The sequence below is a fragment of the Pteronotus mesoamericanus genome, unplaced genomic scaffold (genome assembly GCF_021234165.1).
Source record: "Pteronotus mesoamericanus isolate MK-2021 breed Mesoamerican mustached bat unplaced genomic scaffold, CSHL_Meso_final scaffold_31, whole genome shotgun sequence".
In the NCBI taxonomy this organism is placed as follows: Eukaryota; Metazoa; Chordata; class Mammalia; order Chiroptera; family Mormoopidae; genus Pteronotus; species Pteronotus mesoamericanus.
The window spans coordinates 2,178,490-2,246,155 of record NW_026555312.1 but is presented as its reverse complement, the minus strand read 5'-3'; the positions used below and the strand labels follow the sequence as shown (position 1 = coordinate 2,246,155).

The following is a 67,666-nucleotide window of genomic DNA, read 5'->3' as shown; positions in this document are numbered from 1 at the left end:
TCAGAAAGAATTCTGAAGATGTTGAATACAACGGGGCATCTGTAGGGTAACAAGAGGTGGGGAGAAAACAATCAAATAGAATCTAAGATATTAGCAGGAAGCTGAGAGGAAATCATGATAAAATGTTACAATGCCTAACCTTGATCTGAACCAGTTTGGGACCCTGAACCTGTCTCCCAGAAGGGAGAGCAGGATCTCAAGACAAAGGACCCAGCAACTCTGGCTCAAAAAATAATGATAACAATATTCCCCATTCTCCTAGGGGACCTCTGCCCATTTATCTGGTGCCTGTGTCCTGGGGAATGGGAATGCCCAAAGAATTTGAGAACTTTGGAAATCAGGATCCAAGTGTGGATACCAGATACAGGAGAGACATCATAGTCTCTCTGGTAAAGTAGGGGCCCAAGAGATTCAGGTAATAAATGCCATTGTGGCCCAGGTGCAACTGTTAGCATAAGTAGCTGGGTATTAATAAAAGAAGGACGCAAAAGAAATCAGACACTAAGAAGCTTAAGCTACTAGAAAGCTACAGCTTCACACATTCTCCAGGGGATCGCAGTAGTGCCCTGCCAAGGGGATTCATGCTCCTCCCTTCCCGGTGTGGGGAGAAAGGACCAGCTTTCCATTCTCCGTGGGGAGCTGCTGGCACTAGATAATCCAGCCAAAGTGTAGGGGAAGTTCTTCTGCTGGGCACATGCATGGATTGTCAGGATTGGAAGTTTTAGAGGTTCTGGTAGGACTGGGTTGTTAATTGGTCTAAACCAGAGCTTTCTCTTATGAAACCAGCAATTGCTGGAATTCCAATCTAGCTTTTTTTTTTCTCCTTTCTCTGAAGCCAGTTGTTGGGCTTCTCTAGCTAGTTTTTCTGAGTTATTTTAACTGGGGAAATATCTCTTCGGACCATGGCAGAGGTTTCACTGCTGGTGATGCCTTTTAAATTCAGCAAATCTAGCAGAAACGTCAGTCCGGTGATTTCTCTTAGCTTCTGAGGACTCAAGCTTAGAATGTCCTGAATTCTTAGTAACAGTTAAAGCATCAGGTAAAACTAGAGCATCCAAAAATTCTTGAACATATGGATCATTTTTAATTTTATCTCCATTAGCGGTAAGAAAACTGCATTTCTTCTATAACATTCCAAAGTCACAAACTACTCCAAAGACATATCTATTGTCAGTATAAATGTTGACAGTTTTACTCTTTGTTAATATGCAAGCTCAAGTGAGGCCAGATAATCCAGCCTGCTGTGCTGAAGTAGCCAAAGGCAAAAATGCTGCCTTAATGAATTCAAAAGGGGTTAAAACTGCATAATCTGCAGAGTACCTACCATTTTTGTTTTTAAAATGTAAACCACCTGTAAACCATGAGAAATCAGCTTCATCTAGAAGAGTCTCCTCTAAATTGTCACAAACAGTCATGAGGTGCTTCATCAGTTTCAGAGGGGAGAAAAGGAGCTGGATTAAGGTTATCACAATGAGTTATATAGGAAGCAGTTAACAAAAGGGTTTCATAGGAAGTAAGCGGACTGACTGAAAGATGCTGAGTGTGATGAAAATTCAGGAGCGCTCCACTGCATGAGGTACAAAGGTGGTTGGAGGGGATCCCATAATAATGTCCTTTGTGACCTTAAGCAAGAGGGTAGTGGCAGCAATGGCTCTAAGGCAGAGGGGTACCCCTGCGCCCCTGGGTCTGGTTGCTGACTATAGTACCCTAGCAGCCTATGAAATTGACCCCAGTGCCATTTTCTTCCTTTCTTTCCTTCCTAGTTAAGATGCCCATGAACAAGTGTGTTTATTAAGCTCACTTTAAGGCTTTCAAGGTTATGTTATCTTGTTCTTCCCTAAAAATTGGGTCAGAACTATCCTTCTTTAGTAAGGCATATAGAGGTTTCGCCGTAAGAGAGAGATTGGGCATCCAATTTTGGCAGTAGCCTACTAGCCTGAGAAAACCTCATAGTTGATGCCTAGATTTGGACCTTGGGAAACTTAGGACACTGTGAAGTCTATCCGGATCCAAATGTAGTCCTTGTTCTGACATCAGCTACCAAATCTCAAAGCCAAGTTTGGACAAATTGTAATTTTTCGTTAGAGACATTAGGTCCCTTTTAGGCCAAAAGTTCAAACAGATGGCTGCTACCTTCCTGTGAGAAGACCTGAGAAGATCAAACAAATAAATCATCTACATATTGTAATAAGGTAGAATCTTTAAGGAAAATTATATCATACAATCAGTCTTCAAAATTTGTGAGGAATAAAAAGGGCTTTCAGAATAACCCTGAGGTATCCCTGTCCTGGTAAATTGTTTCCCTTCCCAAGTGAAGGCTAAAAGGTGTTAGCTAGCTTCGTCAACTGAGATACTAAATAATGCACTACATAAGTCAATTACTGTAAAGAATTTACTTCCAGTTGGGATAGACGGTAGCAGTGTGTGAGGGTTAGAAACAACAGGGTGTTGAGGGATGACAATGTGGTTCATTGCCAGGAGGTGTTGACCAACCTCCACCCTCACCCCTTGGTTTAATCACAGGTAACATGGGAGTGTTACAGGGACTAGATCAAGGAATAGCTTTTGAGGAAATTCTCTAGCTTCTTCCCCAAAATTGGAAGTTTGCTTTTCCAAGTCCCTTTTGGGATGCTTTCATCGGGCAATTTCAGTCCAATGCCAAGGTTGGCCTTCACCAACTAACATATAAAATAGCAGATATTAAAAAAATCAAAACAAAAAAAACAGGCAGACAGGTCTGAATAATAACACTAAAATTCTCAGCAAACTTGAGAGGACCTTCAGTTACCTCAGGGAATTCCTTTACAATGGCTTGTAACTCAGCTTTATCCAAGGGACATATGAAGCTTGGGGTCTGTTAGATACCCAGAGAGTTTATCTTTTAATGAGAAAGTACTCATGAGTTCAGAGGATTAAAGGGTTGATGGCTGCTGAGGAGGAAGAGAAGGTAAGAAAGGCAGTAGTGGAAGACGAGATGCTGTCAGAGGCGGATCCTGAGGCAAAGGAGTTGAAGAAGAGGCGCTTGCACAAGCTGGAAAAGAAACCTGAAGGGAAAGTCTGCAGAGAAGAATAGAGCAGACAGGAAGAGGGATCCTGGGTGGGGAAGGGGCGGGAGGCGCAGGGGAGGGGTAAGACCGCACTGCAGAGGAAGGACCTGTGGCTTCGGGTGCCATTTTCTCTCCTTCTTAAATTTTCAGTAGCTTCTGTTAATTTTAAGACTTTGTTTCCCAAAGAGGCAACTTCAGACCTTTGGTCTCACTTGGAAACCTCAAAATACTGTCCAAAACAGGCATCCCGCTCACTTTCACCAGTTTTAGCACAATTATTGTCCAATTCATTTTTAAGGGAGTTGAGTTTGGGAATCTCTCAAGTTCCTCAGAGGGGCCACTCTTTTCTGAATTACTTTTTGTCAGACCTGTTCTTTAGCTCGTGAAAATTGCCTGCAGCATTTAACCAGTTCTCAGCCAGAGTGCCAGGTGGAGGAGGGTTGGTTTAAAATATTTAGGTAGCTAAGCTCCCGCTTTTCAATGGCTGTTCTCTAGCACAAAAGTCCAAAACTATTTACAGGAGCTAGAGCAACCTGCAAGTCACGCACCAGCCACTCACACTTCAGAACCGTCTCATCACAGAGGATGCGGCCAAAGGAGAAAAGCCAGGTTTTGGAAAATAACTTGCCTTTGGAGAGTCCAGTTACAGGCCGAGTGACACTCCTCTCAGTGCGAGAGCATAGGCTAATACTGGTTCAAACCGACTCATTTCGTTAGAGATAAACTCCGTTCCCAAAGTGATCTTCAGGCAAAAGCTAGTTCTGTCTCAAAGGATGACCTGTTTCTGAAGAAATCAGGTTAATGTGCTACATCAAGTATGGCAGACACAGATACATGAAACGAACCAGCAAGGCATTTTATCAAAATAAACAAACAAGCAAAAACGCTAAACGATTCCCAAATAAAGGCTAGAAACCCTTCAAAAAGCAAAAAGTGGAAACTTAATTCCAGGAGAAACTCACTCTAAGCTCCCAAATTAGGAGCAATTGAAGAGCCAAAGTAGCTCTATGTGAGGGATTTATACCTGGTTGCCCAGCTGCTCTGAAGCTGTTGGGATTGTTTTTTTTTCCTGGATCCTGAACAAGTGCCCCAAATGCCAACTGAAAATTAATATCAACTGGGTGTTTTGTCACTTAGAAAAGGATTTATTTGGGAAAATAAAAGGGTTGCAACCGAGTGTGAGCAGACACGACAAGCCACTCTGCCTGGAGTGCCAAGACGGAGAAGTATTAATCCAAGGAAAGAGGAAGTTAGGGGAAGGAGAATCTAGGAACATAGAGCTTTATTATAAGCACAGAGTTCTTCCTGTAGAGACTTCTATAAGCCCTAGCTCCTCCCATAGAGCCTTCGGAGTGATTGTGTTTTCTTCAAATTACAGTTAGTTTTATCAAAGGCAAAGGTAAAATGATAAATATAATGGAAAACATTGGTAAATAATACAACTTTATAAGAGTGAGAAGTTCCTACAGAACACGCACTACCATCACCATATAAATTCACAAATGAGAATTTTATTTAATTTTTCTAATTTCTGGACTTTTTCCTCGTTTTACTAGTGAACCGCAATGTAGAGAGCCTCCCATACTGTGAAGAACAGAAGTAATAAAAAATGGCACCCCTATCTCCTTCCTAGTTACAAAAGTATGAATGAACCTTTAAACATGTTTACATTTAGTTTTTGTCAGTGTTCTTTACTAGATTAAGGAAGCTTCTTTTTATTCCCAGTTTGATGGAACGTTATAAAACAATTGGATGTTAATATTTGTCACACTTTCATTTTGCATCCTTTAAGGTGATGATATAATTTACTTTCTTTTAATCACATCATTTAATGTGAGTGATTATTTAACAGTTTAATCAAAGTAGCCCTCTGAGGCTAAACCAAACTTTCTTTGGACTATTGAATTTTGTCTGTTAATACTTGCTTTAGAACTTTTCCCACTATATTCAGGAATGATATACATTTTTATATTTTTGTATACCATTTGATCATATTTTGGCATTAAGGATCTCCAATTCTCAATCAATGAATAGGGTAATGTATCCCATTTTTTTCCTTTTGGCGCTCTGGGGAAAATGTATAAAAAACTAAATTTATTTAATTTTATTTATCTGTAGAAATTCCAAAAGAGGTATTTAGGTCTTGTGATTTCTTTATAGAAAGAGTTCTCACTGACACCCTGGCTGGTGTGGCTCAGCAGACTGAGCATCAGCTTACAAACTGAAAGGTCACTGGTCTGATTCCCAGTCAGGGCACATGCTCGGGTTGTGGGCAAGGTCCCCAGCTGGGCGCATGCAAGGGGCAACCGATTGATTTCTCTCCCTCTCTCCCTCCCTTCCCTTCTCTATAAATAAATAAAATCTGTAAAAAAGAACAGACACAGAATTATCACTGATTCCATTTTGATAACAGTTGTCAGAAGTTTCCACATGTTTATTTGTCCTTTAAGCCAGTTGTGGTAATATACATTTCTCAGAATTTGTTCATTGTACTACTTTAAATTATATACATAAAATTACTTATAACTTCTTATATTTTTGCTATTTTCAGGGTTTTCAAAAACATCTCTCCATTTCAATTCCTGATGTAGATATATGTATGCATTCTACTTTATTTATATTTACTGACACCTTTGCTACTTCAGCAAGCTAGCACCACAAGCCAGTTTCATTGCTTACATTTTGTGTAAATCTACACCTACTCTTTTTCTATTTCTATGCCTAGCAATATCCACGGTGCTTTTAGTTTTGCTTTGTTTTAACTCTTTTGTCACAGTGGGCTACTGTCTCCAATTCTGAATCCCTGAAGCTTAAGAATCTTGTCTTTTAAGGGAAATTGTCCCTACAGTGGTAAAAAAAGAAAAAAATTTCTCTTATCTTTCTACACTCTTCTATTTGAACTAATAATCAAATTAATTTGAAACAGATTAACAGGAGAAAATACATAAAATTATGGATGTATAGGGGGTGGCATAAGAATATGAGACTGGAACATGCATCGGGGACTTGAGGTTTATATACCATTTTGGACAAAGGGGAAGGAGGAGTGTGGCACTTTAAAGGAGAAATAGGCAATGCACAGGTGAAAGAGAAAGAGTAAATATGTTGTGAATAAATTCTTGGCTGGGCCACCCAGAAAGAATGGGATCAAGAGGGAATTCTAACAAACAGGTTTGCTAGATTCCTCCCTGTCTGCCACACTCATTTAGTTTATGTTATGATGTCAAGGCAGTGATTTTCAAACGGGGTGCGACGTCAGGCACACTGAGATGCCACAAGAATTTTTAAAACATGCAGTACCTGACTATTTGTCATGGGCACTGACCTCTTTCCCCTTAGATTGTCAAATAAGAAAATGACAACAGCCAATACAACAATAGCTGTCTGGTGTGAATGAATCCAAATTATTGCCTATTTTTTTTGTCAGATCAGCAAAACAATATAATTTTAAGTGTGCCTCAGAATTGCAGTAGTTAGTTAATGTGTGCCATGAGATGAAAAGGTTGACAACCACTATGCTAAGGTGATGTTCCCTTTCTTTGAGTAGGTTGCTCTATCTGAATTTTCTTTAGGGAAGTAAGAAGGAGGGTCAAATTTTTTTTTCAGGCTGTTGTATTTGTTAATAACAAGCTTAAAATCAATATCACAAAGACCTCTTTTGGAGTGGAAAAATCTTTGGTCCTGTCCATTTCTTTCTGTATTTTTCTTAGTTAAAAATTGCACTCAAAAGAATTTTGAATTGAAAGGCCTTCAAGTTTGTGCTTCTCTGGAAGGGCTGCTATATCTGCAGCTTTGTGGTCTTCTCCCAAGCTCTTTTCCAGGATGTTAAAACAGGGCTCCTGTTTGAGAATTTCGAGCAGGCCCCAAAGCTTGGTGCCAAATGAACACTTCCAAAAACAACATTCTAGGCCCCGATTGTACCCCAATTGAGTATTGGACCTGAAACCTAGGTATGTGTCCTGACTGGGGATAGAACCGCCACCTTTTGGTCTGTGGGATTGTTACTGAACAAAAGGACCTGTGGAGGGCGCGGGGCGGTGCCCAGATGCTATTACCGAAACAACGACACCCTCCTTCCCCAGGATCCCTCGGTTGTGGGTCCTTTGCCAGCCGCCCTTGGAATTATGGCTCTGAATGGCAGAGTTTGGTGAAAAGGAACAGGAACAGGAACTATTTATTCAAAAGTTACACAGGTTTGAGTAATGGCTAAATGTCACCTTTAAACCTCAAAATCCCTTCAAAACAACCACCAGCACACACACTGTCCTGCCTTCCCCCCTTTGCCCAGTTAGGCCAGTCAGGCCAGTCAAGGGGACCGTCCTTCAGAAGAAAAAAAAGAACAGAAGTCTGGGGCTCGGCTAGGAAGGCCTCTCGCGGGTCTCAGCACCGTCTACCTCGTCGCCGCGATCTCCAGCTCTTAATCCATAACCCTGTGGCACCTTCTCCTGGCCCACTAGTAAGAGCCCTTTCTCCCCTCTTTCTTCCCACGTGGTCTTCACACTGTTCCCCAGAGTCTGTGTCCCTTTGTCTCTCCTGCAGGCCCTGTCTCTTCTCTCTTTCTTTCCCAGTTACATTCAGTATTAAGTCTTTGAAACCTTCCTGATTAGTTTTGGTGATATACAAAATAACCCTCTTTACATATGAGGAATGAAGCTATCCTGTTATTGACATACAAAATGACTCTCAATGGCCCTGCTCAAGGCTCCCATCCCCCATGGCAGCCTGCCCTGGGGTGGGGAGAATATATTTTTCTTGGACACCCCAATCTCTGGACCCCGTTACAAATACCCTTTGGCAGGGGAGGCCCTGGCTGTGCCCCATTCCAGGATGACACTCCAACCAATTGAACCACCTGGCCAGAGCTAGAATATCATTGTAATAATTCTTTTTTAATCAATATTATACTTTTGTGACATAGACTTGAATATATTTTTAGAAGATTTTTTTCTTGCCACAATTTCTCACTATGGAAACTGGGAGAAAGACTCCAAATGTATTTTTCTTTAATAATGATTAATAATAATAAAAAATAATAAATTTAAACATAAGGTAATAGTGAGATAAGCCAATAATTACAGTTAAATAAGAGAAATAGTAATAAAATATTGATATAAGTCTAAAAGAATGAAATAGTCTTATATTCTTCATCTAAAGAGTCACATTTTTACATTATAATCTCATGGGCAAAAATAAAAAATAATAATGGAGGGGTGGGAAGATTGAGAGAGAGAGAGAATCAGGCTACTTTGATCCATTGGTGAAGGAGGACGTCTTTCTTTGGGCTTGGATCGATGTCCAGCCATTACCCTGCATCAATCAATCACTGTATTTCACTATACTTAAGCCAGCTTATATTTAGCTCTAAAAATTAAGTTAGAATAAAGGTCCTTGAAAAAAACTCTCACTATATCTTTGCATAGACTTTTAGAACTATGACAGAATTTTTAGCTACAAGTATTGTACAGTAGTACTTTAAGAGATGGTTTCATGAAACCCAGGTAGACATTACATCTTTCTGGTTGCTCTGGCATTTAAATGTGGCCATGTGCACATGGAATGTGAGCAGAATTATGCGTATGATACTCATGGGTCTGGATGAGACAAATCTGAGCCTGTTCTCCATCAGTCACTCTTTTCCATTTACTGCCTGGATACCGGATGTGGCTAACTCACTCAACCTTTGACCCCACAGATGTGTACAATACCTTAGTGGTATGGAACAACAGAATGGAAGGTACCTCAATCCCTGAATGACTGTGGGGAGCCTAGAGCAGTGGGACTGCCGTATGCCTTCTAAGCTCTAACGCCCATCTCCTAACTGATCTCGCTCTCTAATGTCCTCAATTTATTCACTCTCCACTCTCGTCATCAGAGAAAAGGAATTCAAACATGGCTCTGAGCATGCCTAACAACTTTCAAAGTATCCACCTGCCTGTGAATCATAGTTCATGATCCAGGCCCCAATTGATCTTTCTACATTATTCTCAGTGAGCCTGTTATACTGGCTACATTGGACCTGCCTGATTCCTCCCATCTAGTCCCTACTTCTGTATATTTGTTCATTTCCTTCCTTTGTTTTAAAATACCTTTCTTCCAATCACTCTTTGTTCAAAGTGAGTCATTCTATAAGTTCCAAAAGACATGGCACTTCCTCTGTGAAGGCATCTGTAACCCCTCCTAATACAATTAGCTGTTGTTTTTGTAGAGAATAAGCACTTTATTTGTAACATTATTTGAACACCCATCACTTTTTTAAAAAAATTCCTCCAAAAAGCAGATCGCATTACAAAATAAGATACCCAAGAGGTTTAATGGGTAAAATGCCTGTGAACGGTAAAGGGGAGAAGGAGCAAGATGCAACTCTATGTGGTCCACAAGTAGCACCCTTTATTACAGCACAAAAAAATTGTAGAGAGGCAGAAAAAGATATATTGTATAAATGCTAAGAATACACCTAAAGTGTCTATATTAATGTTAGATAAAGTAGACTTTCTGCCAAAAGATTTTCCCCAAAAAAAGGATATTTCATACATATAATATCAGTAGTATTATATAACAATCATGAATGTGTGTTTATGTAGCTAATAGAGCTTCAACATTTATGACATATATTGAGGGAATTAAAGTAGGTAAAATCAAATCCCTATAATTTGTGTACAAATCTACCACTGCAATTGAAAATTTTATTTTAATTTTTTTAAAGATTTTATTTATTTATTTCTAGAGAGAGAGGATAGGAGGGAGAAAGACAGAGAGAAACATCAATGTGTGGTTGCCTCTTGCACACCCCCAACTGGGGACCTGGCCTGCAGCCCAGGCATGTGCCCCGCTGGGAATTGAACCGGCTACCCTTTGGTTTGCAGGCCTGCACTCAGTCCACTGAGCCACACCAGCCAGGGCTGCAATTGGAGACTTTTACACCTGTCTGTCATTAACTAATAGAATAACTAGACAAAACATTCCTAAGCGCATAAACAACCTTATTAATTAAATCAGTATCACTGACATTTATGGAGCACAAATACCCAACACATTCCGTTTCAAGGTACGTAGTACACTCATCAAGATAGACCACATCCAGAGACATAAAACAAGTCTCAGTAAATTTTGAAAGATTGACAAACTACAGAGTAGGACTCAGTAACAGCGAGAGAACTGTACAGCCCCCAATATTTGAAAATATATAGTGAGCATCTATAAAAATCATAAGTTGAAGTTATTACATGGGAAATTATAAATTTTTGATCTAAGTAATAATAAAAATAAAATATAAAAGTCTAAAATTAATAATATAAGGTTCTACCTCTTGCTTGATTTTTATAATATTTGTTCTATTCAAGGTATAGATTGTCCAAATTGGGAACTTTACTTTGTTCATCTTAAAATAGGCAAAGGTAATGGGTCTCACAATTGTATTACTTGTACCAGGAAATGTACCACTATATGTTGCAGGAACAAAAGCATTGCGCAACTCTAAAATTAATAAGTAAAGACAATTTATAAAATTTGCCAACAAGTCACACAATAAGAGTAGATTTTAATTCTGAGAATAGGAAGCATAGGATATAAACTCATATTAAACAACAAATATTTCAGTAAAAATATGATTGGCAGTAATATTATATCATAGATGCATATTAAAGGAAATAAAGCCATTTCAATGTTTCATTTTTCAATGTATTTTCTGACATATTCAGTGTAATATCTTTCTTGGAACAAGTTTTTCATTTTAGTAATGTATTTTTTTATAATATTTTGGAAATTAAAATCTAAAATCTAGCTATTGGTAGTTTTTACCATGTTGTCAAAGAGCCAATTTCAAAAAAACTGATTCACGAAAGTGAAATGAACACTTTTAATGCCTTTGAAACCAACTTGGAATATTTTAGGAAGAGAGAAATAAGCAGTGAAATTAAAACAAAACTGTACCTACTTCTTTCCATCCAGGAAGCAATAGATGTAGCAAAGACTAATTTGATTACATGAGTATAGATTTTATTCTGTAGTTTAGTACAGTAGAATGCCTTAAAATTACACATATTCTGTTTCTAATTAATTGTCATACCAAAATACAAATGTGAGGGGAAGAACCTTAATAGAAGATAAAACCAGAAAACAGAGACAATACTTGTGCACAAAGGACATTTTGCCAGTCACTAGATGGGAGGGGGCTTGGGGGGATGATGGAAAAGGTGTAAGAATTAAGAGGTACAAATCTGTTTTTCAGAATAGCCATGAGCATGTAAGGTACAGCATGAGGAATATAGTTAATAATATTCTAATAAGTATGCATGGTGTCAAATGGGTATGAGATTTATGATGGTGATCATTTGGAAGTTATATAATGTCAAATCACTGGGGTGAGTACCTGAAACTAATATACTATTGTATATTTTAATCAACTGGTAAAAACAACTATAAGGTCTGAGCCTGTATTTTTTATCCTCAGGCTTCCAAATGTGCGGTCCCTACCAAACAAATTACATCAGTTACTTTTCTTTTTAGGTTCAGTTGTTTTGCTCTTTCCTTTGCGAGAATAAAAATTCCTCAGTTTGTTTTCAACTTCTGTGCACTAGCAACAGGAAAGTGGAGGGAGGAAAGGGAGCAAGGAGAGTGAGAGACAACTGGGAGCCCATTCTTGGACCCACTGACCTCAGAGGCTGTGAGGCAGAAGTGCTAATTCATCAACTTTCTTTTGCGTGCAACTTGGTGTTGAGCTTAAACCATTCAATTTCTAACTTAAAATGGCTTCTGAAAAATGAGGTGGTAAGGGCGCCTGTAGTCTGGACTGCAGGGTTCAGTTGTGGCTTTAGTACTGGGAAAGCTCAGCTTCTTATTTGGAGCAGAGGTGGCTGTGAGGTGACAGCCTTGCAGCATGTCACATAGCCAGGACAGTGGCAAGAGGAGGGGAAAAGACAGGTGCACGGAGAGATGAGAGATTATTAGGGTTTTCTCCTGCTCTTTAATGAGGTGGGGTAGGGGTGGTGGAGTCAGTTTCTTCATCTGTGAGCTTAATATTCCTCATTATAATGTACATTAGGGTGGACTTATGGTTCTCAAATGTGACTCTACATTAAGTTCATCTCCTACGCAATTGTTTAAATTTTAACTTTTAATTTATTTTTTTTTTAATCAAAAGCAGACTTAGTTCAGGGAGCTCTGGCTTGCCTTTCTTTACTGGACGAAATGGAAGAAAAAGAAAGGCCAGACACAAATGGCCTGTGTAAAGATCGTAGCCTCATCTCTACTACCAGTCTCATCCTTAAAAGTTGAGAAAAAGCATGCTGTCCCCAAGACTAGGCTGTTAGCTGCTGCTCAGGCCCCAACTTGCTCAGGGCACCTCGAGTTCAGCTTAATTCTTGATATGTTCTGAAAATTGGGAAGGCCCAGCACAGTGCTTCATGGAGAGTACCTAGTACTTTCTGCTTCCTAACAAAGTCCTATAGTTAGACATGTCCAGGAATTATGCAGACCCACTTAATATTTTCACATAGATATTTTTAATGATACACAAAGGGTGCAGACTTCAGAAGTCTTGCTATTCTTTGTTGACTGTTTTATTACTAGATCCTTTTATTGGCCTGTAACATACATGTATTTCTTAATTTTGATGCGCACTTCATTCTGAAAAACAAAATAAATATCCCATGACTCAGTTCCCTGAACAGAGGATGACTTAAACTTTGTGGCCAGTGGACTTTGAAGACTTCTCAAAAAGGAGAGCAATCAAAACACTGTTCCTTGTAGAAACTTAAACTCTTCCAGTTCCTTGAATATTGTAAATGGTTCTATAGGTATTACATTTCATTAGTCTGTCATAGGTCAAACCAAACTGTCAATTTAAAAGCTCAGATTTTGATGAATACTAATACACTTGTCACCAGTTCTATTGTTGTTCTCAACGAGGACCACGAGAGAAGAGATGCATGAAATCTTTGGCTAATAAATCATGGCTTATGTTTCTGGGATCATCCTAGTGCCAGGTCCTCCCTCAGCATCAGCCTCATTGCCCTCTTTGCAGCTGGTTATGTCTTAAGTTTGGTGGGAGGATGTTCTCGTGAGGTGACAGCTTTGCTTCTCAGTGATGATGACCCTCACGTTGGGTAGAGCCACTTTAGTGCACTATAACAATTGGCTGTCCAGTGCCAGCAATGGCATTCAATCTGTGATCCTCATGGCCTTGGGAGCACTTTGGCCCTTGCAGAGAGTCACTGAAAGGGCAGAACCTAAAATCGATTAATTTTTCATTGTAAGTCTTAGCCTATATGTGTACTTAGAAAGGAAGCAGAAAACTCACACAGCCTAAGATGAAGGGTGCTTTGCATAATGCTGCAACAGAGACTGGCATTATATTCTTTTTCCAACTACGATGTTCTTCCAGGTTGGCAAGTTGCCATGGCACCTAGACTCAACATGATGACCCCCATTTGTCTGGTAGAAAACGACAATGAGCAGCTGTCAGTGAATCAGGAAGCTGTACAGATTCTTGACCAGATAGCTCAGCCAGTGGTGGTCGTGGCCTTGGTGGGACTGTATCGCACAGGCAAATCCTACTTGATGAACCGTCTTGCAGGGCAGAACCATGGTGAGTGTTGTCCTCAGGCAGGGGACATTTTTTGACTCTCTATCACAGTTTATTAGTTTTATTCCCTGGTTACATGGAGAACTAAACTCCTCTCAATAAAACAATCTTCTAATTCTAATTCTCACCGCTAAATTATTACCTAATTGTATTCTGTTACCATGTTCATTGTTTTATTCCATTAAGGAAAATTTCGCCTACCAATGTGCAGATTCCTACCTTTTTTACCTTTCAAGCACTGTCCTATTTAAAAAAAAATTTTTTTAAATGGAATGTATTGGGAGTGACATTGGTTAATAAAATTATGTAGGTTTCAAGTGTACAATCCTATGAAACATCTTCTCTATAATATACTCAAACATCGTACTCTTTCAGTCATGTCTTCTCTCTCTCTCTACATAGTTTGTTTACTTTATGAAATATTTTCATCAACATATAAAGGCGTTTGAATACCTATTATCTCAAAAAGTCTTTAAGAATTTATATACCATTGAGGCTACCAATACCCCACTCCTTTTTTTTTAAAATTATTTCACCTGGCAAAAAATATTATTTTAACTTTGTTCCTACTTATTGTCTTCCCAGGTTACTCTTTAACTCACTTGTACTTGGCTTTGAATTTTACCAGTCTTTCAAAATATTCTTGTTATAGTTAATCAGTTACCTTCATTATTTGTGGTTCAATGATGCCTCTATGCCTCCATATTGAGTTCTTATCTGGCATTATTCTTACACTTTATATTCCCTTTTACTGAGAATAAATGACACACAAAGTACGACATTTTTATGAAGTAGAGAAAGGACCATTTTGTATTCTGGGGTACTTACTGAGGAGGGAGTACAGACTCTATCCTGCAGAGTACACTTTGGATTGTCAACAGATAGAAGAAATAAAATAAGTTGTCCCAGACATTTCTCTATCTGCCAGGAGAAGGGGGGCACTTCCCTCTAGTGGAGAAGGCCCTGTACCCCTGTGTCCAATGGCTTTTATTGAAAGGGTTATCAGTGGGGCTAGGCAGTAGGAATGTACAGGTGATTTAATTTCACAGTATGTAATGTTTACAGAGAATAGGTGATGTTTTGAAGAAAACAAATAGCGGGAACACACCGATTTAAATGGGTCCAAGAGGAGATGAGTAAACATTAGAAGGTAAACATAAGAGTACCAAAGGGTTTAGGGTCAGGGTCTGTGAATAATGTAAATTTCCTTCCCAGCATGAGCTGGCTATCATAGCTTTTGAGAGAAAAACAAAGCATGCTTCAAAGAATTTACTTTTAGGCCTGATTTTCCCCAGGAACTGCCCGCTCCAGTTTAGGGTTGTCTCCAGTATTGTTTCAAGCCTGAGCCAGTCACAGGGAGCAGAGTGTCCAAGAGACAAGGAGACTTCTTTCAGATAGAATGAGGACCCCAGCCATATCAAAATTGAGGGGTGAGGGTCTTTGCCCTTCCTCCGTGTTCCCCAAGTTCTTCCCTGATATCCATGCAGCTGTGCCTGTCTTAGGTTACTCCTGCCATCGAGGGGTCGCACCCATCATTGAGTAACCAGCCATCTTTCGGGGCCAAGCAGGGTGATGTGAGGGATGCCAGGGGGACAAATTTTGTCTCTTCAGTGGCCTATTTTCCCACGTTCTCCTTGCTTAGCTCCAGCCTTGGGGGCCTCTCGCCTGTCAGTGAGGCTATGATTCCTGAAATGAGACAGGACGTTTTCCAACAATTTACATTCTAACAAGTCTGACTTTGTAGCCTTTGGCTGCTTAGATTTCCTGCTTTCATTTTATGTTGCTTTCCGTGCATCCCTTGCAGGTTTCCCTCTGAGCTGTACAGTGAGGTCTGAAACCAAGGGCATCTGGATGTGGTGTGTGTCCCACCCCTCTAAGCCTAATTATACCTGGATCCTTCTGGACACTGAGGGCCTGGGTGATTTAAAAAACATAAGGCAGGCAGTCATAGATAAATTATTGTAAGTCTGAATTTTCTTCTTAATGTTTTACAATTCATTGTAATTTCACTGCTGTGATTTTTTTTTGAAATCTAGAAATCCAACTACACATAGAAAGCTAATTTTGGTTTATTGGAATATCTCTCTCAGTTAAGGTGTCATGGTATGGTGAGTAAAATTATTATTATTTTTTTATTTCTGGCTCTATTCAATTTAATAAACAATTCTGAGCACATAATTCCCAGGCATCTGGATTAGTACGGCAAATATTAGTGACCAAAGTAAAGGCTGTGCCCTCAAAGACTCTACAGTCCTATGGTGAAGTTCACTGAGCACTCACAGAGCATTCTGTAAGGCTTTGAGACACCTCTGAATGCACTGATCCTATAAAAACATATATTTGTCCAACAAAGTCATTAAAAAATGGATTTTAAAAAAGATTTTAATTTTCTATTAATGGGTGAAATGAAAGATTTTTTTTCTTTTCTGCTTTAGTTTGAGGTTTTTTTGGGGAATAGTACTTAAATTTCTACAACTTTCTATTCCTAATCAAAGGAGAGTTAAAAATTCTGAGTTTATTTTTAAACCTACATATTAGCACTGATGTAGTCTTACTATCTAAATAATTGTTGTAAGTGCCTTTTCTTCTTATCCTAAATGATTACTTTAAAAAATTGTGGTCAGGGAAATAAATTAATGAAGTGACTATTTTCCCCAAAAACTGTTGTATTGAGTCCCCTAAGTCCCCATTGATACAGTTTCTCAGGGGACAGCTTTAGACTGTTTAGAAGTAATTTCTTGATTATATCATTATTTAGATATGGCTGGCTGTGATTCATACAAATAACATTATCATGGCCATTGAGGCAATTCCTCTGGCTACACTAGGTTCACTATACAGCCTGAACTTCTTGATCTACCCTTTGCTCCCATCAAACCAAATAACTATGATTTTATTCCAAATATCTGTGTATTTGATTGACTATCTCTAACTTTGCTTCTCTGGGTTTTTCTTCCTCCAGGATCAACTTCATTTCTTCAAGTCTACATTCTACCAATTCTTTAACACTCAAGTAAGACTTTGTGGAAAACTTTCTATCATGTAATTTTTATCCTGATGTTTATAATTCTGTTTTTCCTTGACAGATCTAAACTTTTAATTGATATGATAGCTCTAGGATCCACTGTTTATATACATTACTAAGATGTAAGCCTCTTATATATATCTGCATCAGTGTTGTATTCATTGTTATGTTTTTCACTGCTTTAAAGAAGTCATCTTGGTGTAGACAACTGTACTTGAACAACAATAAAAAAGAGGAAAAAAAGAGGTCATCTTGAAAATAATAACATTTTAAATGTTGCTTTTAGAAATTTAAGCACTGTGGAAAACACTCAGTAGCTTCTACAAACATTTGTTGAATTTAATTGCATATAAGCTGAATCCCCAGTCACTCCAACTACGGTGAATTTTATATGGCCTATGACTACCAAATATGTGTAGAATGAATACACAGTGTTATCATTTAACTTTGAATACCTAATCACACACCTGGAGCCATACTAGTTTTTCTATATGTTATTATATTTCATCCCATTGAATAAAAAGAAAGCCCTGTGAAGATAAAGTTCTTTTATATGTGAAAAGTCACAGTCACAAGAAATGCCTCTGTAATTGTCAAAACTGATATCTTTTATGCCTGTCTTTAAACTTACTACTTTGCATGGTGAGTACATTAGCTGAAATAAAACTGAAAGACTAATAGACTTAGTGTCTGAATGAATTTCTACATGTTAAACTCTTATTTTTACATGGTAAACTCTTAAATACCTTTCCTACCATTCTTAGGACAAATCTAAGAATGACTCGTGGATCTTTGCCCTGGCCGTGCTTCTCTGTAGCAGCTTTGTCTATAACAGCATGAGCACCATCAACCACCAGGCCCTGGAGCAGCTGCAGTATCCTTCGGGGACCACACCACCATGTGTCCTTGAGTCTACAAGACTGGGGGTCCAGTGAGTTTCTCCTTCCCTCTCACCTAGTTGCCGTTGGTGGAGAAGAGATGACCCTGGAAGGAAGATAATAATGTTTATAATAATTTTTGTTGGAGAAATGTGTGAATTGTTTGCAGCAAGTTTATTTTCCTTAGCCAACTCCTAGTTACGTGACAGAACTCACAGAACTCATCAGGGAAAAGTCATCCCCTACACCAGGTGGAGTAGAAGATTTCACGGAGTTTGTGAGTTTCTTTCCAGATTTTATCTGGATTGAACAGGGTTTCACCCTGGAGGTGAAGTTAAATGATCACCCCATAATAGAAAATTAGCACCTGGAGAATGCCTTGAAGCTGATTCCAAGTGACAGAGTGTGACTAGGCAGTGGATGGTCCAGTACAGGGTGGGAGGTGCTAAACACTGTCTGTCATCTCTGGAGTTTGCTCTTGTATTTTAGACTAGATGAAGCCTGTAGAAATGGTGGCTGCGAGGTGAGCTGAAAAGCTCTGTGGGCTGGAGTTTCAGTTCACATAAAGTAGAGCCTATACAATAAGAGATAAAGAAGGACAATACATAATGTTAAATGAATCAATCCAACAAGAGAATATAAGCCTGTAAACTACTATGTTTACCCAACATAGTAGTGCTTGAATATATGAAGTAAATTTTGATGGACATAAAAGAAGAGATCAGCAGTAGTACAGTCATAGCAGGGGATTTTAACATGCAATTGACATCAATGGGTAGATTTTCTAGGGTCAACTGCATTTTTGGAAGCAAAACAAGTCTCAGTAACTTTAAGAAGACTGAAATCATATCAAGTATCTTCTCCCATCACAAACTAGAAATCAAGTAGAAGAAAAAACCTGAAAAACACAAATACACATTGAAGCTAGAGAACATGTTACTAAACAATAAGTGGGTCAACAATATGATCATGGAAGAAATCAAAAGGTACCTTGAGACAAATAAAAGTGAACATGCAGCAACTGAAAATTTATAGGACACTGCAAAAGCATTCCTAAAGGGGGAATTCATAACAATACAAGCATATCTCAAGAAGCCAGAAAAATCTCGAGTATATAATCTAACTTTACACAAAGAATAGCAAAAAAATCCCAAAGTGAGGAGCAGGAAGAAAATAATAAAGATTAGAGCAGAACAACAAAGCCCAGAGTAAGTAGAAATAAGGAAATAATAAAGGTTAGAGTGGAAATAAATGTCAAAGGGTCTAAAAAAAGAATAATACCAAGAGCTGGTTCTTTGAAAAGACAAACAATATTGATGAACCTTTAACTAGACTCATGAAGAAAAAAGGAGAGAAGACCTAAATAATTAAAATTAGAAATGAAAGGGGAGAAGTGACAACTGACACCACAGAAATATAAGGGAATTTAAGAAAATACTATGAAAAACTGCATGCCAGTGAATTGGACAACCTGGGTGAAATGGGAAACTTTCTAGGAACATGCAATCTTCCAAAATCACTTCAGGAAAATTGAAAAACCTGAATAGGCCAATTATAACTAGTGAAATTGAAGCAGTAATAAAAATACTCCCAATAAACAAAAGACCCGGACTGGATGGCTACACTGGCGAATGCTACGAAACATTAAAAAAAACACTAAAAGTTATCCTTTTCAAACTATTCTAAAACACTCAAGAGAGAAAAAAGATTTCCAAGCTCTTTTCATGAGTCCAACATTAGAAATTCTAATTCCAAAACCAAATAAAGATACTGCAAAGAAAGAAAATTATGAGCCAATATATCTGATTAACATAGATGCTAAAACCCTCAACAAAATATTAGCAAATCAGACTCAGCAATACATGAAAAATATCATACAGCATGATCAAGTGGGATTTATCCTGGGAATGCAAGGTTGGTACAATATTTGTGAAAAATGTGATATACCACATAAACAAAATGAAGGATAAAAATTAAATGATCATATCAATAGACACAGAAAAAGCATTTGATAAAATCTAGCACCCACTTTGATAAAAACTCTCAGCGAAGTGGAAATAGTGGGATCATACCTCATATATGTTACGGGGGGTGCAGGGCTCCTGGATCTGAGGGTCCCTGTTCCATGGGGGCCAACTGAGGAGGGACGCCAGACTCTGAATCCCACAGAGCATGTCCTGGGGCTGTCACAGATGGAGGGAATAGACAAGAGTCATCACAAACACTTCTTTGTTTGCCAGGAGAGGGGACATGGCTCTTTCCTTCAGTGGAGAAGGCCCCAAGCCCTTTTCCAAAGGCTTTTATTGAAAGGGCTATCAGTGGGGCTAGGTGATAGAAATGTGCAGATTATCTCATTACATCCGTATGTTAAAGTTTACAGAAAATAGGTGATGTTTTGAAGAAAACAAATGGCAGAAACACACCGATTTACATGGGTACAAGAGGATACAAGTAAACATGAGTGTAAACATGAGAATGGCAAGGATTTTAGGGTCAGGGTCTGTGAATAATGTAAATTTCCTTCCCAGCATGAGCTGGCTAGCATAGCTTCTGAGGGAAAAACAAAGCATGCTTTAAAGAATTTACTTCTAGGCCTGATTTCCCCTGGGAACCGCCCACTCCAGTTTAGGGCTGTCTCCAGTATTGTTTCAGGCTTGAGCCAGGCAGGGGGAGGGAGCCTCCAAGAGACAAGGAGACTTCTTTCAGATAGAATGAGGACCCCAGCCATGTCCAAGCTTAGCCGAGGAATGTAGGCCTTTGTGCTCTTTCTTCATGTCCCCCAAGTCCTTGACCTGCTGTCTATATCATTTGTGCCTGACTTAGGTCATCCCTCCTCTTGAGGAATCTTACCCGTCATTGACTACCATCCATCACAGGACCAAGCAGGGTGATGTGAAGGAGGCAGGAGCTGCATCCCTGCCAGGGGCACAGGTTTCATCTCTTCAGTGGCCTGTTTTCCCAAGGTCTCCTTGATTATTTCCAGCCTTGGGGCCCTCTTGCCTGCCGGTGGGGCTACAGTTCCTGAAACCAGTCAGGGAATTTCCCAACACACATAGACACAGACAACAGTGTGGTGATAGCCCAAGGGAAAGAGAGGGGGAGTATGTGGGAAAATGGAGATGGAAAGATACTTAGCTTGGGATAATGTGTGCATAATGCAGTAGGCAGATGACATTTTATTGAGTTTTACACTTCAGACCTATATGGTTTTGCAAATCAATTTCACCTCTATAAATTGAATAAAAAAAATAAAGATTACAGTGGAAAGGAATGGCATAGAGGCACTGAAGAAAGAGATGCAAGAATATACAAATAAATGCAAGCATATACCTTGCTCATAAATAGAAAGAATTAACATCATTAAAATGTCCATACTACCCAATGCAATCTAAAGGTTTAATTCAATTTTTTTCAAGATACAAATGGCATACCTCGCAAAACTAGAACAAGTATTCCAAAAATTTGTATGGATCCTCAAAATATCTTGAATAGCCTCAGTGGTATTGAGAAAGAACAATGTTGAGGTATACTGTGACCTTGCAGTATAGTATCAAACTATACTGCAAGGCCATAGTAATCCAAGCAACATGGTTCTGGCATAACCCCCCCTCCACACACACACACACAGACACATAGATCACTGGAACAGAATAGAGAGCCCTGAAATAAACCCACATTTATGTGGTCAACTAATATCTGACAAAGGAAGCAAGAACATACAATGGGGTAAAGAAAATCTATTCAAGAAATTAGAACAGATATTTGCAAAAAAAAAGAAAAAGAGAAAGAAACTAGATCACCTACTTATACCTTATACAAGAATAAACTTAAAATGGATTAAAGATTTAAATGTAAGACTCAAAACTATCAAAATCCTAGAAGAAAATACAGGCAGTAAAATCTCTGACCTTTCTCCTAGCAATATTTTTTTCCTGATATATCTTCTCAGGCAAGGAAAACAAAAGAAAAAATAGTCAAATGGGACTACATCAAACTAAAAGGGTTTTGCATATAATTGGGAATCATCAACAAATTTAAGAGACATCCTACAAAATGGGAGAACATAGTTGTGAATAATACATCTGATTTTTAAAGTCAAAGTTTTATAGTCAAAATCTATCAAGAACTCATATTACTCAACATAAAAAAAACAAAACAAAACCAAACCAAAACAAAACGAAACAGGTAGTCCAATTTAAATAATGGGCAGAAACCTGAGTAGACCTTTCTCCAAAGAGGACATACATATGGTCAAAAGACATATGAAAAGATGCTTAACATCACTAATTGTCAATGGAATGCAAATTAAATCCACAATGAGATATCATCTCACATCTGTCTGAATGGTAATCATCAATACATCAACCAACAAGTGTTGGCAAAGATGGAGAGAGAAGGAAAGTCTTGTGCACTGTTGGTAGGAATGTGGATTGGTGCGGCCACTATGGAAAATAGTGTGGCGTTTCCTCAAAAAATTAAAAATGGATCTGTCTTTCCACATATGCGGATTCATTCAAAGAAGCCCCAACACCAATTTAAAAGAATATATGCACCTCTGTGTTCACTGCAGTGTTATTTACAATAGCCAAGCTACAGCAACAACCCCAGATCCCATCAGTAGACAAGTGGATAAAAAAGTTAAGGTACGTATATAGATGGAATATTAATCAGCCATAAAAAATGAAATCTTACCATTTGGAGCAGCATGGATGGATCTAGAACGTATTTATTATACTAAGTGAAATAGTCAGATAAAGACAATTACAATATGATTTCTCTTGTATGTGGAATCTGAAGAGCAAAATAAACAAACAAAATGGAAACAGTTTCATAGACACAGAGAGTAAACTGGGGGTTGCCAGAGAGAGGGGGCATTGGGGCACTGGGTGAAAGAAGTGAAGAGACCAAGAAGGACAATTTTGTAGTTACAAAATAGTCACAGGGAAGTAAGTAAGGCATAGGAGATACAGTCATTAATACTGCAATAACTTTGTATGGTACCAGTTGGTGTACTACAAATATTGGAGTGAACACTAGGGAAAGTATATGATTGTCTAACCCCTAAGATGTATACCTCAAACCAATACAAAATAAAACTGATAGCAAAAAATAAAAGTAGAGCCTTGAGTGTAATCATTCAAAACCAATTTGTTCTGTACACAATCTGTAACTTAACATCCAGTGGCAACTTAGGATATAGTGGTGCTAAATCCTTCTAAAGACCAGATACTGTGTTCCCTATTTTGGCTTCTGCTTTTTTGTGTGTTGAGGAAAACAGCTGTTCAGATACTTGTTAGGCATCAAACTTCAATAAAAAGCTTATCCAACAACAACAAAAAATCTTTCAAACAATTAGATATTTTTCTTTTGAAACAGGGATATATCTTTCCATTGACTGTATAGCTATATCATCTACAAACCTGATTTTATATTTTAAATCAACCAGAAAAAGTATGCATCTTTTTAATCAATGCTTTTGGAATATTTCCAAAAGTTATTAACACATTCAGTTTATTTCCTATATCATAGCTTTCTATTGATTTCTACATATTTTACCCATGCGATAATTTCAAAACATTTATTTTAATTGGTTTCATTTACATGGATGTGTATCTGATGAAACCTTGAAAGAAATATCAGTTCTGATTCATTTATTCTTGCGTTCACATTTCCATTTATGCTTTCTCAAAACACTTAATGAGAAACTGGCTAGGCAAAAGATCAACACTGTCAAATTAAATATAGTCTTTACTTAAAAAGCTTAGAGATTGGTGGTGACATCTTAAAACTACATTTTAGATATACTTACTCTTCAGAGGTTTTTGCTTTTAAAAAAGCTAATGCTGTACACATTATTTTTTGCATAAAAATAGTGTTCCTCAAATAATCAAGGTGTAATTTCTGATACTGCTCCATTATTCCTTGCTTGTGGCTTTTGTTTTGGTCTCACAGCTGAATTTCCACATGGAATCAAGAAGACTAAAACTTTACAATTGACCTTTTACTGTATTAGTCATTTATTCAATAAATATGTGATAGCAAATTACTCTATCATGTTCAAGACTGGGGAAACCAGCTAGAGATTTTTAATTTTTTACCTGGATTAGATCTATCCCCAAATTTCTTCCAGATTTGTATCCTTGGTATAAGTTTGATGTTCAAAGAAGCATTGGATGTTTATGCTAAAGGAGTTATAAACATAAAAATGGTAAAGGAACAAAAACCCCTGTCATAAAAGTCTTTAGGTTTGTTCCCAGAGTGATGGGGTCCATCTGCCTGTGTGCATTAAAGCCTAATGATACACAAACAGAAGTTTACAGCCGGGAAAGTAAAGATATATAAAGGAGATGGCATCATGCCCAGAGTCATAGGTAGCTCATCCTCAAAGACATGGCCCCCTGATAGCTTCCAATGAATGGGTTACACAGGGGAAAAATTCACTGTCATGGTGTCTGAAGGAGTTAGGGTTGTGGTCTCTATTGATTGGTTGGTGCTAGCTAGAGCAGGGCATAACTGATCACTGCATCTGGTACTGATGTCAGCCATGGAGTTGTTCTGTCCAACTTCACAAGGATGTGTTCTGAGGGATCATTGCACTTTCTTAGGTCTGGAGCTAAAGGAAAACTGAGGCCCAGAATTTGTTTTTAGTTTTATTGAAAACTCTGTCTCTGTAGTCAATTGACCCAGGACTTTGTTCCTCAGATTATAGGATGCTGAGCAGAACCTCACTGTCCTGAGGGCTTAATGATTTAGCCAGAGAGAGGGAGGTGGGTGAGGCAGGACAGCGGGTGAGGCCATTTGAGTCAAAGGGGAGAAAATTCAAAACAAAAGGATTCATTAAGGAAAACAAAGTTTTAGAGCAGTTACAGGTTTCTTACTCTGGAACTGTTCCTACTGTAATCTCTGGGCCTTTTTATCCTCAGGAGGAAATCCCAAAGTCCAAATGACCAATCTCCCCAGAGAGTACATCCAGCATTTCTTTCCAAAATGGAAGCATTTTGTCTTTGGTCAGCCAAAAAATGGAAAAGAACTTTTAGCCAATATTGAGAGTGTTTCAGAAAATGAACTGGATCCTTAATTCTAGGAACAAACAGTTTCTGTTCTTACATCCGTACCCAATTACGAACCAAGACTCTCAGAGAGGGAATCATGTTTACTGAGAAACGTGTCTCCTTTTCACATTCTGTGGGGTCTAATATATTTTTAATAAATTCTTGATGTGCTTTCTAAGATTTTTGTTTGGTTCTACATAAAATTGCAGCCATACAGGCATTGATATTTTATGAAGATATGTGTATGTTTTATAATTATCACAGTTTTTAGGGCTAACAAATTTCTCCCAAAATTACAAGCATTATCAGTAATAGCTGTGGTTTCCATATTTCTGAAAAAATCCTCTACTGAAAATAAATCACTAACTGAGTATAGAAACAGAATATACTATTTTCTCAAGGGAAGTCTTTTTATAAAAAATGTGATTTGCTAGAAGAACATAAAATATATTTGAGGAGTTTAGAGAAAACCAAGAAGAAATATACATCCCTGGAAAACCACTGGAAACTTTACAATTAGGAATAAATATAATCTCATTTACCTGGTCTTATCTGTCTACCTATGTAAATAGTTTTGTTTTTATTTTTTAAATGGTAAACTATGTGTTCCAGATACCTTTTTGTGAGCTAGATGAAGGTAGATATTTAACTTTTTTAGTCCTGTGTCCAGAAGAACCATACAAATGAAGAGTCAGTAGGAAAATGAAGAGCATGATAGTTGAAGGAGGTAGGATGGCTGTGGGGTGGGTGGGTGTGTGTGTGTATGTGTGTGTGCGCATGTCTGATTCAGATGTAGTCTCATATACTTCAAATTGTTAAGTGATAACTTGTTTTTTTCCCTTTAAATTTCCTAGCTTATTAGGGCTGAAGACTCTGGTGGTAATGTATGTGGACACACCAACAGTGGAGTGGTGCCTTGTTTAGAGAATGCGGTGACTACTCTGGCCCAGCTTGAGAACTTAGCGGCTGTGCAGAAGGCAGCCGACCGCTACAGCCAGCAGGCGGCCCAGCAAGTGAGGCTCCCCACAGACACGCTCCAGGAACTTCTGGACATGCATACGGCCTGGGAGAGGGAAGCTATTGCGATCTTCATGGAGAACTCCTTCAAGGATGACAAGCGGTATTTCAGAAGAATCTAGTGGTACTTTGTCTTTATACTTATTTACCATTTGTGACCCTTCCCTTTGAAGACCGATGTCTAGAAATGCTTTCTAGGACCCCATTCCTCCTTTCTCACTGATGGATCAAGTAGTGTGTGTTATCATGAAGAACAGTGTTTCAAATGACTACTGAGAGTTACTTCTGTAGTTCCCCCAAAAGTTCAGGTACTTTATCGTAAAACTCTCTGATCCCTGATGCCTAATCAGCATAGATATCACCTGAAGGGAATACTTCTGTGAATTTCAGTCCTTCCTAGAATACGCAAAAGTCATTCCTAAACTGGTCACTTTTTGTAACACATCCCCATTCCCAGGTACCAAAATTTCTTTATGAGACCCTCATTCCAGGCCATTTCTTCTTTCTGTTGCTCCTTTTGTATCATTGTGTCAGTGAGGATAGAATCACTGAATGCTACAGCTGCAAGCAACCATGGAGATGAAGTAATGCAACCACAACTTTCATCTAAAGAACTCGAGACCCAGAGGGGTTAAAAGGTTTTCCCAAGTTCTGCAGAGAGTTTCCATGTTTGTGAATTAATCAAGACTTATGGTTTCACATTTATTCCATGTTTTTCATTCAACAGAAAGTTTTGCTCATGAAGACAACAGCTAGATGGACTTCTGGCAGATTCTTTGGAATTTTATCTCCTCTGTTCCTTTCTTCCAGTGATATCCTTCTGTGCCTCCCTTGCAGGAAATTATGAAGGACAAGAAGGAACATTTCTTGCTGCAGAGTGAAGAGCCATCTGTTGAATACTGCCCAGCTAATTTTAATCAGCTTTTAGTGGTCTTAATGGAAAGTATTTCCATAGGAACATTCTCTGTCTTCATTTCCTCTTGTCTCTTATTGACAGTTCTATGTCTTTTTTCATGCTGATATAGTTTGCAGTAAGTTCCTCATAGATTCCCTGTAGTTTTTTGTAATTCTCTCTGAGCTCACTGAGCTCATTGAGCTTCCTTAGAACTGTTGTTTGGAACTCAATATCTGATAGTTTACTTGCCTCTATTTGATTTAGTTCTCTTTGTGGGGATTCCTCCTTTCCCTTCGAGTGGGAGGGGAGTGTTTCTTTATTTTCCCATTATTTGTGAGACTCTTCTTTTTCGCTTCTGCTTCTTAAGTTGATCTGTCTTAAGTTCCTGTCTATGTGGTGTGAATGTCTATGTTAGGAGACTGCTGTTTTTTCTTTCTGGATCTGCCTCTGATGATGTCAGATGTCGTCTCTGCCTGACCTTAGGTAGTCTGTTCGAGACTTCTAGGAATCTAACTTGTTTGTGTGTGTCTGTCTCCTTCAGCTGTTAATCTAGTCGCTCTGCACTCAGCAGCTGGCTTAGATAGCTCAGGGCGGGGGGCGTCCCTCCTCGGTGTGGAGTTATTGGGTCCTCTCACGCTGCTGCTCAGGGTAGTTGTCTCTGCCTGAGCAAGATGGCTGGTGCAAGGGGGAAGAGTCAGCACCAGGCTCCTCCCGGTTACTCTCTACATTCTCTCCCCAAAGTCTCCTTCTCCAGTCTCTCTTCAGGTGTCTCTAGGTGACTCTGCCCCTGCCTTTGCTGGAGACCAGGGTAAGTAGGTGCAAATAAAAATTTAGGTGTTGGCCCTTTAAAAAGCTCTTTGTGTCTCCAGCCCCCCACCTCCGGCAGAGATCAACCCTGCTCCTTTTTGCAGCTGGCTGTTTATCTGTGTACTTTTTGGGCTCTGGCGCTGCAGACTGGAGATACCTGCTTTTGTTTTAGATCCCACTCTTTTCAGGGGGATCCATCTGGTTCTTTCTATATTCTTCTTGAGCTGCTACCCATGGGTGCCCCGCCTGACTTCTCGAGTCTGTACTGCACTCCTTACCAGTTAGATTGCACTAAAACTGATTTTTCTGTCTCCGAGGTTATCAGGCTTCTCTCTTGCTATTGTTCGCTTGTTTGCTCCAGGTGATTTCTCCACAATTTAGTTGTAATTCCAGGTGGTCCACGGAGGTGGTCAGTGTGACTTTCACTCACTCCTTTGTCATCTTGATTCCTCTGATGCATTAATTTAATTTTGAGTTTATTATTTGTTGAAAATAATCCTGTTTTTGTATATTTGTTGTCTATTTCAATTATTTTTAAAAAGCTTTAAATGACTTTTTGGTTTCTTTATCCATTTTTTGACTAAATGTTTGTAGAATATTTTCCCTAAAAAAACTGGAAAACAATACTATTAACCCTTTTTTCAAAGTGTTGCAAATATTTTCCTTTTCTATTACTTGTTCTGTAAGTGTTTTTATTTGTGTATTAATGTATATTCTTAACTGTTTAATATAGTCATATTGTCAATATTTTATTTTATAGCTTCTGGGTTTGAATATATTATTTCAGGGTGAGAAAAAATTATTTTGTATTTTCTCCTAAAACTCTTTAGATTTTACATACTGATCTTTAACTCACCAGAATATATTTTGTATAATGAGTGAAATAGGGGTCTATACTTGTTTTATTTCAAGTAATAGTGGTCCATGCACCTTATTTGTAGAATAAGCCTTATTTTTACCATTGATTTGAAATATCAATTGAATCATACATTACATTGTTAGACAGATATATATGTTTGTTTCTGGAATGCTCATTATATTTCATTGATCTACTTGATTATTTCTGTGCCAGTGTCATGTTCTTTTAATTCCTGAGACTTTATAATGGAGTTAAATTCTTTAATATTTTGTAATGGGTTTTGACATTTAAAAAAATAAATAAATAAAATCAATCTGCATTTCAAAAAGAAAGAAAGAAAGAATGAAAGAAGAAAAGAAAGAAAGAAAGAAAGAAAGAAAGAAAGAAAGAAAGAAAGGAAGGAAGGAAGGAAGGAAGGAAGAAAGAAAGAACTCATACCTTTTTTGACAATATGGATGGAACTGGAGAATATTATGCTAAGTGAAAGAATCTAGTCGGTGAAGGACAAACACCACAAGATCTCACCTATAAGTGGAATTTATTCAACAAAATAAACTCAAGAACAAAATAAACCACATCATGGAAACATGAAGCAGACTGAAAGTGACCAGAGGGGATGGGGAAGGAGGACAATGATGAAAAGAAGGGGAAGGGACTAGCCAAAGAACATGTATGAATGACGTATGGACATGGACAACAGGGTGGGAATTGACTGTGGGAGTGAGGGGATGGTGGGATGGGTGGAGGAAGAAAGAGAGGGAAAAATAGAGACAACTGTAATTGAATAAACATGATTTAAAATTTTAAAAAAGGGAAAAAAATAGACATGGAGTGATCCAAACAGTAAGTGCCCCTTTTAATCATTTTTATTAAATTAATGATCCATCCTTCTAGAGGAAAAAAAGGGCAACAGACCTGAATAAACACAGCTCCAAGGGGGACATACAGAGGGCTCATGGACAAATGAAAGAATGTTCAACATCACTAGCCATCAGAGAGATGTAAGTTAAAACCACAATAACATATTATTTCACACCTGCCAATACAACAGTCATCACTAAATCAACGAACATCAAGTGTTGGCAAGGATGTGGAGAAAAACGAACCTTAATGCACTGTTGGTGGGAAGGCAGACTAGTGCTGCCACTGTGGAAAACAGTATGGAATTTCTTCAAAAAATTAGAAATGGAACTACCTTTTGATCCGGTAATTCCATTGCTGGGAATATACCCGAAGAATCCTGAAATACCAACTCAAAAACAAATTGTTCGCCCCTATGTTCATAGCAGTGCTATTTACAACACCCAGCAGTTGGAAACGGCCTATATGCCCATCATTAGATGAGTGGATTGAAAAACTGTGGCATATCTACACAATGGAATTCTACACAGCGGAGGGAAAGAATGAACTCTTACCTTTTGTGACAGCATGGATGGAACTGGGGGCTCTTGTGTTGGTGAAAGACAAATACCATATAATGTCACTTAGAAGAAGATCTAATGAACAAAACAAACTAATGAGCAAAAGGGAACCACAGGCATAGAATCATGGTAGAGACTGACAGTGGTAAGAGGGGAGGAAGGAAGTGGGGACTATTTGAAAGAAGGTGAAGCAATTAGTCAAAGGACATATATGAAGGACCCATGGAAATTGACTACAGTGTGGGGATTGCATATGGGAGGGGGTGGCAGGTTGAGTGGAGGAGGGGGGCCTAAGGGGGAAAATTTTGGCACAACTGTAATAGCATACACAATAAAACATAAAAAATAAACTCATAAAAATTCTTTTCAAAAACAAACAAAAAATACACACCCTGAACCAATAGGATGTGTATATATGTAGCAGTAAATTTATTTAAAGAATTGGGTCACATAATTATGGAGTTTATCAAGTGCATATTCTGCAAGGTGGACCAGCAGGCCCAGGAGACCCGACATTCTAGTTGTAGTCTGAAGGCCAGGAAGGGCCAATGTTGCAGGTGAAGTTCGAAGCCTACTGGAGACTTTAGTATATAGGTACCTACTTATTTACAAATAAATACATTCTTGTAACTCCCATCCAGATAAAAATATAAAACATTACTTGAATTACAGTAATTTTTCTCTTTCTTTTTCCCCAAGGTTAATCACTACTCTGATTTCTATCAGCAAGCTAAGTTTAATCTGTTTCTGAACTTCATATAACACATATTCATGTTCTGTTTTCTGACTGATTTTTTTGCTCATTGTTTTGTTTGTGATAGTCATCCTTGCTGCATGGAAAAAAAAGTTTATTATTTTTTATTGTTCCACAAAACTTTTCTCAACTTCAGCGCTCTTGACATTTTGGCCTGGGAAATTCTTTGTTGTGGGAGCTGTACTGGCCATCGTAGGGTGTTTTGCAGCAGCCCTGGCCTCACATTGGATGCCAGCAGCATTGGTTCTGTTAACCAACCCAGTTGTGACAACCAAATATGTTTCCTGATATTGTTAAATGTCACCTGAGGGCAAAATCACTACTTTTAGAAGTTACTGAGCTGGAATAATTTAAACCATCTCTATTAAATCACATCTCAATCTCCTAAGAGGCGTTCCAGGGTTCTAAACTGAACCAAGGGCTAAGAAAAGTATGGAAGAAGACCACTGAACAATGCCTAAGTAAGATGGCTTTCCTTAACTCAAAGTATGTTTACCTTGCCTGACCCTTTGTGGAGGAGATAAAAATAATATTCTCCAACCCACTGACCCATTTGTACATCCTCAAGTCTCAGGGTTTTTTGTTGTTGTTGTTGTTGTTACTGTTTTGCTTTATTAATGAGTAAGGAAGTGTGGGTAACTTTTTTGAGTTTTTTCAATTTAAAACATTTTTAAATTAAAAATTATATTAAGTAACTAATTGACTGCAGAATAAAATCCAAACTCTCAATATTAACACAAAGCAAATTTAAGCAAAATCTCTAAACTTTGGTTTTTCATAATACAGCTATCACTTAGGGACAGTGGTTTCATTTGAGTGACCGAACCATCAAAAGCAAACCTATCATAGATGGTGATGGTGATAATAATGATAATGGTGATGATACTGAAAATGGTGGTGGTGATGACAACAACGATGACAGGAACAAATATAGTACTAACAAGAGCTTGCCTCCATCAATTCATGTTTTGTCTATTGTCGATGGATTTTAATATTTTTTTACAAGGTTACGATGTAGAAAGAAAAACTCAAATGTAGTCCTGGCTGACATGAAATGAATACTTTTAAACATGACTGCATTTGATCACTCCATAAATATGCATTGACCATGATCATGGTCTGGACACTGGGGAAGGCATTGGGAAGGCAATAAGGACTCCATGGTTAATACAGCAGCCATGGTTTCTATGCTCAATCATTTTTTTTGTTTTAGTTTAGAAAGAAGACATTGAAATAAGTTATATAAATCAATTTAATTATTTAACATTTGAATGCCTAATCAACATTGTAGAGGAGTAACTCAAAGGGCTCTGAGTAAATGTAGAAAGGAGACTGAACTCAGACTAGTCAGTCAGCAATCCTTCCCTGAAAAAATGAAATAAGAGGTAAGATATATTTTTGGTGAACACAATTAGGACAAAGTGAAGGATGAGAGTTTCAGGCAGGAGAGTTTGTGTTCAAAATTCCAGATTGGTGAAGAGCTGGGCGTGTTTGGTAACTGAATGAAGGTCCATGTGCTGAAGCTGAGATAACATGTGATGAGAAGGGCAGGCAGGAGCTAGATAGTGTAGGATCTTGCAGCCCTGGTAAGGAGAATGCAAGCTTTTAAGGCTTCAAGACTTGGGGTGGAAAAATAAGTGACAATTCGTCTTAATAAACTCATAGTGACTACTGTGTGAACATGAATTAGGAGAGCAAAACTGATTATTCCTGGCCATGCCATCTGCCCTCAAAACAGGTCGACCAGCAACTTCTTAAAATTAGCAGTCTGTTTGTTAAAGATTTAAAATGCTATAAATAAATAAATAAATAAATAAATAAATAAATAAATAAATAAAATGCTAAGTGCCATAAATTTCCTCTAGAAAATGACAATGACCGGTGCTGGAACTCTTATTTATAATATTTCTCCTCTTGTTCCCTTCAATTTTCACGCCATTACAGTCATGTTTTCCTCAGCTTTAGTAAGGTATACTACACACACACACACACACACACACACACACACACACCCCCACTGTATGAGTTTAAGGTGAACAGTAATTAAGTTTTAAAATGATCTAGTCTAAAGATTTTGCAGCCAGAAAAACAATCTTTTATGTCATTCAAGGCCACTGGAATGGCATTTCCCAGAAACACAATTCAAACGAAACTGAAAGTGGTGAAGAGCTGCTTCTACCACAGGCTCATTTCCAGGAAATCAGCCGCTTTTCTGTAGGAGCAGTTCAAGAGCCAGGTTTTGACAATCTAAATCCCTAGAAGAATGCATAAAGAGGCGTCAGACAATTAAACCGCTGTCCTTTATGTGATTTGCACACTCTTTGGACACCACATTCTTCCACTGGGGTCACTTGAATATCATGGGCCAAAAAAGTCATGGATTGTGCAACTGTTGTTTGTCTGGAAATTTCACTAAATTTACAGAGTGCTGTTAACTAAAATTGTGGAATTCACCTTAAGCTGCATGACTGTCTTCCTGTAGTACATTTTCTCACAGAGTTTCCAAAAGAAAGCTGTCTGGACACTATTTGAAGTCTTAAGTTCACCCACAACCTTCTTTCTTATAAAAGAATAGATATTGGGGTAACATTTATAAAAAGATAAAAGAAAGCTTTATTATTTTAACATTTGACCCCCAGTTCTTGATAGCAAAATGTGTGTTTGTAATAATTTGTTAATATGCCTCTTGGAACAGGAGACAAACTACAAGGATGTGTCAGCAGAAACCTCAGCAATAAAAATAAAATGGTGTTAGGCTGCTTTGTAAGAGGAAGTTTAATTGCTCCTAGAAACAAGGTATGAGTAAAGGACAGATTAGAATAGGGAGTGGAGAGTGAGGCCAGCAAGGTAGACGGGCTGGGCTTCTGTGGATAGATGAGCTCAAGCTTCCCTTCAAAGCTGTGATGGGTAAGGAAATCTTAGGGGAAAAGATGTGCTCCCCCCTTTCAGTAAAATCTATCACATTCATATAAACTTTTGGGATAGTTTTCCATTTGACAATGAGGTTGTAGGAGATGATATATACAGCTCTATCTCTGATTGAATTGCTATCCTGAAGGTGAGATCATTTCTGCAAAGTCATGCTGCAAGACATCAGACAGTTGACACAGGATGGCCTCAACTGGTCGTCAAAACCACCCAAATGTCACAGAAAATAATGGGAATCACTCTTTGATCTGCTTTCCCCTTTGGGAGGCTGTGTAATTTGAGACAGTGTGATTGAATTAGAGAAATGGAATTATTCCAGTAGATGACCTAAGCAGAGTACAGAAGTCCATCGTGAAGTAGCAAACAAGAGCTTTGAGAATGGATTCTTAGGGAAGGGGATGGAGGTTCAGTTACATGTTCTTGGACTGTTCTAAGTTCTTTACTTTGTATCATGGGTTGCAGACTGGGTTCCCAGCATGAGATCAATTCTGGGATAAATACTGGAGACTGAGCTACAGATTACATGCTACTGAAAGCTAAGGATGATCCTAGAGATGTTGAAAAACTGAAAGCAGTTTAAATGTGTTTCATTGGGCAAGTGCAAATGTTATATTTTTATTCATAAATGTGGCTATTCAAGAACACAGATATACACATTGACTTCTTTTAATAGCTAAAAAATACCCTGAGGTTAATATAAATATCAAAGCTTCAGTTTAAACTTAAGATTGTCTTCAAAACTTACATTTTTTGCTCTTTTATTTAGCTGTATATGCATATATTGGGTTGTTAAAAAAATGCATATGGTTTTTTCCATAAAATAAAAGACACATTTTTCATTTTCACCAATAACTTTATTGATCTGGATATTTTGAGTTTATCAGCTATCTCCCTTGAGTTATAATATTTATTGTTCTCAATTAATGTCTCAATTTGATTGCTATTAATTTCAGCTGGTCTACCAGACTGTGGAGCATTGTCCAGGGAGAAACCTCCAGCATGAAATTTTGCAAACCACTTTTTGACTTCTTTGATCAGTCACAGCACCTTCCTCATACACTGCACAAATTTTTTTTCATGTTTCTGTTGCATTTGTACTTTTGAAAAAATAAAGCATAATATGCTGAAAATGTTAATTTCTTCCATCCTCAATATTTAGATGGCTACACAAAAATTCACCAACTCTGATGGTTTTTTTTTTGAAATGCACACTGGTATGACAGCTGTCACAATACAATCTAACAAAATTGTTTTGAATCAGGTTAAAGACAACTAAATGCTAGTGGAGCCAATCTTATGGGAAAAAAAACAAATAAAATTTTTGGCCAACCCAACAGAACTGCTGAAGTAGTGAGTGAACAAAGGAGTGAATGAAGAGTAGATTCCTAAGTCCCTCTCTGCAATATGCTTTCTAATTTAACTGTAAGATTGTTTCATGGGTCTTTGCACTGACTGCGCTTCTGAGTAGCACTGTTGCCCACTACAGCATGAACACTATCAGCCACCACAGTCTGAAGTAGCTACAGGAACTAAACCATCATGCTTTATTTAGCCAAGAGAAATGGTAACTAGGACTGTTTCTCTTTCCTGCGACTCAAAATCCTGCCTGGAGATAAGGTGATAGAAAGCCAATGGAATGCTCATAAACTGGTTTCTAAGGAAAATGTGGAAATTGTTTTCTCAGATGCTTCTCCTTCTTTATATAAGATTGTATCTATGTGGCTAAACTAAGAAGAGCTAATCAGGGCAAAATCTTCCCTTAGACCTGATAAAACAGAGGACTCCACTAAGTTCATGAATTTCTTTGTGGGCTTTGTTTAGACTATGTGGGATTTCATATTGAAATTGAAGATAGAGGAGCACCACACCACCAAATATGTAGGTACCTGAATGGTGCCTTGACTAAATCCAGGTATCAGAGCATGGCCTGGAAGTTTAAGTGGGTAGGTGGGTGGGGGATTCAACACTTAATGACAATTTTTATTTGAGGTGGGTTGAGGTCCATGCTAACGGTGATTGTTAATTGTCGAAAGTAATTGGTAATTCCTTTTCATGGGCTATTGTCACCTGAAAATCTCTAGAGACTAGAGTTTAAGCTCACTAAGGAAACAGGCTCAAAGTTGGACCAAATGATCTTAGAGCAATTTGCACCATGAAAAAAATAGTTAGGTTACAATCAGTGTTATTATTTCCTGAGGCTAATATACTTGTCTTCCTTTTCCAATGTTCCTTTTGCTTTTATATTGAGAAAAACAGCTAATCTGATTGGAACTTGCTAAGCGAAAAGTCACAATGAAATAAAATGACCTAATTAAAAAGACAGCATGAATTACTAGTGCCTAAATAGTTACACATTTCAGACAAAGGATACTTATATTTTAAAAAGTCAAGAATAAAATATTGGTATGCCATCCTGCCTACCCATGGTCTTTGGCGCCAATTCAATGGCAACAAGTATTCCCAATGTGGGGTGCAGCGAAGAAGGAAACCTTATTCAGTGCAGAACAGATCGATTGCAATACAGCATGGCTGTGAAAGGCACATGGTTGGAGACCAGACCTGGGGCCGAACCCCTCTTCTGTTAGCTCTGTTCTGCTCCTCAGTGCTCTGCCCCATGATGGTCTGCTTTGCACTGCACTGGCTTTAGCCCCACATCGCGGTGGTGCTCTTTACTCTTCTGCTCTGAGTCAGTCTGTTTAAGTCTGCTCTGCCAAGATATTTTTAGTGTTTCAGCTCAGATGGAGACAACAGCCTCCATTCTTCACCAGAAAGGGAATGTACGCTCCCAGCTAGAGGGAAGCTGGCTTATACGGACAGGAACCTCCACTACTGGCCCCTGACTCCTCCATTCTCATACAAATAAATCTCCAAATCCTCACAGTTTGATTGGTACAAAAGGCACTATCCTTATTGGTCAGAATAGGGCCGCTCTGATTGGTCAGAGCTGCAAGGCTCTGATTGGATAGAGAAAGTCTCCAACCTATTGGTTGAGACAGGATTCCAGGAAACCTGCGGAAGGGCTGGCTCAGACGACAGAGACACAGCACAGGGAGGCAGTTCAGCCAGGCTTCGGTAAGAAGTGCTATTTGCGTGAGAGGCCCTTGTGTCAAAATGGCTGCTAGGCGTTATTTATTTATTTATTTATTTATTTATTTATTTATTTATTAATTTATTTTAATTTGATACCAGTTAGCCACCAGGAGCCAGTCTGGGGGGAGGGGGGCGGGGGGTGGTGTGTGTGTGTGTGTGTGAGATCAGAATTTACGCTCAAACAAGATGACCAGATCTTTCATTTTACATATCTAAAGACATCACCTTCTTCATTGTTCTAGCACATCCAGTGAAGGTTAACTCAGTAGTTTTCAACTCCTTTACATTCCAATGAGAGGTCTGACTTTTGTCCCCTGCAAGAAACCTCTAAGACTACTCTGCTTAATTAGAATGGTTTGTGTACATGGAGGCATCGGGCCATACCAGGTAGCTTATGCTGACAATGTGATTTATGGTGGAGGTCTTGGTGCACTGTTTTAATTTGACCTCTAAAGAGACTTGGATTCTAAGTAACTAAGATCAGCCACTCAGCATTGCCTGTCTACTTCCCTGCCTCCAATTACAATTCTGGATACCAAGGCTTGGGGGAGCTTCCCGTTTTCACAATGTACTGTACATGTGCATCACACATTGTTCCTGGGAGACAACTGGAAGTCTTTGCCAGTTCTCTCCTGGACTCCAACCTATCACCTGTTGCTTTTGCTGGCTTTAATTTGTAGCATTTCAATGTGATGAGCTATACCTTCACGCATAAAATTTTGGGAGTTCAGAGTGTCCTAGTGAACCATTGAACTGGAGGGGTGGTCTTGGGGACTCTTAAGTTCAGTTGGTTCTCTGAATGGGATTTTCTAGAATACCCCTAACCTACTAAAACATGACCAAAACATGGTTTGGGAAAAAGAAGAACAAATGGTAAAAATTAAGATGCTCTCATTGTGCCCCAATTGATTAGGGCTTTAGTCTTCTTGATCCACCTATGTCCACTCAACAGGATTCTTGTAACAACCATCAGAGACATCTGAAATAGATCCATCTGCTCTTGAAAGTATCAGATTTGACCTGACATGAAATACATGATGCTGAAAGCCCAAAAGTTGTTGCATTTGTTTTTTGATCTACCTGTGTCACCCTATTAAGAACAGAAGAAAATCCCTTCTTGGACCCAACATAAAGCTTCATAATCAATTTTCAACCAACTAAGTGTTCCTTTATATTTTATATGTAGGTGGCTAAGCAGCCTCAGCTGAGATGGAGAGCTAATTAGCATCAAACCTACATTACCACTCAAGGATCATCATTTGACTGACATATCACAGTGACTATTTATAGGCCTCACCTATTAACAAGCTCTCCATCCCCAGTGAGAAGATGTCAGGGACTCTTAGGAAGATTCAAACCATGGATATTCTCAGTATTTACATCCAAACATATGAATATATTGGATAAACCCAATGAAAAGATATTCTAAGGTGGTAGGGAAGTAGATACACATGCTTAGCTGCTGACCTTCCTAAATACAAAATCCCAACACTTCATAATTGGAGATTTTTAAGAGTGAACTTTCTCTTTTGTAAGTCCAAAGTAAACCACTTACTGAAGGATTTAGAGAGAAATCTGAGGAGTAAAAGAACAGATCTATCAATTAAGAAAGATGCTTGAAGAAAGTACAGCAATGAAAACATTGCTTTCATAGTCCCTTAATGAAGCTGGCAGTGTGTTTGTTTGGGATGACATGGTGCTGCTAAGGCAGTTGGTGTACAGAAAATACCCTGAGCCCCAAAATGAAGTCGGCTGTAGAATTACTGTAAAAATATTACAAAATGAGGCTTCTTTCGTTTCAACAGTTTAATGTTATGGCTTACTTTTGAAATACATATGTCATGCTTCTTTTTATTCAATAAAAGTTTTAAAAGTAAAACATAAGTTTCAAAAATTAACAGGACCTGTAATACAGAAAACAAATTGCATGTTGATTAAAATAATTAATTTAAAGAAATGAGGAACAAGTTAGAAAATGTAATGGAAGAAAGACAAAATTTGCAATCAAATAAAATACAAATAAAATACTTTAGAATAAAACTACCAAGAAGTATGTTACATTCATATGAAAAACTTTAAGTATTCCTGAAACAAAAATGTGAGAAACTTGATAGACAAAAAATATCAGTCTTTATGAATGAATTAATAGATTTCACATGATTAAAAAAATGGCAAAAAATATTTTTGGAAGTAGAAATACTTGTTTTAAACTAGATATGTAAAAACTAAATGCAAGAATATCCAATGCAACTTTGAAATAAAGATGATAAATGTGCAGGGACTCTAACTCCGTGATAAAGTATTTCAAAAATTAGCACAATGGTACTGATTCCTAAATATTTAAGCAGCAATAAAAGATTTTAAAGTTAAAGACTGAATTTCACATGGACATTTAGTACATGATAGATTTGGTGTTTTGTATCAGTGAAGGATTATGGAATATTTAGTATATAGTATTTGGATTTCAGGTAGACATATGAATACTATAGAGTTAGAGACTCTTATACATTTTACCAAAATAAATTTCTGATGTGTCGAGGTGAAAACTGAAAAACTGAACTAAAAACTTAGAGAAGACACCTGAGCTTTAAAAAAATAGTTTTGTATAAAGATGCCAGTTTTAAGTGTGATATGAAAAAAGACATAAAAGATTTAATAAATTCACCCACATAAAATAATAAAATTATTTAAAAGTATATAAGCAAACCAGAAAAATGGCAAGTAAAGAAAACATTTTCCATTTATATCAAAGAGATAATTTCTTTATGCTATAGGGAGCCTTTTATATATCAGTGAGGAAAAGAACAATGACTGTATTTAAAAAATGGGCAAAAATAGTAGATGAAAATAAAGGTGTTAATTTACACTTACAGTAAGGAGATGTGTGAGTCAAAATTGTGGGTTACTTATTTCACTTCTAAAGTTGGAAAAAAATAACATATTTCTTGGGACAATAAGTTGTTAAGGGATTGGAGAATCTTTACTATTTCCAAGTGACAGTGAAAATTGTTACAATTATATATCAAAAATTTAAATGCACCTAAACCTCTGACCCAACAAGTCCACATTTGTCCTAGAGGAGAATGACACATGTACTAGGATGTTAGTTGCAGTGTTGTTGGAATTGCAAAAGGCTGCAGCAACTCTGTCAGGTATTAGTAATGTAAACCATAAGATACATGTATAAAGGAATTCTCCAAAGTCACTAAAATAAAGATGAAAATACTGTTTTTACTAATTGTGTTACAGGGGAAACCCAAGTTAGGAGCTCCCCCTTCCTCGGTTTTTGTCTCACTCGCAAGAGATGAATTCAGACGAAAGTCAACAAGTATAGCGGAAGTGACATAGCAAGTTTATGAAATACACTTGAGCATGAAGCTGCAAGAAGGCATCCAGCTAGTCTGAGTGTCCTGACTATTGGGATTTTAGGGGTTTTATGCTCGTAACCAGCTTCTAGGTTGCCCCTTCGCCTCCCCTCTCTAGACCTGGGGATACAGTTTCAAAGGCTTTCTCTCCCAGGTGGTGGAAACAATACATACAGAATGTCAAGGGCTTCCCTCCTCTTGTGCTATCATAGTTTTTCTTGGGATTTTGGACACCTGGCAATCTTATCTGAACAGGCTCAAGACGGCTTACTTAATCTCCCTCCCCCTCTCCACCTTGATTTGCTATCTATCATGCATAACAGTATGAGAAAACCTCTAAGGTTTATCATAAAGTGAAAAAAAGATGTAGAAGCTGTATAATTTAAATTATAACATGGACAAATAACTTGTCCCACTTCCAACTTGCTATTTTCATGAAGCTTTGCCTCCTTATTTGCTCACCGGGATAAAACACCTTTTTTTGTTGTTGTTGTTGTCTCTGCAACTCTATTAAATGTCTAACTTTTGTCCAATCACGGGGGCCAATAAAACTGTTCATTCCAAGCCTCCTTTCCTATCTGACCTACCTTAATATCAATAACAGAAATATGCTCAGTTGCGCCCTAATGGGTGACAGAGGTTTGGATATAGTTAGTGCTTATTCAATACTTTTCTAACAGATAAATGACTAATTGATTTGCAATCGTTAGAAAAATGATTTTCTTTATTAAAATGGAAAATATTTTATTGTATATGTGTACATCTAAGATGAAAAATTACATTCCTTGAAAATAAGTCCATAAAGCATACAAAATTATGAAAATAATATTTAATTAATTTAGCGACTTAGAAATACTACTAATTTTAGTGCACATGTTCTTCTAGGGTTTTATCTATATCTTATTGATTTATAAGTATTTTTTTTAGTAGACGTCTACTCTACATACCACCAATTAAATTATTCTTATGGACATTTCCAAGTCTATGTGCATGCAATAAATAACTTTAGCTTATCTGGAAAGGGGTTTAGAGCATTGGCAAGAATTTCAGTTCACAAAATTCACAAAAACATTCCATTTTCCCTGGAGCTCCTTTTGCTTCTGTGACATAACCAAAAGCTTTATTGGTCAGAAGTACAAGCAGCTGATTTCTTAACATTAGCCTAATTTCAAAGTAGACCTGTTCTACTTTACTTTCATTCTCACTTTTATAAATAGAAAGTTAAGTATCAAATTTTGCCTTGTAATTGACACCAGAATTTTACATTCCCTGGCAGGTGAGAATGAACTTTAGGCCTTATCCTTTGCACAATATTAACCAGAGAGAAAGTTAGGGAAGAGGAGAGACAGGCAGAATTTGTGAGTTTTTTCTGACTTTCTCTTAGATGAGAGCTGCATATAGCTCCCAAACATCTGAGGCTATATTACTGATAGCTGGGGTAAGAATCTGAATTTCAGATCATATTTTAAATTGTTCAGTGGTCTTTTATTAGTATAACATTCCACCTTTTAAAGTAAAGCTTGACCTAGAAACAGAAAAGTTCTGAGCTCAAATGTATACAGTGGGTGAAACACCCAAAGTGAACACATCCTGTAATTATTATCGTGGGTAAATAAAAGAACACCCCAAATCCCAGAAAATTTCCTGTACCCTTTTTACCTAATAACCACTCCATCTTATTCAAGGATAGGCACTGTTGTTACTTTTCTCATCACAGACTAAGTTTGCCTGTCCGTGAACTTTATATAAATGGAGTAAAATAACATGTATTTTATAGTGGGCAGTTTTTTAAATTCACCATTATGACTGTCAAATGAATCCATATTGTTGGGTTTAAGTGCAGTTTGATTATTTTCATTACTATTACATATTCCATTCCTGAATATATCACTGTTAATTTAGCTATTTTAGATGGACATTTGGGGTATATTCAGTTTGGGGTTATTATACACGTTGTTACTATGACCATTCTCTGTATGCTTTTTATGCTCATGTACCCACATTTCTGCTGGACATACACTTAGGAGTGGAATGGTCAGATCATGGGCAGCTTAAGTGCAGCTTAAGTATATGCTTCCAAATAGTTTTCTTGAGGGTATTTCAAGTCATCCTGACAATTATAATGGTTTCTAAAAGAGAAATAACTTTTCTAGAGTCTTACTAGTCTGAATTAATTTGTGTATATTTAATGATTCTACTTCATCAGATAAGAAATATAGTCTATATTTGTTTGGAAATGAAGAAGCCATGACAACAAGCAGAATAGTCTGTGGAATGAACTTAGGTGTAAACAAAAATGTCTGATTCAACTGGCTCTGCATAGTATCCCAAGAAGCAGGAGGCATGAGATGGCTAGAGAGGAGAGGAGAGGAAGAGGACAAGACAGGAGAAGGGAAAGAGACAGATGGGAAGGAACAGAGGATGCTGATTCTGCCAAACTCTGGTGAAATGGACTGGAGATATGATCAGAGGAAAAATTGGGCACAATGTTAAAAATAACAGCTTTCCTCAGTTACAAGACTTGGTGTTCTTCTTCAGGTTTGGTCATAGTCTACAGTTTGGGGAGGATAATTCCTAGCTAGCTGGCGACTCAGTGACCTAACTCAGGTGTTCAAGGTAGGGCTGGAGCATCTTGAAGTAAGGAAAGAAGCTCATCCACATAGAGAACTGAGGACTTCCTGGGACCTTGGGCCCTGCAGACAGTACTCAGGAGGTGGTGGATCAAGGAATGCAAAGACCGGTATACTTCTTGGAGTGAGCCTTTTTCTGAGACTGTGCTATGTATAGTAAGTCTTTTCCAGCAACACATTTGTTTTAAAGACACAGGGGATATAAAAATGATGAGTAGGACAAATGTAAATCAGTAGCGTTTGCCAGCAGAGTCACAAATTTGACAATTATTCAGCTTGAAACGATCCTTGAAAAGTTTTGGACACATGTCTTAAGAGGCATTTCCAGCAGTAGAAATTGGCAGCAGTCTGTGTGCACACACAACACTTTTACCATCTCAAACCAGATGTCACAGGGGAGACCAACGGGAGACTCAAGGGAGGTCAATCTGTCGTTTTAATTTCACAGATGGGATCTTGGAACTGGGGTGAAGATACTCTTTACAATTGGCTTCATTTGGAAGGCATCAAATCTATTCCTTGGAGAACAGGGTCAGGGCAAGATGAGGAGCAACCAAGAATCTGGGCTGTAACCTAGACTATTAATGATGTGGCCTAAAGAGATATACACAGTTTGTAGGCGGGGGCGGGGGAAGGGGTGCAAAAGATATGAAACAGAGGGGCTTCTCGTGGAGTGGCAGCAAAGAACATTTTGTCTTATGGTAAGTTTGCAGATAGAAACTCTAGCATCCACTAGCCCTTTCTGAGAGGGAGCGTCTTTCTTCCTCAAGTATATATCATAATAATAGTAAATCCTCCTAAATTCTCCTTTCCATCCTACTCCCCAGGTTCTGACAGGGTGAGGGTAAACTTTCTTTCTAGTCACTCACTGAATCAATTCCTAATTCCTTTTTCCTATGTCTCCGTGCCCAGAAATATCTGAAGTGTTCTTTCTGTTGTTTTCAGATTTATGTAACAGTAGCTACTGTCTCTTTTTACTGTTCATGAACCCTAAGCCTATAAGTCTTGATTTAAAAGAGCATTTCTTCCTCTTTCCCCAGGTTTGCATCAGCTGAGGAATTTCACTAAAAATATTCCTGACCTGAAAGTGCCTAAAGCCTGGTTTCAAGAGCCCCGGACACATCGGGATATCATCAGGTTTGTGCTCCTTATTCTTCTGTTGCAGGATGTTAAAACGGAACCCTTCCTGCCTGGGGATGTTTACAGACTACCCAAAGCTGAGAACCCTTGGTGTCCAATAACAACTTACTCCTAAGCAAAGGGCTAAGTTACATTTTTTTCCGGGTTGGAAATTCATTAAATTAGAGGGGCCTGAAAGAATGCTATTCCAAATTAAACAAACATATTACTAATTTATATCAGTTTAGGAAAACCTTCTGATTGTAATCCTTCTCTTCCTAATATACCTTACCAATATATCAATGCATTCTTCTGTAATTACACGTGTTGAATAAAATATTTAAAAATGAGAGAGGAGGTTGGTTTCTAAATTGAATTGGGGGCAGAGTGAGCACATATACGGTCAATAAAAATTTAATGAGATGACCAACCATTTTAACTGGAGTTCATATACTCCAGTTTTTACTTATTTGGAGTTCATATATTCAGTACTGGAAGGATGTTACTGAAAAGTTCTCATGAAAAAGCTACAAGATTGGTCCTGTTACCACTCTAGAGATGAGAAAACTAAGAAATTAGATGAATTACTCAAAGTCACAAAGTCACAAGATGTAGAAATGCAACTTTAAATCACGCATCTTGGTCCCAAACTTATGCTGTTATGAACTATACTACATTATTTCTTTGAAATCAACATATCCTATGAAACATGCTAATATGCTATGATTCTATTTTAAAAGATGTAGCAGACTCTGGTTGTCTCTCCCACACACAAAAAAATCTGTTCTGCCTTTTTTATTTCTTATCACATCGTCACATACCTGTAGTCTTAATTTCCTATATTGCAGCCAGGTGTGTCCTGGTGTTTAAATGTTCACAATGAAATATGAGTACACACAGATTAAGCATGTTCCAGTCTGGGCTATAAATCATTGACAAGTATTCTGACATTCTTTCTTTTCCCATGTCATGGTCTGGAGTTCAGATATGTGCTTTAGGAAACTAGAAGATTTGGTCTAAAACATTAAATACCTTTTCATATTTTAAAACATATTTTGATATTTTGGAGTCCTTTTTAAAGCAATGTACAATAGATGTTACCTTTATTGGTATAAAAGACAAGCAAAATAAATAGGAATCTTTAAATTTCCTGTTGGGAATGAGAGAGTGAGCAAGTGAGCGCTCTGAATTACAATTTTAAAGGTGTTAGGAACAATTCCTTTATTTTGAGGAGGGAATAAAAAGTGGAAATTTAAGAAAAAGTTATAAATATGAACAACGATTTCAAGTGATTATCATTTCTAGCAATAATGCTCTTTTTTACTCATTCTGACAATAGGAGTCACATAGACTCATGAGGAGGAGCTCCATCTGTGTTAACACTAGTGACATTTGATATCTTGTGTGAATTTAGTTCTATGGGTCTGACTTCTCTTCAACATAATAACAAAGCAAATTTTGTTTATTCCCACAATTACTAAAATTTAGAGAAAGGACATCAAATTCCAATTTCAACTGTATATCTATCTATCCTGTGATACACTTCCCTCAGAAAGAAATTAATACTAACTAAATCTACTTTTGCAACCAGAAACTTAATATTGTATAAACTCTGCCAAGTATATCCTCCACTTCCTACTTCTATCTGCTAAACCATCTATTTCCATGTGTTCTTAGCTTACATATCACCGCCACAGAGAAATCCTATCTTGCCACACTTCTGAGGTTTCCAGAATTGTTCTGCCAAAAGGCTAGAGTCATATTTGGATGTGAACGTGTATCCATGTGCAGAAGCAGATGTATGTATGTGACTAGTGGGGAAGAAAAAAGCGTGCTGTAACATTTATACATTAACCAGCAAATTGTGATTGTTCTCCATATCAGAATATTTAACTTTTCAAAAATCTACTGGCTGTGTGGTGATATCATTGGGACATTAATTTGCATTTTCTTCACTACAAATGTGATTGAGCACCTTTTCATATGTTTGCTATTTTGTTTTCTTGTGAAAGCCCTGCAGCTGTCTTTTCTTCTATTGAGTTGTCTTTTTCATTTTGATTTGTAGGGGTTTTTTTCCTTCATTTTTTAAATTGTTGTTTGGTTGCAGCCATCCCACCTTTCTCCCCACTGCCCTCCCCGGGCCCGTCCCCCGCCCCGCCCTGCACTCCCACAGTCAATTCCCCGCCTCTCCTCATTGTCTGTGCCCAGGAATCCTCTATTCATGTTCCTTGGCTTGCCCCTTCCCCTTCTTTCCCCCATTATCTGCCTCCCTTCTCCTCTCTGGTCCTGTATTTTGGAGTTTTTTGATGCTTATGTCACTGAACACAGGTCCAACTGCCAGTGCTTCTAAAGCCAATACTCAAGAGGCAGGTGCTGATGTAAAGGAAAATGGTATATTTTCAGGTGCCATCAGCTAGAAGATGAGGGACTATTGTCTCAAAGCGCAGATCTCCATATATCAGTGGAGGCAGAGGTTTTTATTGGGAGGGAGAGGGGAAATGGAACAAAGAGATCAAGGGATGAGGTTGCAAAGTTCTCTACATGCAGACCAGTACAGTCCATTCCAATAAGATAAGTGATGGTCCAGTGTGCACCATCCTGATTTACACAGCCTGGCTCACATCATCCTGGCTCTGCGGTTGAAGATCATCAAATCTTTAGGAGCTGGGATGCCTGAAGGTCAGAGTCTGTATCTTTTGAAGTTAGTTCTTAGGTCTCTTACATAATCATGCTATTTATCTGCAAGCTGCATGTTCATCAGAGTCCGCAATTACAGAAACAATGTCAGAAGAACGGCGGGGTGGGTTATGGTTCCCCACTGCTGCAATTTTCCATTGTTACACTTAGATGACTTGTAAATGTTTTCTGTTCTGTTACTGCCTCTTTATTCTCTTTTAAAAATATTTTATTTATTCTTAGAGAGGGGAATGGAGGGAGAAAGAGAGGGAGAAAAACATCAGTGTGTGGTTGCCCCCTCCCCGGCGTCCCCCCAGCTAAGGACCCGACCCTCAACCCAGGCATGTGCCCTGACTGGGAATCAAACCCATGACCCTTTGGTTCGCAGGCTGGCACTCAATCCACTGAGCCACACCAGCCAGGGATTCCTCTTTATTCTTTTAATGGTATTTTTCTTGAAAGATGTACTTAGTTTTGATGTAGTCACACTTTCACTTTAGGGAGGTTGTGTGGAATGTTTGTGTATGTGTGTGTGGGTTCTGAAAGAATTATTTTTGTCATCCAGGGTTATGGCATTTTACATATGTGTGTATGTGTATGTGTGTGTGTAATAGCAACTTTGAAATTTTGTTTAACCTTATCTATAGAAAGATTATACCTTAAGATTTATATTCCTATGACTCAGGAATTCCACTATTGGTCATTCCACAAGGGGATTTTATGTACATGTGCACAAGTATTACACACACGCATACACACAGAGTAATTTTTCCCCATTCTTATGATTAAATTGTTTGAAAAAATTGGTACCCTTCTCCAAAAATATATTTTGGATCTGTATTCCACAACACATAAAAATCAATTCTCAGTCAATTATAGATGAAACAATTAACAGTAAAAGGGCCAGCATTTTAGTAAATAATACATGACCTTAGATGAGAGAAAAATTCTTACAGTTCATAGACATCACCATCACCACCACCATAATTACAAATATTGGCAGTTTTATTTAATTTTTTCAATATTTAGGCTTCCCGCCCCTCATTTTATTAGCATACTGAAATGTAGAGACCATCCAATACTGGGAAGAATAGATGTAATAGGAGATGTTATCTCTGTCTTCTTAGTTACAGAAGAATGATTTAACCTCTAAATATGTTTGCTATGATTTTTGTAGATATCTTTTTAAATTAGATTAAGGAAACTTCCTTTTATCCCTGGTTTGATGGAATTTTATATGAAAATTGGATTATAGGATTTATCACACTTTTATTTGGCATCTATTAAGATGATCATATAATTTATTTCACTTTAATCATATCGTTCAATGTGATTGATTTTTAAAAGTTTAATCAAAGTAGACTTCTGAGGATAAACCAAGGTAGGTCATGATGTTTTAGTTTTGCTTTATACAGCCAAATTTTGATTTAGAAAATTTGCATCAATATTCATAAGTGAGATAAGCTTTTTTGTGTCTGGTCTCTCTATTCTGTTCCATTGATCTATGCTGTGTTCTTATGCCAGTACCGGACTGCTTTGATTACAGTGGGCTTGTAATGTAGTTTTGATGTCAACAACTGTGATCCCTCCTGCTTTGTTCTGCTTTCTCAAAATTGCTGCAGCTATTCGGGGTCATTTATGTTTTCATATAAATTTTTGAAATGTTTGTTTTATGTGTGTAAAATATGTCATTGGTATTTTAATAAGGATTACATGAATCTATAAATTGCTTTGGGTAGTATGGACATTTTAATGATGTTAATTCTTCTAAATCATGAACACAGTATATGCTTCCATTTATTCATGTCTTCCTTAATTTCCTTCTTTAGTGTTGTATAGTTTTCTGTGTAAAGGCCTTTTATTTCCTTGGTTAAGTTTATTCCTAGGTACTTTATTTTTCTTGTTGCTATAGCATATGGGATTTTTTTCCTGATTTCTGCTTCTTCTATTTCATTGTTGGTGTATAAAAATACCATTGATTCCTGAATATTGACTTTGTATCCCACTGTTTTGCCAAATTCACTCATTAGGTTGAGAAGTTTTTTGGTGTAGTCTATGGGATTTTCTATGTACACTATCATGGCATCTGCAAACAATCATTGTTTTACTTCCTTCTTTCCAACTTGGATGACTTTTATTTCTTTTTCCTGTCTGATCATTGAGGCTAGGACTTCCAATTCTGTGTTGAGTGGAAGTGGTGAAAGCAGACAACCTTGTCTTTGATTTTAGCGAAAATGCTTTTAGTTTTTGCCTGTTGAGTATGATGTTGACTGTAGGTTATTCATATATGGCCCTTATTATGTTGAGGTATGGCCCCTTTACTCCCGCTTTGCTGAGTGTTTTTATCATAAATGGATGCTGTACCTTATCAAAAGCTTTTTTCGCATCTATTGATATGATCATGTGGTTTTCATCTTTCCTTTTGTTTATGTGATGTAATACATTTACTGATTTGTGAATACTGAACCATGCTTGCATCCCTTGGATGAATCCCACTTGATCTTGGTGGATGATCTTTTTAATGTATTGCTGGATGTGGTTTGCCAATGTTTTGTTGAGGATTTTAGCGATATAGGCCTGTAGTTTTCTCTCTTTGTTGTGTCTTTATGTGGTTTTGGGATTAGGATGATGCTGGCCTCATAAAAAGAGTTTTGGAGTTTTCCCTCTTTTTGGATTTTTTTGAATAATCTGAGAAGTAGAGAGGTTAGCTCTTTCTTCAATGTTCTGTAAAATTCTCCTGTGAAAGTGTCTGGTCCACTGTCCAGGGTTTTGTGTGCCAAGAGTTTTTGGATTACTGCTTCGATAACACCAGCTGTTATCAGTCTGTTCAGGCTTTCTGCTTCTTCTTCATTCAGTATTGGAAAGTTATATTTTCCTAGAAATTTGTCCATTTCATCAAGGTATTGAAATTTGTTAGCATATAATTGTTCACAGTTATTTCTTACAATCCTTTTTATTTCTGTGGTATCAGTTGTTATTTCTCCTTTTTCATTTCTGATATTTATTTGGGTCCTCTCCATTTTTTTTCTTGATAAGTCTGCTTAAAGGCTTGTCGATTTTGTTTATCTTTACAAAGAATGAGCTCCTGGATTTGTTGATCATTTGAATTGTTCTTTTAGTCTCTATGTCATTCAATTCTGCTCTGATCTTCATTATTTCCTTCCTTTTTTTTGCTCTGGGCTTTGTTTGTTGTTGTTCCTCCAGTTCTAGAAGATGTAGGGTTAAGTCTTTTATTTGAAATATTTCTATCTTTTTTAAGTAGGCCTGTGTTGCTATGAACTTCCCTCTCAGGACTGCCTTTGCTGTGTCCCATAGATTTTGGACTGTTGTGTGCTCATTATCATTTGTTTCTAGAAACTTTTTGATTTCTTCTTTGATCTCATTATTGATCAATTCATTGTTTAAGAGCATTCTATTCAGTCTCCCTGCATGAGTTTGAATGTTTTTGAGTTTTTTCCTTGAGATTGGTTTCTAGATTCAAGCCCTTGTGGTCCCAGAAAATGCTTGTTATGATTTCAAATGTCTTGAATTTGTTGAGGCTTGTTTTGTGTCCTATCATGTGGTCTATCTTTGAACATGTCCCATGTGAATTTGAAAAGTATGTGTATTTTGGTACTTTGGGATGAAAGGTTCTATATGTGTCAGGTAAGTCCATTTGATCTAATGCGTTGTTCAGTTCCACATTATCTTTGTTAATGTTTTGTTTGGAAAATCTACCCATTGTTGACAGTGGGGTGTTAAAATCACCTACTGTCAGTGTTTTGCTGTCTATATCTTTCTTGAAGTCCTCCAAGATTTTCCTTATATATTTGGGTGCTCCTATGTTGGGTGCATATAAGATTACAATGTTTATGTCTCTTGATGGATTCTTCCTTTGAATATTATGAAGTGTCCTTCTGGGTCTCTTTGTATGGCCTTTGCTTTGAAATCTATTTTGTCTGATATAAGTATTGCTACCTCAGGTTTTTTTCCCTATTTGCTTGGAATATTTTTTTCATCCTCTTACTTTCAGTCTGTGTAGTCTTTTTGTTCTAAGGCGGATCTCTTGTAGGCAGCACATGTGCAGGTTGTATTTTCTTATCCATTCAGCTACTCAGTGTCTTTTGACTGGAGCATTTAACCTATTAACATTTAAGGTTATTATTAATAGGTGCACATTCATTATTCCCATTTGTACCTGTATTCCTCTCTCTCTCCCACTCTTTTATTTCCTCTTCTTAAAATAGTCCCTTTTGCATATCTTGCAATGCTAGTGTGGTGTAGGAGTATTCTTTTAACCTTCTTTTGTTAGGGAATTTCCTTATTTCACTTTCCATTTTAATTGAGAGCCTTGCTGGGTAGAGCAGTCTTGGTTGCAGGCCTTTGCATTTCATGACTTAGAATATTTCTTGCCATTTCCTTCTGGCTTCTAGTGTTTCTGTTGAGAAGTCAGCTGCTAGCCATATCAGGGCCCCCTTGTATGTTACTTCCTGTTTCTCCCTTGCTTCCTTTAGGATTTTCTGTTTGTCTCTGATATTTGCTATTTTCATTATGATGTGTCTTGGAGTGGGCCTCATTGGGTTCCTCTTAAATGGGATCCTCTGTGCTTCCTGGACTTGTGAGACTTTTTCTCTCCTCCGATTAAGGAAGTTTTCCATCATTACTTTTTCAAGCAGGTTCTCTATTTCTATCTCCTCTTCTTCTTCTGGTATCCCTATTATATGGATATTATTATGTTTCAGGTTGTTCTGCATTTCCCTCAACACTTCTTCATTTTTTTTGAGTCTTTTCTCATTTTCTTGATCTTTGTGGGAGCATTTTTCTACCTCATCCTCCAGCTCGCTGATTTGATCCTTTGCTTCATCTAGCCTGCTTTTGATTCCTTCTACTGTGTTCTTCAATTCAGAAATGGTATTCTTCATTTCCTCTTGTCTCTTACTGATAGTTCTATGTCTTTTTTCATGCTGATATAGTTTGCAGTAAGTTCCTTGTGGATTCCCTGTAGTTCTTTGTAATTCTCTCTGAGCTCACTGACCTCATTGAGCTTCCTTAGAAGCATTGTTTTGAACTCAGTATCTAAGAGTTTACTTGTCTCTATTTCATTTAGTTCTCTTTGTGGGGATTCTTCCTTTCCCTTTGACTGGCAAGGGGTGTTTCTTTGTTTTCCCATTCTTTGTGAGACTCTTCTTTTTTGCTTCTGCTTCTTATATTGATCTGTCTTGATTTCCTGACTTTGTGGTGTGAACTCCCATGGTAGGAGACTGCTGTTTTTTCTCCTTGGATCTGCCTCTGATGATGTCAGCTGTTGACCCCGTCTGAACTTAGGCAGTCTTTTTGAGACTTGGCCTTGTGATTTCTTTATAAAAAGACTTCCTTCTCACTGATTCCATTTTGATTATAGTTGTTATAAGTTTCCAGGTGTTTATTATTTCTTTACATCAGTTTATATAAATGTGATAATTTACATTTCACAGAATGCGTTTATATTACACAACTTTTATTTACATAAAATTGTTCATATCTTCTTATACCCTGTAAGAAATACTTACAGGGTTTCTAATAATAAATAGCCTTCTTTCTAATTCCTGATGTAGATTTATTTATGCATTCTATTTTATTTATGTTTACTGATACATCATTTCAGGCATGTCTCATTTTTCTTGGGAAGAGAACAACCTTCTTTATCTTTAATTAAAGTCTGTGTACTATAAATTCAGTCAGCTTTACTTTGAGAAATTATTTTGTATTCCTTTTGGAAACATTTTGGCTGGGGAGCGATTTCTGGTTTGACATTCTTTTTATTCAGTACTTTATAAATATTATTCTTCTAACTGATTTGACATTCTTTTTACTCAGTACTTGATAAATATTATTCCTCTCCTAATGTCAGAAGGTTTATAGGAAAAAGCCTTCTGACACTGCATTTTTTTGGTCTTCTGTAAATAATGTTTCCTTTTTTCTTTAGATATTTAAGATTTTTTCATAATATGTGGATGTAATAGATTTTGTTATGGTTACATAGGTATGATTTTGTTTGTTATTCATTCTACATGGAGTTCTCTAAACTTCTGCATATGTGGATTCTTGTGTTTCATTAATTTTGGAAATATTTTGTATCCCTTTTATCTCCCTCTTCTATTTTGTTTTTCCAATGGTATATGTATTACATATATTGATATGGATTTATGATATACCTTTTGGGGTAGCTCTAAAAGACAGTGTCCCCATCCTCACACACATTCCTTAATACTTAAAAGCCCCTTAACTTTGTTATGTGAACTATCTGATACACAAGAAATGTTAATAGAAAAGTACTGAGCCAGGAAGAACATTATCCCAATTATAAATAGAAACTGAAGAGGCTTTAGGGTGAGCACTGTGTAATGCTGAGACCTGAAGCTGGTCAAAAATTTTAAATTTCTTTTACAGCTACACATGAGGTGCGTCCAGATGGTATCCAGCCATGTAATATGAAAAATAGAGACATTTATTGAAGAAGATAGATGATACGAAAAACATTGTACCTAGGACAATGATATCTCAGTCCCCTTCAAAGCAGGCACCTTGGGACCTCACACAGTTCTCCCAAATAACATCAGCTGTCCCATCGTATTTTCCTGGATCTTATCAACAGTCCAAAATCTCTTCCCTTTCAAAGGTGATTTTAGTTTTGGGAAAAGCCAGAAGTCACAAATCTCCAAATCTATGCTATATGGAGGCTGAGTCACTTGGGTGATATGATGTTTCACCAAAAAGCTCTGCAGAAGACTTGATGCATGAGTAGGTACGTTGTTATGATGAAGCTGCCAATCACCAGTTGCCCATAGCTGCAACCTACTGAATCATCTGGATTGTTTCCATGGAGGAATGTTCAAGCTTAACATAAAATTTGCTGGAGATTCATCACTGTACTTGCTCAGTCATTTTGAAAGTGATGGCAACATAATACACATGCTCACTCAGTGGTGTCTACCACTCCCACTGACTAGTACAGTGAAGTCATCATTGTTCATGCATATACATTCCAGTCTCCTCTCCTTAGCTGCCTGAACTTTAAGCCTGTTGTCCATCAGACACTTTTTCCCATCTGACTCTCTGGATATCAGATGTGACCGCATCCAACCGTTGACCTTGCAGATGTGTACAGTACCTTAGCAGATATAGAACAACAGAATAGAAGGAACCTGGATTCCCAAATGACTCTGTGGAACCTAGAGTGGTGGAACTGTAATATGCCTTCTAAACTGTATTACCAGACTTCAAAAGATCTTGATCTCTAATATCCTCAATTTGGTCCTCTCTGATCCTGCTATCAGATAAATGGAATTCAAATATGGCTATGAGGATGCCTCATAACCTTCAAAGCCTCTGCCTGCCTGTGCAGCATAGTCCATGATCCAGGTGATAATCAATCTTTCTATATTATCCTCAGTGAACCTATTATACTGGCTGCATTGGACCAGACTTAGTCTTAGCTTCTGGTCCCTGCTTCTTTATATTTGCTCATTCCCTTACTTTGCATTAAAATATTTTTCCTCCAATTACTTTTTGTTCAAAAGTGAGTCATTCTTTAAGATCCAACAAAAATGGGACCTTTTCAGTGAAGCCATCTCTAACTTTGCCTAATAAAAATAACTATTGCTCTTACTGAGACAAGCACTTTACGTGTCTCTGTAAACATCATTTTAGCACCTATCATTTTGGCTTTATTTTATATTTGCCACCTTCAATGTATAGGTTGTCCAAAGGTGAGAACCTTACTTTCTTCATCTTTAAATATGCAAAAGCAATGGGCTTCACAATTTTATTATCTGTACCAGTGAAATATACCACCATGTGTTGGGAAAAAGAAAATAGCATTGCCCAAATTAAAAATACCAAATAAAGACAAATTATAAAAATTGTCTAACAATATCACACAATAAGAATACATTTTAACTCTGAAAATAGAAGTCTGGAATATAAACTCATCTTAAAAGATGAACATTCCAGTAAAAATATGATTGGCAATATTATATCATATATTTAAAGAAATAAAGGAATTTTAATTTTTCAATTTTCAATGTATTTTCTGATATTGCAGTCAATGTAACAGTTTTCTTGGAACAAGGTCTTCGTTTTAGTAATGTATTTTTGATAATGCTATACAAATGAATTTCTAACATCTAACTGTTGTTACTTAGTTTTTATCATGTATCAAAGAGCCAATTTCATCAAACTGATTGAAGAAAGTGGAATTGACACTTTAATGTCTTTGAAATCTATTCAGAATATTCTAGGCAGAGAAAGATAGGCAATGAAACTAACCCAAAACTGTTCCAATAACACAGCTCCTACATATATCAATCTGGAAGGCAACAGATGGAGCAAATGATTAATTTAATTATACATTTCTTGGTCTGTAGTTTAATACAGTGGAACGCTTTAAAATTATATATTTATTTTTTTCTGAATTAATGGTAATACTAAGGGAAACCTTAATAGAAGATAAAATCAGGAAACTGAGAGAAAATATTTATGGCACTGTCAACTTTTAAAAATGCGTTGGTGATTTTGATTTCTTTGCTCATTTTGAATAAATACTTCTGAGTTTGCATTTTTATATTATTTTATTCGTGCAAACACTCAAAACTAATACACTCCGGACCTTTATGATCCCCCAAGCCACCACACACACACAAAAATCAAAGGATATGCTGCAAAATACCGATTATCTGTGGACTGTAAAATTTGTTAATGAAAAATGACTTATGTTAATAAAAAGAGTACTTAAAATGAGAGAAAGAAATGGCCTTAAATGAAAAACTAAAACAAAACACCCAAGTTTACATTTGCCAGCCTGCTGTTAAGGGCTCACATTCAGCCTGGGCTCTGTGTTTATTGTGGGGTCAGGGCACACAAACCAAGGGCGGAGGAGGGACCAGCTCGTCGAAGCAAGATGTGGAGAAACCAGGGATCGTCCTTCTTGTTTCGCCCCCACCCTGGGACCTCTAGTCTCCTTAACAAACAGGAAAACCCTTAACAATTAAAACCACTTTTTGCGCGTGTCCTTTCGAATTCGTCTCTCCTCAACCAAACTCATAACTATGTGGCCGTAATATCCAGCTGGATGATGTTCAGTTGCTAAAGACTACAGTCGGGACCGAGGACCCAGACTCAGGAGGTGCGCGCGAGGGAAGAGCGAGGACAGTTGCGAGAACTTGTCCCCTGTCTGTGGCACCCGCACCACATAAGTTCCTCTCAGACTTCGAGTTCCATGTACAGGTTCGTAAGAAAACAACAACAAGAAGGCCTGTCCAAGCGAACGTCCCACACTAGAGGTGCAGGGTCTGAAAGCACTGTCGGGCAGGGAAGCTGCTGGAGATGAGAGGCGGGGGCCGGAGCAGGTGGGCACCGGCAGGGAAAGCCCTTGCGCGCTTTACTCCGAGAATGTCAGCCTTTGCGATGCTACCGGAGGCAGCGGCAAGGCGCCCCGGAGCGAGCGTGCAATGTGCCTCCGGGAGACCCTGGCTTCTCCTAGGGGACTCAACTCGTGGCTGCGCAAAGAGCCCTAAGTTGGTGAAGGACTGCCCCTTATCTCATCTGCGAAAAGGGGCTAAAGTCCTCTCTGGGGCTGATGGAGAAAAGCCTAATTCCTTGCAGAGGTGCTGGGTGGAGTGGCTTCCTCCCTATCTTCCCTCCCTGCTTTGCACTTTTTCTAACTGGCCCCTGCTAGATAAATACTGGAGAAACAGAGATAAAATTGGTCCTCAACATGTACTAAAATACTTAAAAATTTTTTTGTATTAACCATACTTAGTGTTCAAACAATTCCAACAAGCTCCACTTCTATAAAATAATTCATTCTCAGTCTATTTAATCAACCGTTAAGAGTGACTATAAGGTCTAAGCTTTTTTTTTTTTTCTTTCTCTCTTCCCCTTGCACTGCTTCTGAATGTTTGGTCCCTACCAAAAAAAGAAAAAAGGAAAAAAGACATAAATTGCCTTTACTTCCAGGTTCAGATTTTTGCTTTGTTTCCTTTCCATCTTCTATATACTAGCAATGAAAAAGTGGGAGGAGGAAAGGGAGCAAGGAGAGTGAGAGAACACTGGGAGCTCGTTCTTGGACACACTTACCCAAGGAGCTGTTGGGCAGAACTGCTAATTCACAAACTTTTGTTTGCATTCAATGGGGTCTTGAGCTTAAACCTCTCAATTTCTGTCTCAAAATGGCCTCTGAAGAATGGAGTGGTAAGGGCGCCTATAGCCTGATAGTCTGGACTGCAGAGTTCAGCTGTGGCTTCAGTTCTGGGAAAGCTCAGCCTCTCATTTGGAGCAGAAGTGGCTGTGAGGTGAGAACCCTGCAGCGTGGCACATAGCCAGGACCTCCACAAGTGGAGTGGAAAGGTCAGGTACATGAAGAGATGAGAAATTAGGTTTTTCTCCTGGCTCTTTTTTATGGGGTGGGGGGGGGGGGTGTAAAGAAAATTTCTTCATCCAGGGTCCTCATTTGAATTTGCATTAGGATGGATTTATCACTGGTTTTCAACCTTGACTCCACATTAGATTAGATTCACCTCCTACACTCTTTGTTTTGGTGACAAGAGCAGACTGGCTCAGAGACCTCTGGCTGCCTTTATTTACTAGAGGGGAAAATAATAAAAGAGAGCCAAAACAGAAATGGGCTGCCTAAAGTTTGCAGCCTCACCCCCATCACCAGTCACATCCTTAAAATTTGGAAAACACATACGGGCTGCAAATCACTGCTCAGGCCCAAGCTTGCTTTGGACTCTTTGGGCAGCTTCTTTCTTGGTACATCCTAAAAATTGGACAGAAGCAACTCAGTGCCTCTTATTTTTTCTTATTTAAAAACTACTTATTTTCTGGGAGAAATCCTATGGCAGACATGTCCAGGAGTTATGCAGGTCCATCTGAGGGCATTTTGGTTCTGGGTCTTTCCACATGTATATTTTTCAAACACTTACAGGGAGAGTGCAGAAATTGAGTGGTTTTCTGGTTATTCCTCATTAACTTTTTATTAATACATACTTTTTATTGGCCTATAACTTACATCTATTTGTTGATTTTGATGCACACTCCTATTCTGAAACAAATCAATCTCCCAGTGACTATTTTCCCACATGGGATGATCCTTGAATTTTGGGGCCAAAAGGATTTTAATGACTTCTCAAAAAGGATAAAAATCAAAAGCTGTTTCCCCTCTTGAACCAAAAATTCCTTCAGTCCCTTGAATATTATAAATGGTTCTATAAATATTATATTTCATTGATCTGTCATATGTCAAAGTGGACTTGTCAATTTAAAAACTCAGATTTTGTTGAATACTTGCCATCCTCATCACCAGTTCTATAGCTGTTCTGAACAGCTAGGACCATGAGACAGAAGAGATGCACAAAATCTGTGTCTTTACAATTAATGGCTACGTCCCTAGGTCATCCTAGTGCCATGTCATTCCTCAGGATCATAAGCTTCATTGCCTTAGGTCCTAAGAGAGGATATTGGATGAGGTGACAACTTTGCTTCTCACAATGATGACCCTGCTCTGGCTAGGGCTACTCTATTGCATTATAAGATATGGCTGTCTTGACACACTAATAACATTCAATCTGAAATCCTCATGGCATTGGGATTGGGAGTACTTTGGCCCTTGCCAAGATTCACTGTAAGGGCAGAACCAAAAGTTGAATTTTTTATCATAGGGCTTAGCTTATGCTAACTGTGCCAGGAATGTAGCAAGAAAGAATAACCAAAACTCAGAGCTGCCAAAGTGCAGCCTAGATGTGAAAACCTTTTTTACAGAGAAGCGCAAGGCAGTGATCATCACTGTTATTGTTGGAATGGTGACTGAAGACCTCCAGGTAAAGTTGTTGATATTAGCATTTCTTTTTGGTTACTCATTTTGTGTTTCTTTCCTCAGTTTAGCTGACACATAATTAATGGATAGAGTTTCTACTAGGACCAAATTGTAAGCTGTTGAATAGGTTAGCCTTAGAAGTTGTCAGGGCATAGATGAATTTTAGAAGAGAAAGGACCAAACACTTAAAGTTACCCAAGTCTTGCTTTGGTAAAGACTTTCTTTCATCAGTCTGCGGCTTAGACGACAGACCTACCTTTACTCCTTCTAGTCCCTGAGCTATACATATGAAAGTGACCAAGGAAAAATCGAGTATTAATATTTAGAGCTGGAATAGCTGAGATTTTCTCAAGGCCTTTCTCTCCCCATTTACTTCATGGAAATAGCACCAGTGGAATTAATATTTTGTTAAAAGTAAATACATGGCCAATTGTAATAGCTAGTTTTATTGTAGCAAGTTTGTCATTCCACTTTTTGATTTCAACTATATTTAAGATACCAAGTCATTAAAAAATTCCTAAAAGTTAGTATATTTTTAGCTATGATTTGTAAGTTCACATTTTGTTTCATACATAATTTAAAAGTTTAATGATTAAAAATGATTAATTTTTGTTTTTGGACACACAGTGTATGAAGATGTCATTTTTTATATCAACAACAAAAAAAGGGTGGGAATAAAACTCTAAAGGAGAGAGTTTTTGTATGTTATTCAAGTTAAACTGGTATAAATTTAAATTAGATGTGATAAATTTAGAATGTTAAATTAAATCTCCATGGTAACCACATAAAAATAGCTATAAAATATATAAAAAAGGAAATGGTTGGGGAATTAAATTTTTTTTAGTGCAAAATGTCAGCTAAACATGAAAGAAGACAGTATTGCAGAAAATTAGGGATTAAAAATATAAAGCATAGAAAAAACAAATAGCAAAATGATAGAAGTAATTCCCCTTTAAGTATAAATGAATTAAACTCTACAGTCAAATGATAGACTGGCAGAATTTATTTTTAAAAACCCATGATAAAACTGTATGTTGCCTACAAGATATTTACTTTAAATTTAAAGACACAGTCTCAAAGTAAAATTGTGGAAATCAATATTTAATGAAAATAATAATGAAAAGACAGTATGGGTGACTATACAAGTAATGGAAAAACTAGAGTTTAAAATGAAAAAGTTACAAAATACAGAAAGGCATTATATATTAATAAGAGGTATAACATAGAAAAGATATAATTGTACATCATTTACACACCTCATAATAGACCTTCAAAAAACATACACAGCAAAAATTGGAATTGAAATTAAACAGTTCTACTATAATATAGGAAAGCAATAGAGAAAATCAATGAAGCCCAAAGTTGGTTGTTTAAGTTGATCAACCAATTGACAAACCTTTTGCTAGATTGGTAATGAAAAAGAGAGAAGATACAAATATTGAAATCAGAAAGGAAAGTAACTCACATAGAGTCTTTCCTCAGGATAATTTCAAAAAGGAAATTACTACCAATTTTATAGGAAAAAAGGATATAAGAGAGTACTATGAAAAATTGCATATCAGCAAATTAGATAACTTAGGTGAACTGGACAAATTCCTAGAGAGGAGAAATTTACCAAGACTAAATCACACTAAAAATCATTTTTGACATGCAATTGGTAAGGATATTTAATTAGTAATCAAAAATTTCCTGAGAGAAGAAATACAATCTGATGGCTTTATTGGTGAGTTCTACCAAGCATTTGAGGTACTAATACCAGTTCTCAAACTTTTAAAAACAATTGAGGATGAGGAAATTCTTCCTAATTCATACTATGAGGCTACTATTATGCTGATACCAAAAACACACAAAGACACTACAAGAAATGAAAACTGCAGACCAATATCTTTGATAAATATTTATGCAAAAATCCTCAACAAAATGCTAGCAAACCAAATTTAGCAGCACATTAAAAGAACTATATACACATGACCAAACAGGATTTATTCTTGAAATGCAAAGATGTTGCAACATACAAAAATGGATCAATATAGTATACCAAATTAATAGAATGAAGGGGAAAACAAGCACATCATCATTTCTAGTTACGCAGAAAAAAACTGACAAAACTCAACAACTTTTTATAATAAAAATACTCTACCAACTAATTTAACCAAGAAGGAGAAGGACTTGTGCAATGAAAACTATAAAACACAGGTGAAAGAAATTTAAAAAGACAAATAAATGGGAAGACATCTCATGTTCATGGATGGGAAGACAATATTGTTGAGATGTCATTACTACCTAAGGTGATCTACAGATTCAGTGAAATCCCTATCACAATCCCAATGTTCTTTTCTTTTTGGTAGAAAGAGCAAAATCCATCTTAAAACTCATGTGGAATCTCAAGAGGCCCTGATACTCAAAAATGATCTTGAAAAGAACAAAGCTAGAGGACTCATAATTCTTAGTATCAAAACTCACAGAACGTACAAATTTCTAGTAATCAATTGTGTGATATTGACATAAAGACAGGCATATAGGCCATTGGAATAAAACATAGAACCTACAAATAAACCCTTGCACATTTATGTTCAAATGGTTTTCAACAAGAGTACCAAGACCATTCAATGGGGAAAAGACTTTAACAAATAGGGCTGGGAGAACTGGATAACCACATTCAAAAGATTGAAGTTAGACCCTTACCTAAAGCCATAAACCAAAATTAACTCCAAATTGGTAAAAACCCTAAATATAAGAACTAAAGCTATAGAACTCATAGAAGAAATCATAGGGTAAAAGTTTCACAACATTGGACTTGACAATGATTTCTTGAATATAACACCAAAGCATAGGAAACAAAAGATAAAATAGACAAACTGGACTTTATGAAAATTTTAAAAAATTGTACATCAAAGGACACTAGCAGCACAGTGAAAAGTTAAATCAGATTATGAGAGAAATATTTGAAAGTTATATACCTAAATAAGGTTTAATATTCAGAATATATAGAGAATTAATATAAAATTCAAAAATAAAGAGTATTAGAGAACTCCTAAAACTCAACAATAGCTTAATTATTTTAGATTAAACTTTTATTTTGAAAAAATAACCCTGACTTGCAGAGAAAGTTCAGAATTATAGTGAAATATCATGTCTTTTTCACTTAGGTTTACTCCTGGTGATATTTTGTGACATTTGCATATTTTCTTTTGAGATAAATGCATTCTTTCATCTATTTACATTCTTATTCTGATAATTATTGGGGGGAGTAAGTAGTAGAGTCCATGAAGATTCACTATAAATACTTCAGCACATCTCTCTTGAGACCCAAACATTCTCCTCCTACCTGTCCTTCTTGGAAGGGAAGCTGCATTCTTTGAATCTTCCTCATTCCCACATGGTCACTCCTTCAGCTCTGGTTCCATCACTCTAGTAAATCTGTGCTCAGTATGGGATCATCCTGGTCTGCCTGCTGACAATTGCAGTGAACTATCTGGTTATTAAACATTGTGGACCTCTCCCCTCTCTTGTTGTTTTCTGGTCTACCTAGCCTGTGAAACTCTATGCCCTCTCAGAGTGATCACCTCTTAGCTTTCCCCAAGGCTTTTCTTCTTTTGTATTCTTAAGCTGACTTGTCATCTCAACACATGATGCAATTACCACCTATACACAGCTTTCTCTCAAACACATGTCACTCATACAGACTTTTTTCCTCAGGATAATTTCAACTTAACAAATGTTGACTGAGAGCATTCTGTGTGTCCAACATGGTGACTAACAAGAGAGCGAGCTTAGACTTTACTGGAGATAATTAATATGTGATAGTGAACCATGATGAGTGTTGTATTCCCTGTTGCCTTCCTAGTTTGAGAGTCACTGGTAAACACCGATAGCTGTTCCCTCATATCTATTTTCCCTTCTTTTATACTAATAGAATACCTGCTTATTTGTTGTGTACACGTTTCCCCAGGCTACTTGTACTAATTCCAGCTTCCCCTATGGCAGAATATGGTAATGTGCAAACTTAAAATTCATTTTTTTAAAAGTAGAAGTGATGAATTCTTAAAATAGAGGCCTATGCCACCTTCCCTTCTCCAATATGCTCTTACTACAAATAGGATGGCACACCATCTTAGACCTTGGGCTGCCTCTTATAGTTGACTGAGCATGCAATATAAGTAAGGTTTCTGGAAACCAATCCTTTATGAAACAAATCTACCCCACCAGTTATAGACTACTAATACTGGAATTTATGTAACAGAGTAGTATAATTAAGTTGTTTATAAATTTATTTTTTGTTTGTTTCTCACAGGTAAACATAATTCTAACTGATACACGTTAGTATAATTTTGTGGGCCAGGGCCATAGTTTGTAAATAATTTATCCCTGGAAACAAGAACAATTTCAGGTATATAAGTAATGCTCATCCAATGCATTTCAATAAATTAAAGACTGTATTGAGAGGACTGGCTATCAAGGAGTGAAAACATGAAAGCATATCATTCAGCAATTACTAGGTGACCTGGAGCTCTTGATGGAAAACTGATCATGCAAGGAAAGAACCTGGTCTGGAGACTACTGAGTGGTGTGTGGAATGAGGGTCTAACTCTGAAGAAATAAAAGGAACCCATCTCATCACACTAATACATTAGAGAATCTATTGTTGGTATAGGACAGACAATAGAAAGCCCTTATACATTACTAATCTAGGAGTATATGGAGTACTCAATGTTGCTGAGGAAGATTATTCTGCCAGGTAGGTGATTGCAAAACATGGCATGGTGACACAGTCTCCCCTGGTTTCAACTCCAGGGTCTACCACTTATTTCTACATAAATTTGAGCATATCCCTCAGTCTTTCTGAACTTCATCTACTATATATGCCAAGAGGTTGTAATAAGCCCAAACCCACAAGATTCTTATAAATAGCAGTGAGGTTGTCTTTGTACTGCATATGTCACAAAGCTCAGCACAATGTAGACTCAGTGGATGAAATACGTTGCTTGAATCTTATTTTTGTTATGGAAGTAAAACTTTGGAGGCTGGTAATACCTGCTATATCATCGCTAGCATCATCAGAAATTGTAGTGGAAGAAAATGTTTCTCTTGTGGCCTGCTCAAGCCATCCTACATTTTTGCCATAGGAGAGTACAGAGGCCCCACAGGCCCTCTGCTGGAGTACACATGCTTTGATTAACCTTAAGGCAGAGAATAAATTTGTGATCTTATTTTTACAGAGAGACTCTCTTTGGTTTGCAGGTTATCATGGCATTTGGGCCCACCATGTTGGTTCCCATGTGTTTGGTGGAAAACAAGAATGAGCAGATGTTGGTGAACCAGAAAGCATTAAAGATTCTTAACAAGATTTCTCAGCTGGTGGTGGTTGTGGCCATCGTTGGGCTGTACGGTACAGGAAAATCCTATTTGATGAACTGCCTTGCAAGAGAAAAGCTTGGTGAGTGAAGGCCTGTGACAGAGGACGTTTGCTTAACTCCAGCTGAGTCTCCGCTTCTCACTACTTCTCTAGGGTCACATGAAGGGAGATTTCCCATTTCAACACATTTTCTAATTCTAATTCTTACCAGAAAACCTGCAGCTTGACTTATTTCTGTTCCTGATTCTTACTCCTGTTGTTTCTGCTTCCTATAAAAAGAAAGTCTCCCATATTACTACTTTTAGAGTACATCTTTTCTAACCCACTAGGGATTGAGTTCTCGAAGTTAATGTCTCCCACATGAGACTTGGCCTTCTATACTGTAGTATTCTTATTAACTAACCAATACGCTTTAATTTGTGTCATCTTAAAATTTCTCCCTGGACTCCATATCTCATTATGACTACCATTGCATTTTTTCTTTTCACTCCTCTTTGAGCTAAAATATCTTGTCTTAATTTCTTTTTCACACTTCTTCTCTCCGTACCTTTTGTTTCAATTGGCTTCTCTCTAAATTTAACCCTTACAGCCAGTCTATTGAATGCGTCTTATATTTACCAATGACCTCCATTTTGTATAATTTAATGGTTATTTCTTTGGATCCATCTTAATCCCCTGTTTGACATCATATCTCGTAGTTGGCTACTCTCTGATCCTTGAATTTCTTTCCGCCCTCGGCTTCTGAGGCACCACACTATCTGGGTTTCTTTCTACCTCTGTGTTTAGTTCTCTTCAATGTGTTTTCCAGCCTCCAACTATTCATACAGTCATCTGCATCATAGGTCCCTCCAGGACTTAGCCCTGGGATCTTTTCTCTTCTCTATATCCTTTCAATGTGATCTCATCCAATCTCTGGACTTTAAATGTCACCTTTATTCTCATACCGTTCTAATTGATATTTGTTTTCTTGACATCTCTTCTGACATTCAGACCCATTAATCACATAACCACCTACATTTTTTTTTAAAGTTTGCCACTTAAAGTTATCATGTTCACAATAAAAGTTTGAATCGGTCCCCACTTTGAAACCCAAGTGAAACCAATCAAAACAAAACAAAATGATAATACTTTCTGCTTTTCATTCATTTTCTTCCCTGTGCTATACCATCCTTCCAGTCTCAAGGTCTTTCTTAACTTTAATTTCAGTCTAATATACATTTCCTGGAAATAAAAATGCATGCCTCTTTAGAGATTATTCATTATTGAATCTTAAGGATCAAACACATAAACATTAAAGCATAGTATAACCCAGGATGGGTTGTGGTTGAAATAATGAGTAAAAGATGAATAATTAGATGAATTAATAAATATAACATTTATTTATAATTTTCAAGGCTAATATATATTTTTCCTGTAATTCATAGTCAACAAAGTAAAGACATGCTGAGAATGTTGTGTTCTTGGATCTGATAGAACCCAAACATAGACAAGAGCCCAAAGAGAAGGATTACATTTTATTTCCATGAACTGGTGCAAGGCTCTTGATAAATGGATTGGGAAAAACAACTACAATGTGCAATCTCTCTTAGAGCAGGGATTGGGCTTTGTAGCTCCGAACCTCAGAGCCCCAGAATGAGTTTAGTGCAAAAGGCTTTGATTTTAAGTAAATACTCAAAGTGATTTTTCCATATTAGGGTTGAGTGTTTATCAGAAGTAAATAAACATGTTTAAAACAAGCTCATGAACTCCATCAAAAACCTATTAGAACTAAAAAATGAATTCAGTAAAGTTTCAGAATACAAAATTAATATACCTTGCACTGGTCTGTGGTTTCTTAGATATAACATCAAAAGCCCAAGTGACAAAAGAAGGGATAAATAAATTGGACATCATCAAACTGAAAACTTTTCAATTTGAAACTCTTGTGTTTCAAAGACACAATCAGAAAGGTGAAAAGATAAGCCCCAGAATGGGAGAAAATGTTTGCAAATGAAATGTTTGGGAAGAGGCTTGTACCCAAAGGCAATAAAGAGCTATTACAATAAAAAATAAAAACACATTCCAGTTAAAATAGGCAAATGATTTATGGAATCTGATGAACAAACTGAACTAACAAGCAAAACAGAGACATACTCATAGATGGAGAGCAGGATAACAGCCAATGTGTGGTGGGGGAGATTAGAGGATGGAAGGATTGAGCAAAAAGGAAAAAGGACTCATGCATGTTGACAATAGTGTGGTGATTGCTGGGGGGAGGGAGGTATAAGGGGACTAAATGGTAATGGAAAAAATATAATAAAGATTAAAAAATTAATATACAGAAATCTGTTGCATTTCTATGTACTATTAAAAATTAATCAGGAGAAATTAAGAAAACAATCCCATTTATAATTGTATGAAAATGAATAACCTATCTAGGAATAAATTTAATCAAAGAGGTGAAAGGCCTATGCTTTGAAAACTATAAGACATTGAAGAAAGAAACTGAAGAGGACCAAAATAAATGGAAGGATGTACTATGCTCATGGATTAGAATAATTAATATTGTTAAACTATGCATACTACCCAAAGCAATATACATGTTCAGTGCAATCCTTATCAAAATACCAAAGGCATTCTCAGAACTAGAACAAATATCTGAAAAATTTATACAACACACAAAAGACCTGAAATAGACAAATCAACCTTAAGAAAAAGAACAAAGTGGGAGGTATCATGTGCTCTGATTTCCAACTATATTAAAAAGTTATAATAATAAAAAATTATCATACTTGCACAGAAACAGACACATAGATCAATGGAACAGACTAGAGAACCCAACAATAAACTCTCACTTACATGATCAATTAAAATATAAAAATGGAGGTAAGAATATAATGGGAAAAATGACAATCTCTTCAGTAAGTGGCATTGGGAAAATTGGGCAAATACATGCAAAAAAATTATCATTTTTTTACACTGTATACCAAAATAAACTCAGAATGGATTAAAGACTTAAATTTACTACTCAAAACCATAAAACTCCTAGAATAAAAGATAGGCAGTAAACTCTTTGACATTGGTCTTAACAATATCACTTGGCTATGTCTCTTTGGGCAAGGGCAACAAAAGCAAAATTAAATGAATAGAACTATATCAAACTAAAGTTTTTCTGCAAAGCAGAGGAAACCATTAACAAAACTAAAAGACAACCTACTGAATGGAGAACATATTCGCAAATTATATATCCAGTGAGGGGTTAATATACAAATATAAAAGGAACTCATACAACGCAACATCAAAAATGCTGCAAAAACACAATCAAAAAATGAGCAGAGGGCCTGAGCAGAAAACATTTCTTCAAAAAAGACATACAGATGCCAACAGACACATGAAAAATGCTCAGCATCACTAATCATCAGAGAGATGTGAATCAACATGAGGTACCACTTCACAACTGTCAAAAGGGCTATCCTAAAAAAGTCAACAAAACCAGTATTGAGATGGATGTGAAGAAAAGGAAAACTTTGTGCAGTCTTGGTGGAGTAGTAAACTGGTGTAGCCACTATGAAGAACAGTATGGAGATTCCTCAAAAAATTAAAAAACAGAATTGCCATATGACCCAGCAATTCTACTTCTGGGTATTTATCTGAAGAAAACAAAAACACTTTGTTTATTACAGCATTATTTGCAATAACCAAGATAGGGAAGCAACTTAGGTGTCTATTGATAGATGAATGGATAAAGAAGATGTAGTATATATACAATGGGATATCACTCAGCAATTAAAAGAATGAAATCTTGCCATTTGCAGGAACATGGATGATTCTAGAGGATATTTGGCTAAGTGAAATAATTGAGACAAACACAAATACGTATGATTTTACTTATTTGTGGAAACTAAAAAAAACAAAATAAACAAACAAAACAGAAACACAACTGTAGGTACAGAGAACATACTGATGGTTGCTAGAGGGAGGTGGTACAAATTGGGTGGAAAGGGTATAAGAGGATTAAAAAAAAGAATGGATTAAAGAATATTAATTTCAAAAAAGAGAGAAAAATCAGACAACGCTTTATGGGTTCCCTAAACTATTAATAAAGAGAAAAATATGAGCTCATGAATTTTTCTTAGCCACTTTTATCATAGACTCTTTTCTTCGCCTCTCTGATACCAATATCTGGAATTGACAACATTGCTGGTCTTCATCTGTTTTCTCTGAGATTTGCTCTTCTATCCTGCTGCTCTCTATTGCAGTGGGAATGACATATGCAGCAACATATCCCCGTTGCTTCCCCTTGCTCCCCCATTGCTCAGCCAATATAGCAAACACTGGATGAAAATTGCAAAT

At 37.3% G+C, this 67,666-nt stretch overlaps 1 protein-coding gene across 1 annotated transcript; it reads left to right on the top strand.

Moving 5' to 3' along the window:
- The first annotated feature begins 13,442 nt into the window (after positions 1-13,442).
- LOC129085751 (guanylate-binding protein 6-like) lies at positions 13,443-55,678 on the top strand. Its single transcript, XM_054592178.1, is given in 13 exon segments — positions 13,443-13,632; positions 15,434-15,573; positions 17,431-17,528; positions 17,731-17,927; positions 24,456-24,602; positions 24,605-24,697; positions 25,447-25,479; positions 25,482-25,703; positions 25,706-25,725; positions 26,439-26,544; positions 43,391-43,487; positions 46,081-46,148; positions 55,398-55,678. Coding segments are annotated over 13 exon segments (1,692 nt in total).
- The last annotated feature ends 11,988 nt before the right edge of the window (positions 55,679-67,666 follow it).